This window comes from Lipophrys pholis (genome assembly GCF_963383615.2).
Source record: "Lipophrys pholis genome assembly, chromosome: 11".
Lineage (NCBI taxonomy): Eukaryota > Metazoa > Chordata > Actinopteri > Blenniiformes > Blenniidae > Lipophrys > Lipophrys pholis.
Window position 1 is genome coordinate 31383559 of NC_137631.1, and position 64912 is coordinate 31448470.

At 45.5% G+C, this 64912-nt stretch overlaps 2 protein-coding genes across 2 annotated transcripts in view; one reads left to right on the forward strand and one right to left on the reverse strand.

Moving 5' to 3' along the window:
• Window positions 1–28692, reverse strand: part of spg11 (SPG11 vesicle trafficking associated, spatacsin) — an 89263-nt gene extending 60571 nt beyond the window's left edge. Inside the window, 11 exon segments of the mRNA XM_080475706.1 lie at window positions 12105–12281; window positions 14966–15132; window positions 15215–15370; window positions 15624–15741; window positions 15820–15965; window positions 17028–17425; window positions 18047–18184; window positions 25466–25685; window positions 26461–26730; window positions 27304–27509; window positions 28357–28692. Of these exon segments, the coding sequence (XP_080331832.1) occupies window positions 12105–12281; window positions 14966–15132; window positions 15215–15370; window positions 15624–15741; window positions 15820–15965; window positions 17028–17425; window positions 18047–18184; window positions 25466–25685; window positions 26461–26730; window positions 27304–27509; window positions 28357–28571 (2211 nt within the window). The 5' untranslated portion in view covers window positions 28572–28692.
• A 2965-nt stretch (window positions 28693–31657) lies between these two features.
• Window positions 31658–53724, forward strand: ciao2a (cytosolic iron-sulfur assembly component 2A). The gene is made up of 5 exons (XM_080476051.1): window positions 31658–31872; window positions 39226–39390; window positions 45761–45810; window positions 52822–52867; window positions 53170–53724. The coding sequence occupies exons 1-5, from the start codon at window positions 31749–31751 to the stop codon at window positions 53268–53270; spliced, it is 486 nt and encodes a 161-aa protein (XP_080332177.1). The 5' UTR covers window positions 31658–31748; the 3' UTR covers window positions 53271–53724.
• Window positions 53725–64912: the final 11188 nt, after the last annotated feature.

The following is a 64912-nucleotide window of genomic DNA, read 5'->3' on the forward strand; positions in this document are numbered from 1 at the left end:
TTTTATGATCCACGAAACCACCCGTCATCAGTAAGTCTTAAAAATAAACAAAAACAAACATGACATCAAAAAGCGCAAAGTCGATTTGGAAAACCGTCTGACTGGACTGAACAGTTTAGTTTCATCTTACCGGACCATACGAAATGCTTAATATGCACGCAGACTCTAACTGCCAGCAAGGTGGATAATCTCAAGCAGCACTTCAACTCTCTGCATGCCGGCAGCTTTAATGCCAACTACCCTCCAAAATCCGACAGCCGAAAAAAGAAACATTTTAAATATGATCACGTCGTACAAGCACGCCGTGTCTATGATATGTCAATCCACAGCAGCATCATTACTTGTTTCTTGGAACCTTGCCAAAGCTAAAAAGCCGTTTGCTGATGCCAAGTTAATTAAGCAGTGCGCTATTGACATGTTGGGTGAAGTTTTAAATCAAGATGAGAAAAACAGGAAAACAGTTGTGGAGCTGTTAAAGCAGGTGTCGCTGTCGGAAAATATGGCGACAAGAAGAGTGGAGGTTTTAGCAGAAGAGTGCTTTTCAACCGTCATCAGGGATTTAAAGAACACAGAATCCATATGACTGGCCCTCAACACGTCCTGTGACCAAAGTGATCTGGAACAGTTGTCCGTGTTTGTCAGATGTTTGGATGGGAAGTCTTTAGAGGAGCTGCTCTGTTTGCTTGCTCTCTCCGGTCACACCACCAGGGAAATCCTTTTTAACGAGTTGTCAATGTTCTTCCAGAAGACCGGCTTGGCTGTTGGAAAAATTGTGTCGTCCTCTCTCTCTCTCCCTCCCTCCCTCCCTCTCTCTCTCCCCCTCCCTCCCTCCCTCCCTCCCTCCCCCTCCCTCTCCCCCTCTCTCCCTCCCTCCCTCCATTTGGTGAAGAAATGTCCCGTCAGATAACTAATGAGGAACTTTTAATAAATGAACTCTGCCGTCAATCTGTCCCGTGTGTGAATGTCTGCTTCAACAAGCTGACAACGTAGACATATGCTGGTAGATCGTTTCTGTATGTGTAGAGCCTCCAGTCTACACCGTATTGTAAACGATCTAGAAGAGTATGTCTACAATCTAGTAGAGGTCTACTACTGTAAGTCTATGTATTAGATCGTTCTATGTTGAAAATCCCCTCAAGAAAAGCACCAACACAATATGAAACGAAACACTTTGCGGAAAAGGAGCGTGCAAACTCCGCTGAAGACGTCAGCTACCATGGAGGCTAGCCCCACTAGCAGTTAAGCTAACCGCAGCAGTAACATGGAAGTCCTCGCGAAAATCACCAAAATGAACGTGACACTGAACCAGGTGACGAGTGACGTGTCGACAATTAAATCGGACACAACCAAGCTCAAAAACACAGTGAGTACTCGCCAAACTCGACTCGAAGAGGCGGAAAGTCGCATCTCTGATGTGGAAGATAGCAACGCTAGCATGGTTCATGAGCACAAAGTGCTAAAGCAGAAAGACGAGCTACTATGGCGCTGGACCAGGAAAACAGGAAAACGTAAAGACATCAAGCTGATTGGACTCAAAGAAGGAAAAGTAACAGGGAATGCAATGAATGACTACATCAGGAAGGATTGGGACTACAGGGAGACGAATACGAGATCGAGCAGAGCCATAGAGGCGGAGGGCCACGGCCGGAAAACAGTCGCTCTCCGCCAGCGATACTGGTGACATTTCTACGCCACACGGCCCAGCTGTGGAAAGCTGTGAAAAAAGAGAGGGATACGGTGGGAGGACTGCACTCTTTCTGTCTATGAGGACGGTTCTCCCCGGTAATGAAAGCCCTGTGGGATCATCAGGTAGAACACCCTGGCACACCCAGCAGTCCTGAGGTTCACATGGAAGAGACTGAGCTTCAGACCCAAAGGAGGCTGAGGTCTTTTTTCAGGAGAACATTTGGAACACGGATACCGAATGACTGTAACACGAATATGAGGGAGAGTGCAACTATATTTTAAAGGCACGGCGAAGGTGGAGACTCTGGGGCGCTGCTGCAACCGGACGGTGAGGAGCAGCAGGAGCCGTCTATAGCAGTGGTCCCCAACCTTATTATCATCACGGACCGGTACCGGTCCGCGGCCCGGGGGTTGGGGACCACTGGTCTATAGGACCTACATGGACCGGAATCACTTTAACCCTGAGGCTTATTACACTGTTATGTTCTTTTTAAAAGCAGTGTTTTTTCAGTAATCATTTTTTAGTCTTTTACACGTCCCTGTTCTGGGTTCTTTTTGGAGGTGTTTTTATTCTATTTTCTATGATGGCAGGAGAAAGGCATCAATATGTGAGGCTATAATGAGAGACAACGTCATGAACAAGGGTAAAAAGAGGCTAAGTTATACACTCTTTGGAGGTAATGAGTAGCAGACATATCAATATAGTGACATGGAATATTAATGGCTGTAGCACTTCGATCAAACGCAAAAAAATACTCACTTATCTTAATCTAAAAACACAGATATTGCATATATTCAAGAAGCACATTTTAAGTGATACGGTCGGTCATGTCTCATTATTCAGTGTCAAGCGAGAGCTATGGGGTTTTTATCCTCGGCAACAAAAAACTACATTTTTCTGTATTGAATCAATTTAAAGATTCTCATGGACAGATCGTAGTGGTGGAAGCATTCATTAATGGACTTAAAGTAGTACTTCGCAATATGTATACACTAAACGTGGAAAACGCATCCTTTTTTAATGAGGTCAACAATATATTGGGGGATAAAGGTGGTCAAATTATTATGGGTGGAGATTTCAATCAAACTTCCGACGATCTTTTGGACGGCAGTAAATTCAGAATAGACCCTTCCTCCGGAGAAAGAGCAGCTATAACCTCGTTAAAGGAGGAGCTGGGTTTCACACATACTTGGAGACTTATACATTCCAAAGAATGACAATATACGTTTTTTTCTCACTCTCATAGTTCCTATTCTCGGATTCATGGCAGTTGACTGTAATATAGGTGTTATAGCAATAACTGACCATGCACTGGTTGAATTGCATATAAATCTACACTCTGCTAAAGGTAATGGTGGAAGGTGGAGACTAAATACAAGTTTATTGAATGATGAACAATTTGCTACAAAACTCAGTGAGGATATGAGGGTATTTCTAGACATTGATAGAGGATCAACAGAAAGATCATCTGCTGTCTGGGAGGCACTCAAAGCGTTCATCAGGGGGAAATGTAGAACTCACAGTTCATGGAAGAAAAAGGAAAATAAGGAAAAAGTACAAATATTGGAAAAAGAAATACTCTGCAGTAATGAATACTCCGAAGATGGATAAAAGTCTTATATTCTAACCCTAAAGCAGCAGTCTTTACCAACGGGATGATGTCTCAATTTTTTATTAGAACCAGGTCAACCAGACAGAGGTGCAGTTTAAGCCCATTATTACTCACTATTTTTTTGGAACCATCGGTCACATTGATTAGAGCAGAGTGAAAAATGAAAGGGTTCATTGGAGGTGGCAGAGAACAAAAATGATTTCTTTATGCAGACGATATTTTAGTACCGAGTCGGGATCCTGCCAGCTCTACTAAAAACTATTGAAGCATATTCTAAAGTATCTGGTTACTGCATCAGTTGGCACAAATCATAAGTCATGCCAGTGTCCAACAGTTGCTCACATGATCAGCTATCTACTTTTATTATCAAATGGCGACCAAAGGGGGATGAAATGTTTAGGTATATAATTAGATCCAGACATAAGTAAAATGATGACAACTAACATAGAAAGGGTATTAAATAAAATAAAAGCTACAAATAAATTATCTATCCGAGATGATATCCATTCCAGAACAATTATTAGTGAGATATGATAAAATGATGATGGGGAAAACCTCAAATTCATTTGGACAAATTATGTGAGCCCAAACAAAGAGGGGGTCTATCATTGCCAAACATAAAATATTACAGCGCTGCCTTTGAGATGTCCAAGCTTACAAGACACTGGGATGAAGCTGGTGATGACCTGGACTGGGTCCTGATAGAGCAGCAGCTCACCTCCACCTTTAAACCTATTGGGCTTCTTTCACAAACAGTTAAAAATGGAGGACATAAAATGACCCATCCTATTCTAGAGCATTTAAAAAGAGTTTGGCAGGAGGTACATGTTGGGCTTAAGATTCCATTGAACTCCTCCCAGCAGTTCTCTGACAGAGGAGAAACACCAGGAACAACTGGTGGACGCATCAAGTCATTGCGCTCTCCCACTGTGCGCCGCCGCACGCCCCTAGTGGTCGTCACGGTCACCACACTGACCCGCCAACGTCTGCCTCCACCTGGTGGACGTTCGGGGTCATTACACCCATTCACCCTCAACGCTCACGCACACACAATGACCGTTTACTTCCATTAATAATTTCAATTTATCATAAATTACTTCCAGTGATTTATTACTTTCAGTAATCTATTACTTACAGAAATTTAATGCTAATAACCAACCATAAATCCCAACATAATGGTGCCCCGTGTGAGGCTGTTTTAAAACCAGTATTGTCACAATAGCTGCATAATTTATCCAGAATTGTCTTTTTAGTTGTCCAATCAATAACTTTGTTTCTGGCAGAACTTAGTTTTCGAAGAACACGTTACAGCACTGCTAAACAAAGTCGCTTGTGTTTGTGAAGTGGTTAGAGCCCTTTTCTTGCATTTCCATGCTTTTCTTGTTTCTGGCGTAGAGAAAAGTACACCAACACAGCTATTGCTCACCCAAGGTGCTAAAAACCCCCTGTTAACTTGAGAGGTTACAGTTAGAGCAATCAGCATAGACTATAGGTGTGTAAGTCACAGGTTCAGCTCTCACCTGTGCACCAGCAGCATCCTATAGAGTTGCAAGCCAAAGGTGTAACTATCACCTGTGCATTAACAACAGTTTGGCATTTTGGCAAGACTCCTACCATGAGTCGTCAGAGACACTGCGTCCTCGGAGCAGAGACTCCTACCATGAGTCGTCAGAGACACTGCGTCCTCGGAGCAGAGACTCCTACCATGAGTCGTCAGAGACACTGCGTCCTCGGAGCAGAGACTCCTACCATGAGTCGTCAGAGACACTGCGTCCTCGGAGCAGAGACTCCTACCATGAGTCGTCAGAGACACTGCGTCCTCGGAGCAGAGACTCCTACCATGAGTAGTCAGAGACACTGCGTCCTCGGAGCAGAGACTCCTACCATGAGTAGTCAGAGACACTGCGTCCTCGGAGCAGAGACTCCTACCATGAGTAGTCAGAGACACTGCGTGCTCGGAGCAGAGACTCCTACCATGAGTAGTCAGAGACACTGCGTCCTCGGAGCAGAGACTCCTACCATGAGTAGTCAGAGACACTGCGTCCTCGGAGCAGAGACTCCTACCATGAGTAGTCAGAGACACTGCCTGCTCGGAGCAGAGACTCCTACCATGAGTAGTCAGAGACACTGCGTCCTCGGAGCAGAGACTCCTACCATGAGTAGTCAGAGACACTGCGTCCTCGGAGCAGAGACTCCTACCATGAGTAGTCAGAGACACTGCGTCCTCGGAGCAGAGACTCCTACCATGAGTAGTCAGAGACACTGCGTACTCGGAGCAGAGACTCCTACCATGAGTAGTCAGAGACACTGCGTCCTCGGAGCAGAGACTCCTACCATGAGTAGTCAGAGACACTGCGTCTTCGGAGCAGAGACTCCTACCATGAGTAGTCAGAGACACTGCCTGCTCGGAGCAGAGACTCCTACCATGAGTAGTCAGAGACACTGCCTGCTCGGAGCAGAGACTCCTACCATGAGTAGTCAGAGACACTGCGTCCTCGGAGCAGAGACTCCTACCATGAGTAGTCAGAGACACTGCGTCCTCGGAGCAGAGACTCCTACCATGAGTAGTCAGAGACACTGCGTCCTCGGAGCAGAGACTCCTACCATGAGTAGTCAGAGACACTGCGTCCTCGGAGCAGAGACTCCTACCATGAGTAGTCAGAGACACTGCGTCCTCGGAGCAGAGACTCCTACCATGAGTAGTCAGAGACACTGCCTGCTCGGAGCAGAGACTCCTACCATGAGTAGTCAGAGACACTGCGTCCTCGGAGCAGAGACTACTACCATGAGTAGTCAGAGACACTGCGCCCTCGGAGCAGAGAGTCCTACCATGAGTAGTCAGAGACACTGCGTCCTCGGAGCAGAGACTCCTACCATGAGTAGTCAGAGACACTGCGTCCTCGGAGCAGAGACTCCTACCATGAGTAGTCAGAGACACTGCGTCCTCGGAGCAGAGACTCCTACCATGAGTAGTCAGAGACACTGCGTACTCGGAGCAGAGACTCCTACCATGAGTAGTCAGAGACACTGCGTCCTCGGAGCAGAGACTCCTACCATGAGTAGTCAGAGACACTGCGTCCTCGGAGCAGAGACTCCTACCATGAGTAGTCAGAGACACTGCGTCTTCGGAGCAGAGACTCCTACCATGAGTAGTCAGAGACACTGCGTACTCGGAGCAGAGACTCCTACCATGAGTAGTCAGAGACACTGCGTCCTCGGAGCAGAGACTCCTACCATGAGTAGTCAGAGACACTGCGTCTTCGGAGCAGAGACTCCTACCATGAGTAGTCAGAGACACTTCGTACTCGGAGCAGAGACTCCTACCATGAGTAGTCAGAGACACTGCGTCCTCGGAGCAGAGACTCCTACCATGAGTAGTCAGAGACACTGCGTCCTCGGAGCAGAGACTCCTACCATGAGTAGTCAGAGACACTGCGTCTTCGGAGCAGAGACTCCTACCATGAGTAGTCAGAGACACTGCGTCTTCGGAGCAGAGACTCCTACCATGAGTAGTCAGAGACACTGCGTCCTCGGAGCAGAGACTCCTACCATGAGTAGTCAGAGACACTGCCTGCTCGGAGCAGAGACTCCTACCATGAGTAGTCAGAGACACTGCGTCCTCGGAGCAGAGACTCCTACCATGAGTAGTCAGAGACACTGCGTCCTCGGAGCAGAGACTCCTACCATGAGTAGTCAGAGACACTGCGTCCTCGGAGCAGAGACTCCTACCATGAGTAGTCAGAGACACTGCGTCCTCGGAGCAGAGACTCCTACCATGAGTAGTCAGAGACACTGCGTCTTCGGAGCAGAGACTCCTACCATGAGTAGTCAGAGACACTGCGTCCTCGGAGCAGAGACTCCTACCATGAGTAGTCAGAGACACTGCGTCCTCGGAGCAGAGACTCCTACCATGAGTAGTCAGAGACACTGCGTCCTCGGAGCAGAGACTCCTACCATGAGTAGTCAGAGACACTGCGTCCTCGGAGCAGAGACTCCTACCATGAGTAGTCAGAGACACTGCGTCCTCGGAGCAGAGACTCCTACCATGAGTAGTCAGAGACACTGTGTCCTCGGAGCAGAGACTCCTACCATGAGTAGTCAGAGACACTGCGTCCTCGGAGCAGAGACTCCTACCATGAGTAGTCAGAGACACTGCGTCTTCGGAGCAGAGACTCCTACCATGAGTAGTCAGAGACACTTCGTACTCGGAGCAGAGACTCCTACCATGAGTAGTCAGAGACACTGCGTCCTCGGAGCAGAGACTCCTACCATGAGTAGTCAGAGACACTGCGTCTTCGGAGCAGAGACTCCTACCATGAGTAGTCAGAGACACTTCGTACTCGGAGCAGAGACTCCTACCATGAGTAGTCAGAGACACTGCGTCCTCGGAGCAGAGACTCCTACCATGAGTAGTCAGAGACACTGCGTCCTCGGAGCAGAGACTCCTACCATGAGTAGTCAGAGACACTGCGTCTTCGGAGCAGAGACTCCTACCATGAGTAGTCAGAGACACTGCGTCCTCGGAGCAGAGACTCCTACCATGAGTAGTCAGAGACACTGCCTGCTCGGAGCAGAGACTCCTACCATGAGTAGTCAGAGACACTGCGTCCTCGGAGCAGAGACTCCTACCATGAGTAGTCAGAGACACTGCGTCCTCGGAGCAGAGACTCCTACCATGAGTAGTCAGAGACACTGCGTCCTCGGAGCAGAGACTCCTACCATGAGTAGTCAGAGACACTGCGTCCTCGGAGCAGAGACTCCTACCATGAGTAGTCAGAGACACTGCGTCCTCGGAGCAGAGACTCCTACCATGAGTAGTCAGAGACACTGCGTCCTCGGAGCAGAGACTCCTACCATGAGTAGTCAGAGACACTGCGTCCTCGGAGCAGAGACTCCTACCATGAGTAGTCAGAGACACTGCGTCCTCGGAGCAGAGACTCCTACCATGAGTAGTCAGAGACACTGCGTCCTCGGAGCAGAGACTCCTACCATGAGTAGTCAGAGACATTGCGTCCTCGGAGCAGAGACTCCTACCATGAGTAGTCAGAGACACTGCGTCTTCGGAGCAGAGACTCCTACCATGAGTAGTCAGAGACACTGCGTCCTCGGAGCAGAGACTCCTACCATGAGTAGTCAGAGACACTGCGTCCTCGGAGCAGAGACTCCTACCATGAGTAGTCAGAGACACTGCCTGCTCGGAGCAGAGACTCCTACCATGAGTAGTCAGAGACACTGCCTGCTCGGAGCAGAGACTCCTACCATGAGTAGTCAGAGACACTGCGTCCTCGGAGCAGAGACTCCTACCATGAGTAGTCAGAGACACTGCGTCCTCGGAGCAGAGACTCCTACCATGAGTAGTCAGAGACACTGCGTCCTCGGAGCAGAGACTCCTACCATGAGTAGTCAGAGACACTGTGTCCTCGGAGCAGAGACTCCTACCATGAGTAGTCAGAGACACTGCGTCCTCGGAGCAGAGACTCCTACCATGAGTAGTCAGAGACACTGCGTCTTCGGAGCAGAGACTCCTACCATGAGTAGTCAGAGACACTTCGTACTCGGAGCAGAGACTCCTACCATGAGTAGTCAGAGACACTGCGTCCTCGGAGCAGAGACTCCTACCATGAGTAGTCAGAGACACTGCGTCTTCGGAGCAGAGACTCCTACCATGAGTAGTCAGAGACACTTCGTACTCGGAGCAGAGACTCCTACCATGAGTAGTCAGAGACACTGCGTCCTCGGAGCAGAGACTCCTACCATGAGTAGTCAGAGACACTGCGTCCTCGGAGCAGAGACTCCTACCATGAGTAGTCAGAGACACTGCGTCTTCGGAGCAGAGACTCCTACCATGAGTAGTCAGAGACACTGCGTCCTCGGAGCAGAGACTCCTACCATGAGTAGTCAGAGACACTGCGTCCTCGGAGCAGAGACTCCTACCATGAGTAGTCAGAGACACTGCCTGCTCGGAGCAGAGACTCCTACCATGAGTAGTCAGAGACACTGCGTCCTCGGAGCAGAGACTCCTACCATGAGTAGTCAGAGACACTGCGTCCTCGGAGCAGAGACTCCTACCATGAGTAGTCAGAGACACTGCGTCCTCGGAGCAGAGACTCCTACCATGAGTAGTCAGAGACACTGCGTCTTCGGAGCAGAGACTCCTACCATGAGTAGTCAGAGACACTGCGTCCTCGGAGCAGAGACTCCTACCATGAGTAGTCAGAGACACTGCGTCCTCGGAGCAGAGACTCCTACCATGAGTAGTCAGAGACACTGCCTGCTCGGAGCAGAGACTCCTACCATGAGTAGTCAGAGACACTGCCTGCTCGGAGCAGAGACTCCTACCATGAGTAGTCAGAGACACTGCGTCCTCGGAGCAGAGACTCCTACCATGAGTAGTCAGAGACACTGCGTCCTCGGAGCAGAGACTCCTACCATGAGTAGTCAGAGACACTGCGTCCTCGGAGCAGAGACTCCTACCATGAGTAGTCAGAGACACTGTGTCCTCGGAGCAGAGACTCCTCGGGAGCCACATGACCCAGCCCTGCAGACTGTGGTCGCTGGTCTCCTATGTCTCTCCACAGAGGAGAGAAGAAACCTCAACAGCTACAGCTCAGAGACCTGTGAAGCAAAGATCAGGCAGCTGTTAAGCTCTGTGAGGAACCCGGTTGGTCAGGTAGAGCTCACCATTCCGGATGTGTTAGGCCTCAGTGCACTGCTCTACCAGCGCATGGCCAAGCTGCAAGCTGCGGAAACCCAGGAGCAGCTCTCCCAGCTGCAACTTTACAGTTCGCAGCTGAGGATTAACAATGCCCAGCTGAAGCTGGAGAACTCCCGCCTGCGACAGGAGGTCCAGGCCAGGGACGATCAGGCTCCGTACACGGAACCTGCTGGGTCACAAACCCAAACTTCTGAGAGAGAAGTTAAAATAGACACATCATCTGATGGGTTCATCAGAAGATGAGTCCGGTTATGGCTCTCAGAACAATGAGCCAAACCACACTGGGGTAAAACCTGGTGCAGCTCTCAGCAGAGATGCTGCACATGTCCAGTCTGATGGACAAATGACCCCAGATATGCGCATTCTTGGAGCTGTCCAGTCAGGTGGACAGCCTCCTCCAGGTCTATACAGTCCTGAAGTGGTCCAGTCAGGTGGACAGCCTCCTCCAGGTCTATACAGTCCTGAAGTGGTCCAGTCAGGTGGACAGCCTCCTCCAGGTCTATACAGTCCTGAAGTGGTCCAGTCAGGTGGACAGCCTCCTCCAGGTCTATACAGTCCTGAAGTGGTCCAGTCAGGTGGACAGCCTCCTCCAGGTCTATACAGTCCTGAAGTGGTCCAGTCAGGTGGACAGCCTCCTCCAGGTCTATACAGTCCTGAAGTGGTCCAGTCAGGTGGACAGCCTCCTCCAGGTCTATACAGTCCTGAAGTGGTCCAGTCAGGTGGACAGCCTCCTCCAGGTCTATACAGTCCTGAAGTGGTCCAGTCAGGTGGACAGCCTCCTCCAGGTCTATACAGTCCTGAAGTGGTCCAGTCAGGTGGACAGCCTCCTCCAGGTCTATACAGTCCTGAAGTGGTCCAGTCAGGTGGACAGCCTCCTCCAGGTCTATACAGTCCTGAAGTGGTCCAGTCAGGTGGACAGCCTCCTCCAGGTCTATACAGTCCTGAAGTGGTCCAGTCAGGTGGACAGCCTCCTCCAGGTCTATACAGTCCTGAAGTGGTCCAGACGCCTGATCGCGTCTCTGTGGGGGAACCCGACGGTGGCATGCTCAACTGCTACAGTTGAATTGTGAACCTCGCAGGTCACCAAGACTCTGTCTCCTTGGTGACAGAACTGTGGAACCACAGTTAAACAAACACATTTTTGGAATATTAAAAAGTGGCCTGATGACATGTGCACGCACCATTCTGAGGTGTTGGAAGGAGCCTCAATCCCCCAAAACACAAATGATGGAGACAGTGGCGTGTGAGAAGATGTTGGGGAGAAGTGTGAAAATAATATTATAGCAGAAAAATGGGTTTGTTTTAGTCAACAGATGTGTTGATTCGTATATCTTGCCTGTTTACATGCCTCTCTGCCTTGTTTTTGTTATTTTTTTTTATTTTTGTTTTATTTTCTAACTCCATTATTTACATCCTGTCGATACATGCGTGTTTGTAGGTTTTGTTAGAAATATTGAAAATACAATAAAACTTTAAGAAATATTTAAAAGAACATTACACTCCACTGGCAGCCTGATTCTGTTGGTATTTAGAAATCTATTTATGAATGAATGTATTCATACATGTCTGACTAAACTAAAATCACTAAAATCAGCTGCTGCTTTATTGAATTTTCTGGATTCTGGATTTATGACTCCAAAAAGCTGAATTGTCAGTTTATACTCACCAAGCACTTCAAAAAAGGAACTTAAAAACCTTATTTGGTCCTCAGTGTGTTTTGGTCTCTTAACATTTGATGTCTTAGTCTACATATTATTTTCTCTTTTTTATACATTTCTATTGTGTTTTCATTATATTTCTATTTATTTTAAACTTGATTTTTTTTTTTTAATTTTGACTCATTATTGTGATATTTTGCTGCATATTCTTCTTTATTCAATTTGTTTTAGTCTACCTTTAAAGTTTCGTTATTTAATATTAAAGTGATGATACTACATTTGAATGTATTTCTTTTCTCCTTTTTATATTGTGAAGCATATTTTCTGTATAAAGTTTGTATTATATTCTAATGTAAACGGCTGATTTTTAGTACCGAGCGAGTGTACATGTGACAAACATAAATCCACAATAATAATATGCTGGGATCTCACCATGTTGGCGAGGAGCGTGTTGGCGGTTTGCAGGTCTCTGATCTGCAGGCAGCAGAAAACCTGTCGCAGACCCTCAGTCCTCAGAGCCGTCAGGAGCTGTTCGGGCCGGCTCCGCCTCCGCAGCACAGCCTGGGCTCTGGGGATCTGACTGGTCCAGATGGACTGATGGACCACTTCCTGCAAGAAACACATCACCTATTTCCAAATCTGCAATCAGAGTGCAAAATATGAAAGAAAACACTTGTGAAGGAGCTTAAATCATGCCAATGACCTGATCTGATAATCATAAAAAGGCTGATGAAATTGAGTTGGACAAAGAATATAAAATACGAATGATGCTTTGGTTAAGTTCTCATTTGTGATGCCACCTTTGGAAGCTCTATAAAAACAAAAATCACGAGTCAACACTTTCTTGTAAATAACACACTGTAACAAGAAAAGTACCTTTCAAGTACCTTATTTTTGGGACTATAAGTCACCTTTTTTTAGTTTTTAGAATTTAGAGAGACCTGTATCTGACATTCAGTCTGAAAAAAGATCAGAATCACTTGGGCTTTTTAAAATATTAATTTGTTCCAAACATGTCAAAACACACTCAAAATACAAATGCATACAAAAACGTTTTTACACTAATGCAGTATTTTTACACATTAGGGCTGTCAAAATTGACGCGTTGATGCCGATTAGAAATTTAAAAGCAATTTACCCATCTGCAGTGCAGAGTAACTCAAAATCTCTGAAAATCTATTTTCTGAGCTGATTGGTTGGTTCTTGCCATAACATGAATTTTACCAGTTGCCCAATAGGGTGAATAGTGAACTGACCTCTGCACAACACAACTAATGATTCCAGCCCCATTAAGAAGGCCAACCCTTCCTCAAATAAACCCTGACAATGCTCAGCTGTGAAGTGAAAACCAAGTGACCTATCTTCATGAAGCTCACCGACAGGGCAGAGCCACGTCACCGCGTCACTCCAAAACGTGAAGATTTCACCAATGAAGCACTGACAGCACTCCTCCAGGAACCAGGAGACGGACTGGATTCATGGGTTTAGTCCAGGTCGCTCCATCTAGTCTGACCTGAACCTCTGATGCACCAAAGAGCCAGAAGACATTACGTCTCTTCGTCGCTCTATAGTTTTTTCACGTCCGTCTTGCTTTAGTCCGGAGCGGCCCGAGAAACAATAACTAACGTGTGAATGAGCTTGGAGCTTATTTTTCTTCTTTTTCATATGAAACAACATTAAAAGGCTTATTTTATGGTTGAAAAACTCCAACTTTCATTTCCAGTAGTTTGTAGTTTGTTTAGTAGTTCCTGAGGAACCAGAAGTCTGGCTTCATTATAAAGAAGTTCTGTGGAGCGTCTCATAGCGGAGCGCCCCCTGCTGCCTCATGCAGACCTCAGCCTGCGGTCAGAACGTGATACAAGACCTGGAGGTGGAGTTAGTTACGATGATGTCACCATGAAAAGCCTGAAATAAACCACAATAGAAAACTGCTTCTAAATTACACACTACCGTTCAAAAGTTTAGGGTCACCCAGACAATTTCGTGTTTTCCATGAAAAACTTCAAACGTTGCTTTGGTCAAAGAATCCTCCGTCTGCAGTAATCCCAGCATTGCAGTACTTTGGCATTCCAGCTGTTAATTTGTTGAGGTAATCTGGAGAAATGTCACCCGACACTTCGAGAAGCTCCTCCCACAAGTTGGACTGGCTGGACGGACACTTCGAGAAGCTCCTCCCACAAGTTGGACTGGCTGGACGGACACTTCTAGAAGCTCCTCCCACAAGTTGGACTGGCTGGACGGACACTTCCTGCGTCCCATACGGTCAAGCTGCTCCCCCAGCAGCTCAATGGGGTTTAGATGTGGTGACGGTGCTGGCCACTCCATTCCAGATAGAACACCAGCTGCCTGCTTCTCCTCTAAATACTCCTCCACCCTCTGGAGGTGTGGTAAAGAAAAGTGTGACTTTTCATGGAAAACACAAAATTGTCTGGGTGACCCCAAACTATTGAGCGGTAGTGTGTGTTCATTCATAATTCTGATGACTTCAGCGACAATATGCAACATAAATAGTCATGATAATAAAGAAAAAACAATGAATGAGAAGGTGTGTCTACACTTCTGACTGGAACCGTATTTCATAATCCAGACTAGAGTTTTTACAGAGTGAGGAGCTCAGCCATTCAGGAGGGGCTCAAAGTCGAGCCGCTACACCTCCACATTGAGAGGAGCCAGTTGAGGTGGTTCGGCCATCTGATTAGGATGCTCCCTGGTCGCCTCCCTCCCCTGGTCTACCGAGTTCGGCCCAGGACTCACTGAAGAGATTATATCTCTGGCTAAGTCTGGGAGCAGCTCAGGGTTACCCCAGAAGAGCTGGAGGAAGTGGCGGGGAACAGGAATGCCTGAGCTTCTCTGCTCTCTATTCTGCCACCGCAACCCTAAACAGACTAAGCAGGAAGGAAGATGGATGGATGGATTTTACATTCTTACACATACACATTGATTCAGACAGTGCACCCAGCTGCTGCCCAAGGACTGTCAACCGTTACAACATTAACAAATAAAGGTTTCTATTAAACGAGTGAAACTTCACTTTTTTTTATCAGCACTTTTTTTGACCATGTGACTTATAGTTCAGATGATACAGTAATCCCTCCCACTTCTTTGATGTCTACTCAGTCTACAATGTGTCCCCCCACTCGCTGATGACACTACAAATGAATGTAATCTGCCCATAAGCATATCTGAAGCGAGCAAACCACTCCATTGTAGTTATTGTTTCTGGCTTATTTTGCCTGTCAATAAAACTACCTTAAATTGCCGTTTTGAGTCATTAAAAAGAAAATAAATGATACCTCCATTGGAAGCTGATCCCACTCATCCCTCTGAGCCTCTTCATGAGGAGTCCCACTACTTGACGCGTCACCCCCTGGAGGCCATGGGAATCTCTTCATAAAGCTCCTCAGCTGGATGACATACCGGTCCAGAACATCAACGGAGCTCTGCACGCCCGAGTCTTCATCTAAAGATTTGATGACCTCCCATCAGGCCAACTGAACTGGAGGGAACGTTTGTGTTTGGTGTGTGTGATGGAGTTCACTCACAGTGGGAGCTGGACATCACGCTGCACATCTGCATGTTGACGAAGCTCAGTGTGATTTTCTGGAGCTGTTCTGAGAACTGGCGGCTCTGAGCTTCACTGTTTGAATCTCTGACGGCGGAACAAAGCAAATCCAACGCAGGACACAACTCCTGCACACCTGCTCACACACACACACACACACACACACACACACACACACACACACACACACACACACACACACACACACACACACACACACACACACACACACACACACACACACACACACACACACACACACACACACACACACACACACACACACACACACACACACACACACACACACACACACTATCGTGAACAGTTGGCTTCAAAGGAGGAATGTCAAACGTACAGCCCATGGGCCACGATGTGATTGTTTTTACCGTTGGCGAGGCTGAGCGTGTAGGGTGCACACAGATCTGCTGTGGGAAGGTTGAGGATGTTTTCTTTGCTCTTTAGGTAGAAGTCAACAGTGTCCAGCTGGCGGTTTTTCAGTCCTCCCTGCACAAAATACAAACTAGTTTTACATGACCTGCTGCAGTCAGGCAGTGCTGATGGTCTTTATGATCAGTGACGAACCTGCAGAGCGTGCATGGGGATAGAGCAGCGCCCCCAGCTGTTCAAGTGGCACACTGCATCCACGGTAGCAGCGCTGCCAAACAACATCAACCTGCTGAGCAAATCCTGCTGAGACACGCCAAACACCACCTGAAACACACCCGTCTCTACATGGGGGTTGTCGGGGCAGAAAGAGAGGGAGAGGTTCTGAAATAATACCAAAATGTGATCATCCTAACTAGTCTTAGTTACTTTGACTTATTTTAAGGACACTTTAATTTTTTAGGTGTTTGGCTGCTTGTGCAACTTATTTTAATGTCAAAATATTCTGGTACATACCATCTGGAACCACTAAGATGTCACTATAAGTTCCACAGAAAAACCTCTATCACTATGGTATTTCATTAACAGAGCAAGAAAAATGTCTCCAAAAAGAATCATGTCCAGAGCATAATTTAAAGTAAACTACAAAAATGTACTCTTTCTGCTGCACTCTTTCTGCTGCACTCTTTCTCAGTGTGAGAAACTTGTGAGGGAAGGAAGAAAGGCTGAGAAACTGGGATGAATGAAACCAAGAAGGCTAATCGTGGGCTCAAGCATTATTTACAAATGAATGCAACTTATACATCAGTGCTACTTGTATATGTTTTTGTCTTATTCATCATGCATTTTTTGACTTATAGTCCAGAAAATATGGTAATTGTAATCCCTGCAAGTAAGTGACTTTTAGATGTATAAAACCAAATAGTCAAAATCTATATGACTGCAAATTAATACACTTGTTTGGTTTTATCAACCTATTTTACTCACAATCACTCCGATAGCATCAAAGCTGCCATGCTGGTTAAAAATAACAAACCAAACAAACCAACCGAGACCTCATGGATGCTGAGGGGTGATCCCAGTGTGCATAAATCAGATGAAGACTGAAAGCACCCAGTAAATTTGTGGATTAGTTCTGTATGCCTTTAGTGAAAAGTAGAACCGATATGTCAGATTCATTCATGTTTGGGTGTAAATGTCAAAAAGTGGATTGAATTGCCGGCTCATGGTCATATAGTGAAATGTAATAAAAGTGCGGATGAAATTTAAGATGGGTTTCAACAGATATGACGCGACAGTGACTTGGACACTAAAATCCAACTGTCAATTAGAAAATGTCTGTGCCAAAGAGACGGTACGTTAAAAAAGATGGAACAGATGGACGACTGTGTCAGTGTTCAACTCACTTCTCAGCAGTAACCTGTGCTGTCTCTCCCCACAACACTGTACTGGAGCCGCCGCCCCCTCCGCCCCCTCCGCCCCCTCCGCCCCCTCCGCCCAGTGGTAGCTCACTCTCTGGGACTCCACGTCCCACAAGGCCACGGTGGTCTGCCTGTTCCCAGGAGCCACGAACGACAGAAGGACCGAGAACTCCGAGACAGTGAGCTGAGACGGAACAGCTGATTCGGAGATGGAAAAGGTGGTGGTGGCCCCACCAGGGGGCACTCTGCTGTGGGCTGAGGAAGAAGCCAGGTCGGACACCAAGTGGGGAAGCGAGGACCACCAGGGGGGGCTGGATGCATAAGAGGGGGAGTGGGTGCTTTGGGCTCTGTTGTACATGGAGGTCAGACGAGCATCCCATGAACTAGAAAAGGGAGAGGAAGTGACTTTTTATTTACCATTTTTGTTCATCTAATTATTGTTGTGAACATCGTTATAGTCACACTAGTGATTCTGGTATTACAAAATTTAACTCTCAGCAGTATGTCAGAGATTAAACTGCACCTCTCTTTTTCTATTCTGCACCATATTTACGGTTATTTGGGGGGAGTTTTGAACTTCAAAAAGGACTCTTTGTATAGGAGGATGAACTGATTTGGGTATAAAATGAAGTTTTCAATACATTTCTAACTATTTTTTGTTTGACTTCCTTACTTTCGATTTTTAACGCTATACTTTCAATCTGGTTCCAATCTACCGTCGCCAAACTTGGTATTTTGTTCAAGTGCACTGATTCTTTTCAGTTTGATTGTTAATTCCAGAAAAATTTCCAATCTTCAAAAAAAAAAAAGAAACTGGTTTAGATGTATTTCAGTAGACCTTTTTTTACTTGAATAATGGTACAAGAACAAAGCTTTGGCTTTGGTGTTATCAGATTCTGAAGTGATCAAAAGTGTGACAGCTCATTCCTCACTACAAAATAAAATCTGCTTTAAAAGCTCAAGCTCTTGTGAAATACATCAAAGTTTGATGTCCGTCAATTTACCGGTCGGTACTGAAGGTCGCTGTGAGCCCAGCCAGACTTCCACTGGAGCTGAACAGGCTGTCCTGGTCTCCTGGTTGGGGGGTCCGGACAAAGGAGCAAGACTGGGGGGCTGAACACAGCAGGTGGGCTGGGAACATGCTGAAACAAACGTCAAGTGAAGATTGAGATGGTTTCATTTATCTATCATTTTTCATTTATCTATCCAAAAAGAGTCCAAGAGCATTGAGGTATTTACTGGACTCATACTGTATTCAAAGAGATTTTAATTGTACCACAGTATTTTACAGCACTGAACTATTTTGAGTATCTGTACTGGATGAAATTGATTATTTGACAAAACCACACAATTTCAATTAGCACAGTATATACCAGTTTTGTCAAACTTATTTAAATCCGGGGGCCACTTACAATCGAATGACAGCTTCTGTAAGATTAAATCACAACGATATGCAAACACAGTATTTTAGGGAAAAGTCCATTCCGAAAAAGAACAGATACAAAAATAAATAGTTTACATTTAATTATATACGAAACCTGAAAAAGCTCAACATTTGAAACGGCATCTTAAATTTTGTATCCTGGTACAAAATCCAGAATATGTGACAGCAGCGGATTCATTTGAGTGGCATCACAATGCATACCGCAATATATTTAGTTGGATCAGAATATTTTGGCTTGGCCTGCGGGCCGATTGGATCATTTCGCAGGCCAGTGGAGGCTTGCGGGCCACATGTTTGTCACAATACTTAATACAATGGAATATTTGACAGAACGATAGTAGTTTAAGTAGTACCATAATGCATACAATGGTATTTTTAGTCGTACCAGGGCATTTAGAACAGTATAACACATTTATATTTTAGAAAAAAGGTTATTTGATAGTGTGTACTATAATAATTTGAGTACTACTATCATGCATACTGTTGGAACCTCACAAGACCACAGAAAAGTTGGTTATTTCGAATGAAAGACTATCTTCATTTGTCATGACATAAGTGTATCCACAAAACTTCCTTCACTTTTAGGGGGTCCGTTTACACGGCACCAGTGTGTGGATCCACCGTTTCCGCAAAGTTTTTAATCCGGCTCCCAAGGTGGAAAGATTCTTTCACGGTGCAAATCCCTCCTGCAGAGACTGATGGAGGCTCCAGAGCCTGTTACTGCTCATCTCCCCTCCCTCCTGCTCTCCAGTTGGAAACAAACATGGCGGCCGCGTAGTGGTACGGCCCGTAGTGGTACGGCCCGTAGTGGTACGGCCCGTAGTGGTACGGCCCGTAGTGGTACGGCCCGTAGTGGTACGGCCCGTAGTGGTACGGCCCGTAGTGGTACGGCCCGTAGTGGTACGGCCCGTAGTGGTACGGCCCGTAGTGGTACGGCCCGTAGTGGTAGTGGTACGGCCCGTAGTGGTAGTGGTACGGCCCGTAGTGGTACGGCCCGTAGTGGTAGTGGTACGGCCCGTAGTGGTAGTGGTACGGCCCGTAGTGGTACGGCCCGTAGTGGTAGTGGTACGGCCCGTAGTGGTACGACCCGCGGTCCATATTCTAGTTCTATGGTCCAGATCAGTAGTTTAATAGTTGAGACTCTCCCTGATATCATCCGGTTCCTCATCAGTCCACTAGGATGTCAGGTTCTCTCCATTTTCTTCACCTTTATAGTGTTTTGTTCTCTGCACACGTCTGTGTAGTTTCATTACAAAATCCATCAACATCGCCCCCTAGTGGCCCGGCAGACTAACTACATCGTTGTTTCTGTGTCGGCTGCTGCAGTGGAAACACTCCTTTTTTTTTTTAACAGATGAGGTGTTGTCACGTGAAACCTGAGCGCCACACCCAGCAGGGGGTCCTGCAGCCACTGCAGCCCCACTGCATCCATCTTCTTGCTCTGCGGACACCAGGGAGAAAAGAGCTGCATTCCAGCAGCAAACAGCTCACACCAAGAGGCCTGCAACCGAAAGCCTCAACTCCTCTCCTGATCATGAGGGTCAGAACTTCCCCGGAACCAGAGGCCCGCACACAGCATCAGATCTCTTATCGTGCAGGAAAGACCAGCCAGTTTCCCCGGGAAAAAGACCTGCAAAACTACTGCTCACAGACCGTTTTTCTGCTTTTTCCTCAACAAGCAGGAAAAGCCATGCCAGACCAAGCAAACAGCTCCTCAGGTCTGAAAAGGGAACCACCAGTGCCCATATTCACGAGGCGTCTCAGAGTCCTCTCAGGGAGCTCCTATCTTAGCCTAAAGGTTCCTAGCAAGGAATTCTTTTTTTTTTCCTTTTCTTTTTTCACACTGATTAAATAAACAGAGAACATCTTTCCTTTCTCTTTCCGTCATCTTGTCTGTTTCAGAGACTCTCAGGCTTCTTAAAAGTACTCCTCACTACTTTTAGTGGTTTTCCACCTCAGGAGCTCTCTTAGGGCTCAGGATGCTTTGAGAATTACTTTTATCTTAGTAAGGAAAAATTCTAAGAAAAATCTTACATTTTGAGGAATTCTAAGATTTTTCTTAAGAGTGACGTCACTAAAAGCTTCTTTTAGCCTTAGGATGCTTTGTGAATACAGGCACAGGACGCTGCAAAGAATGCTCCTGAATCACCAGCTTCAGCTTCTTCTTCCCAGCCTGCTGAAGGTGCTCAGTCACAGAACCCACCAACTTCCCAGCCTGCTGGAGGTGCTCAGTCACAGAACCCACCAACTTCCCAGCCTGCTGGAGGTGCTCACTGTCACAGAACCCACCAACTTCCCAGCCTGCTGGAGGTGCTCACTGTCACAGAACCCACCAACTTCCCAGCCTGCTGGAGGTGCTCACTGTCACAGAACCCACCAACTTCCCAGCCTGCTGGAGGTGCTCAGTCACAGAACCCACCAACTTCCCAGCCTGCTGGAGGTGCTCAGTCACAGAACCCACCAACTTCCCAGCCTGCTGGAGGTGCTCACTGTCACAGAACCCACCAACTTCCCAGCCTGCTGGAGGTGCTCACTGTCACAGAACCCACCAACTTCCCAGCCTGCTGGAGGTGCTCACTGTCACAGAACCCACCAACTTCCCAGCCTGCTGGAGGTGCTCACTGTCACAGAACCCACCAACTTCCCAGGCCTGGACAGCAGCCAAACTCCTCCAAAGGCAGGAAGGACATGGTAGCTACTGGGCATTTACATGAGATGATTAGTTAAACATGATGCTTTGCACAGAACGGCTAAACTTTTATGAAGACGTGTTGATTCTAATACTAGTACCGAGTTCTATTGATACTGATATTAGGAGTAGTTAGCAATCTGTAAACCAACTGTGGCGGTTGAGCTCGCCACCCTCAGGTCCTCTGATAGAGGCACAGAGACACAGCTTACAATAATCATTGTTGTATTAAATAAATGAAAACTCAAAAAACACAGCCTCTTTCAGGCTCTTCCTTTATGGGCAGAGACGTGATTAAGTCCCTGATGTCAATCAGGTGCGCTGCCTCGCCTCTCTGCCACATATCCCTACCGCCAGCTTTAGGCCTCCGGCCTAACCCCCTCCCCTCAAGGGTGGTTGGGTGGGACATCGGGAGGCAGCGCCAATCAGGAGGCCGGTTACAGTGGCGGCCCCGCCGCCACAGGGCCCCTGGGGGAGGAGATGGGGCAAGCCGTAATCACAGGGCCAGTTCTTCCTCTCCACGCCTCTACTGTTGCTGCCGCCGCTGCTGCTGCTGCCGCTCGAGCCAGGCCATCTCCACCCTCCTGGATTGGCCTCATGCGCTGCTCTTGAGCCCTGGAGCACTGTCCTCCTCCGCAGTGCAGGGATCGGCACCGCGCTCACTGCATGCACCTCCTCCTCCTCCTCCTCCTCCTCCTCCTCTTCTGGAGAACGGGACGCCGCCATTGGCGTGGGAAAACAACAGTCCTTCGGCACCCCCCCACTGGGACAGCAGGGACTTGAGGAGGCGACCCTGTCTCCCCTTCTGCAGCAGGAGAGCCTCTATCAGCTGCTGATCATTCGATGCCTGCTCCTGATGCAGCCGGGGGAAATCTCGCAGCACTCCAGCCACCGCCTCCTCCACCGTCTTCTGCGGAACCTCTGCTCCTGAGGCGCTCCTCCACGCTCTGTGGGCCTGACGAGGAGCCACTGTGGCCGTTGAGCTTGCAAACCTCGAGTCCTCCCGCAGAGGCACACAATATCCATTCTTTAATCAAATAAATGAAAACAAAAACCTCTTTCAGGCTCTCCTGTCTGTCACGTCTGTGTGTCTGGGCGGATCTTTCTTCCTGGGCAGAGAGGTAATTAAGAACCAGATGTGAATCAGGCCCTTAATTACCTCCAGGGCGCGGAGGCTTGGGGCCCTTCCCTGCCCTGCCGGGATGGGGGGCTGTCGCAACAGGCCCCCCCACAACAGTTCCAACCACAACCAGTGGACACACACACACACACACACACACACACACACACACACACACACACACACACACACACACACACACACACACACACACACACACACACACACACACACACACACACACACACACACACACACACACACACACACACACACACACACACACACACACACACACACACACACACACACACACACACACGTTACTGATGTCACTTGTTTTCTACCATCATTCGTTCAACTCTCAAAATCATGTTCTTCTTCTGTTGTTGCTTCTTTGTTAATTCATGTTCCTGCTTCATCTTACTGTCTAGATAGAGCTGCTCAAGCTGGTTAATCTAGAAAATCATGTTCCTGTCTAGATAGAGCTGCTCAAGCTGGTTAATCTAGAAAATCATGTTCCTGTCTAGACAGAGCTGCTCAGGCTGGTTTAATCTAGGAAATCATGTTCCTGTCTAGATAGAGCTGCTCAAGCTGGTTAATCTAGAAAATCATGTTCCTGTCTAGATAGAGCTGCTCAAGCTGGTTAATCTAGAAAATCATGTTCCTGTCTAGACAGAGCTGCTCAGGCTGGTTTAATCTAGGAAATCATGTTACTGTCTAGATAGAGCTGCTCAAGCTGGTTAATCTAGAAAATCATGTTCCTGTCTAGACAGAGCTGCTCAGGCTGGTTTAATCTAGGAAATCATGTTCCTGTCTAGATAGAGCTGCTCAGGCTCGTTAATCTAGGAAATCATGTTCCTGTCTAGATAGAGCTGCTCAGGCTGGTTTAATCTAGGAAATCATTTTACTGTCTAGATAGAGCTGCTCAGGCTCGTTAATCTAGGAAATCATGTTACTGTCTAGATCACATATGTCAAAGTCAAGGCCCGCGGGCCAGATCCGGCCCGCGAATTAATTATCGATGGCCCCCTGGATGATATTTAATTACTACAAAAAAAAAAAAAAGAACCGGCCCGCAGGCCACAGCCGCCCGCTAGTGTTTTGCACGCACCAACACTACATTCCCCACAATGCAACGGTAGCCCGCGAAGTCGCTGCAGCGCGCACAAGCGGCTTCATTATTCATCAGCAGTCAGAGCAGAGATCAACTTTCAGCTACCCCCTCCTCAAAAATGGCCAAACGTAAGGTGGACGCTGAGAACAGCCAGGTGGGAGGCATAGTCCATGTTCACGGAGGTAAAAGACAAACCTGTGTGTCTTCTGTGTGGAGAAAGTTTGGCTGTAATTAAAGAATATAATCTTAGGAGGCACTATCAAACATCTCAGAAACACACAGACAAAGACAAGAATATGGAGACGGAACAAAGGCTACAGAAGGTGGAAGAATGAATGCGAGGCCTTAAGTCCAGGCAGGCTATGTTCACATATGCCAACTCACAAAGCGAGGCTGCTGTCAAGGCAAGCTTTATTGTGGCAACATCAGCCCGGCCCGTTACAGAAGGAGAGTTTATCAAAAACTGTCTGCTTGAAGTTTGACGCAGTGTGCCCAGACAAAAGACAACTCTTCTCAAACGTGAGCCTGAGCAGAAACACCGTTGCTGAACGTGTAGACCAGCTTTCCACCAACATAAAAGAACAGCTTGTGAGAAAGGGAAAAGATTTCATCGCATATTCTCTAGCTGTGGATGAGAGCACGGACACATCTGACATTGCCCAGCTGTCAGTGTTCGTCCGTGGAGTAGACTCCAGCCTGAGCATAACAGAAGAGTTTTTGGCATTACGTCCTATGCATGGCACAACTACAGGACAAGATCTGTATGAAGAGGTATCCAGATGTGTAAATGAGATGGGGCTGCCTTGGGAAACACTCGTGGGATTAACCACAGGCGGAGCACCCGCAATGTGTGGGCACAGGAGTGGATTGGTGGCAAGGATGGTGAGAGGATGCTGGAGGAAAACGTCACAGATGAGTTGACAGCTTATCACTGCATCATACACCAGGAGTCGTTGTGTGGCAAAGCCTTGAAAATGGAACATGTCATGAGCACCATAACGCGAGCAGTTAACTTCATCAGAGCCAAAGGTTTAAATCACCGCCAGTTCAAGGCATTTCTGGAGAGTTAGATACAGAGTATGGTGACTTGCCGTGTCACACAGAGGTGCGGTGGCTAAACCAGGGAAAGGTGCTGCAAAGATGTTTGGAGCTGCGTGAGGAGATCTGTCTGTTCATGGAAAGCAAGGGGAAAGACATACAGAGCTCCCAGATGAAACGTTCCTGTGTGAAATGGCGTTTCTCTGTGACATCACGAGCCATCTGAATGTGATGGATCTGCAGCTGCAGGGACGGGGACGTGTCATCTCTGATATGTACAGGACAGTGAAAATCATGTTACTGTCTAGATAGAGCTGCTCAGGCTGGTTTAATCTAGAAAATCATGTTCCTGTCTAGATAGAGCTGCTCAGGCTGGTTTAATCTAGGAAATCATGTTACTGTCTAGATAGAGCTGCTCAGGCTGGTTTAATCTAGGAAATCATGTTACTGTCTAGATAGAGCTGCTCAGGCTGGTTTAATCTAGAAAATCATGTTCCTGTCTAGATAGAGCTGCTCAGGCTCAATAATCTAGGAAATCATGTTACTGTCTAGATAGAGCTGCTCAGGCTGGTTTAATCTAGGAAATTGTGCTACTGTCTAGATAGAGCTGCTCAGGCTGGTTTAATCTAGGAAATCATGCTACTGTCTAGATAGAGTTGCTCAGGCTCAATAATCTAGGAAATCATGTTACTGTCTAGATAGAGCTGCTCAGGCTGGTTTAATCTAATAACAGTTGTAAAGTATTTGGATCAGTGTGATAACTGCAAATAATATATGTAGCACAACAAGGGTATTGTATGTATCACACACGTAACTGAACACCATCTGACGACTCCAGACGTTTTACAACCCAAATCACATAAACTCATTCTAGAAGAGACGTGTACGCGTGGCCTGAAACCTGCATCCAGGAGCTGTGAGTTTTCTTGCACAGTCCAAAAACGTGCAATTGAGGCTATTTGATAACCTTGAATTATCTAGAGTATACAGACAAGACATTTTCTGAATTGGGTACCTGAAATAGTGGTTGAGGTCCACAGCCACAGCCATGTGGGACTGAGTGACGGCCACAGTTGTACTGAGATCTGCTGAAACCTGCAGGAGGCAGAATGTGGAGGACAGAGGAGAGGAGGAGGACAGAGAGGAAGTCAGCTCGTCTTCCGCCGGGCCAGGACTGAAGTATGATGGGAGGTCAACGCTGGCTAACAGATGGCCATCAGTGATATCATGCACAGCTGGAGGAAAGTACAGTTAAAGAAAACTGAGAAAGATGTCATCCACCGATGATCAATCATATAACAGACTATCTTCCTATGGCATCACCCACACTCCATTAGACTGGTTCACGTCTCATCTCTCTGGCTGCGCTCGGTTCACTCAACTTAAATCCTGTAAAGCTATCCCTTTCTCCATTACCACAGGTTTGCCCCGGGGCTCTGTCCACACTCCTCTTCATCATTTACCTCGTTCCCCTCTGCAATATATTTAGCAAATTTAACATTCCTTTTTACGGCTATGTGGCTGACACCCAGCCCCACCTCACCACTAAGCACTCTCCCTCCCACCACCGTACAATGTCCTTGAGTGCTGAAAAAGGCACCTTCAAATAAAATGTATTATTATTAATATTATACAAGTCCAAACCAATTCCATTCAAAGGTGACTCTGATGGTTTCCCAACGAGCCATCTGGCTTTGATGAGACTAGATTTGTGCAGGAGTGATGCATTTTCTATATTTTACGTTTGGCTGAATTGCGTGTTGTGCTGCTCCCAGAAAGTTTGGCATAGCTCACTTTTTATCACTTTAGCATACATTTCTGTAGTTCATGTTGATTACCTGAACCAGTCGTATGATTTTAAGGTATTTTAAGGGAATTTGGATGGAATCATTTAGCTAGCAGTTAGTTCAATAGTTAACAGTTAGTTTTCCTTGGTTTCTTGTATTTTCTGGTTGTCTGTAATGATCTGTAGTCATAAAGCCAGAAGTGCAGCCTTTATATTGAAGATACATATAAGTCCAGAGGATCTGAGGATGAAGAGGGTTTCTCTGCAGACACAGTGATGTACAGCAGTGTCGGTGTCAGCCATCTGAATTATGCATGAAGACACTGTCTGGAACTTCTCCTCCTCCTCCTCCTCCTCCTCCTCCTCCTCCTCCTCCTCCTCTTCATCCTCCTTCTGTTGCCACTGCAGCTGCAGCAGCCGGTCACTGTTTAGCAGGAGGAGGCAGCGTCCAGCGGCAAAGCCCAACAAACGCACTGATTGCAGCTCACAGACATCTGAAAACACACAAAGTTACTTATTTCTCATTAACTCTCATGTTAAAAGTGAGATTTTTCACTGTTGCGTGAAAAATGTAAGCTTGTGTTGAATTTGAGGCCAAAAAGACCCTCGTCAGAACAAACATTTAAATAGATGTGATCAAGGCAAGAAAGGAAAGTGGCCTGAATATAAAAAGAGCTGGAGAAGCTATTTCCAGCTCATTAGAAACCCATAAGTAACGTGGGTGGGAGAAAAAGGGGCATTTTAAAGAAGCAGTCTCTCATTTTCCCAGATTTACTTGTGAAAATGTGAAAAAAAAATGTCTGAAAATGGTTTTAGAAAAATGGTCCTTTAAAATCCTGATGCCTGATCTAATGCACCTAAAAGCCCCATTGGAATCCTGCTGTTTGCATCGTGTCATCCAAAGTAAATCATGCTAAAAACACAGGCCACCACAAGTACACCAGGCTCTCCGTGTTTGTCCTCTGATGAACTGCTGATCTGTCAATTAACTAAGACATACAGAAGATGGACAAATGTCCTGATCAACTGGATATCTCACACCAAGATGTCTGGAGTTCACTCCTCACCAGAATCCTCCTCCCTGGATGTGTGCAGCAGGCGCTCTGCACTAACTTCACACATGCACTGCAGAGAAACCGAGATGTCTGGTTCAGCCTTCACCTCCAGCAGCTTCAGATCCCACCGAGAGCCCACAGCCAGCAGCCTGAAGCGAGCCGGGAGGCCGGAGGGGGCCACTGAGCCGCATGGGGGCGGGGGCTCCTCCCAATAGAAGCTGTGAGCATAACAAGACTGATTGATGTCTTCATACAGCGAGGGATACAGTGATAGCCACCTCATTTTGATTTGAAAAAGTTATAAAGTCACTATTTTAGCAGTTGTAGTTCTTTTTTAAAAACAATTTAAGATTTGTACATGCTTTTATATATATAAATCATGTACAATTGCTAAATTGTTTTTAAAAAAGAACTACAACTGCTAAAACAGTGAGAGAAAAAACTGCAGACTGTTAATACAGACTACTAAAACCATTAAAAATAAATAAAACAGATCAAACTTATAAAACAAACAAAATAAACAAAAATAGCTTTAAAAAATGAATATAACGAATTCAGAACAAAACTGATTTGGTGATAATTAACCAGATAAATTAGCTGGAAGACAAATGAATAAAACAACTAGAAAACAACTGCAACGTTTTTCCGAAGGTTGAAAAACTTTTGTTAAAAAAACATTAAACGGCTAAAAGTACAATAACCAAAACAACTTTTAAGAACTTAAAAAACAATTAGAACAAACAATGTTGCTCAAATTGTGAGGAGAAAAAGAACAAAACATCAAATTTCTAAAATATCAAACAAACATTTTAAAACTAATTAAACACCTTAAATAATTAGAAAGATATGAAACATTTAAAAAATATCAATAAAACGGGTGAAACAGCTTGAGCAACAAAACAATTCTTAAAAAGGCAAATAAAAACAACCAAACAGCTAAAGTCACTAAAAACATGGAACTGAAACTGAAGCTGCTGGAATCTACCGACGGCTGTCGGTGGGCCGGCCGGGGCCACCCGCTACCGGGGAAGCACCGGGCACACAGCACGAGACGGACAGACTCACTCAGTGTAATGACCGGCCGCTGCAAACGGAGGAGCCCCTCTGTCCCCCACATCCTGGACCACCAGCCGGCCCCCGACCCCGAGGGACGCGAGCAGGGCGCCCCCGGGAGCGAACTCAGCCTTCTGGATATCCGCCACGTCCCAGCAGCGGCGGTCCTCTGGGACCACAGCCACCTCTATGGGGCCGTGTCCCCGCGGCTCGGTGTCCTCCAGCATGTCTCCAGTTAAAGGACCATGCTATCTAGATGAGTCGTTTAAAAAGAAACTACCGGGACCAAAATGACGACGTGAAGAAGCTTGAACATTTCTTCCTGTAATGTAAACAGTCACTCGGGCCGGAAGTCACGTGTCGATGTCACATGACACACCTCGCTTCTACGTCGACTGAGCCACACTAACCCAGACAATTTAATCAAACTCACAAAAGTCGAGTCGAGTCTCCTTTTAGGAACTAACATTTTCTGACAGTGTAAAACAAAATGTGACTTTTAACCGATTCCAATAAAGGCATTATTAAGGTATGTATATATATATATTATGTATGTATATATATATATATATATATATATATATATATATATATATATATATATATATATATATATATATATATATATATATATATATATATATATATATATATATATATATATGCCTTTCCAATAAAGGCATTATTAAGGTATGTATATATATATATATATATATATATATATATATATATATGTATATGTATGTATATATATATATACATACCTTAATAATGCCTTTATTGGAATCGGTTAAAAGTCACATTTTGTTTTACAGGTATGTATATATATATATAAATATATATGTGTGTTATATGGCACAAAACAATTACCTAAATGTTTTTCCAGTCTGGATTGGGGTCAGAGCACTGAAACTGCTCCTTAAAGTGCTGGAGGACGTCTCCATGAGCAGGGAAACGTCCACTGTCTCACTTTGACTCTGACTGGGTCTTAGTGCTGCTTTGGACACAGTTGGACACAACATCCTGCTGGACCCACTGGAAATATGGCTGGAACTTCTGACACTGCACTAAGTTGGCTTAAATCGTACCCCAAAGAAGAAAGGTTAAAGGTCAGTGCTCATCTTGACTCCAGGTCACTCAGGACATCAAATCAGGCAGAAATCTGGGTGGAGTTCTGGACTCCACCCTGAAATTCAACAGCCACATTAAGACAATAACAAAATTAACTTACTACCATCTGAACAATATTGAAGAATCAAAGGAGAAACTGAGAAACTTGTTCATGCATTTATTTTCAGTAGGTTGGGTTATATAACGGTGTGTTCTGTCAGACAACTACAGCTCTTCCAGAACACTGCAGACAGAGTCCTCACCAACACACTGAGGGTGGAGCTCATCCCCCCTGCTCCACCCTCTCCACTGGCTGCCTGTGTATCAAAGGACTTCACAATGGTCCTTCTGCTCTAGAAAGCTTTGAAGGGTCTCGGCCTAAATCATCTCAGATTGACTTGTAGAAGATCAAAGCTCCAGACCTCTGAGGTCATCAGGAAGAGGTTGACTCACTGTTCCTACAGTCAGAAGAAACAAGGTGAAGCAGCTTTTAGTTCCTACCTCCTCACCTGTGGGACAAACTTCCTGAACACATGAAAGGCCTCTTCATCCTCCATAAGAACAAGAAGAAAGTTGGGCAGTTCAGGTCCTGGCCAACAAAATGACCTCATTTCTTTCTTCCAGCTTCTTCTGGCAGAAGAAGTTTGTTTGGGCTGTTCCAACTGTCCTGCCGAACTGTGTAGGAGCTGCTCTGCTGAACCTTCTGCTCTGCCGTGTGCTGCTCATGTGTTCCAGCTCTCTCATGACTATCAGTCATATTTTAATCATATTTAGCTTGTAACATCTCCACTGTAGGAGCACCGCAGCTCGTTAACATGTCGGAGTGCAGGCTTTTACATGATGCACCTGAACGCATCACGAACAGCTGTCAGCTCCTGGAGTTCAAACCAACCAGCATGGCGCTCTGACTAAAACTCTCTTTATTACTGGAACAGTTCAGAGAAATGTGATTCTGAAAGCTCTGGAGGACAGAAATAAACTGTGTAGCTGAAAAGTTTAAACGCTGCATCACAGACGTGTGGCTGCTGTGAGGGGCGTAATTTTTGTGCAGCCTATTATCAGTTAGATTGGTTATTTATTCACCTGGGAGCTGTTTAACTTTAGTTCCTCATAGCCTGGCAGCCTCTTTTCTTTTGATTTCAATTCAAACCTTGTGATTATGAGATTAAATCAGCAGTTAGAGGCACAGGGGAAAGTGTTAGAAATGCGCTTTTTGTTGTCCATTTTCAGAAATTTGTAGTTTTTTCACCACGGCAGACGTCACTAACCTGAGCCGCTGTGGGATTATGATTACATTGCCTCGTGGAAGTGCGGCCAGATTGTCACAACAATGTGATCGCTTTTCCCAAACTCCCTGAGGAAGTCTCCTAACACTTTTACTTAATACTGTGACGTCATCCACGGGGTTCGGGAAAAGTCCAAATGGATAGGAAAGGAGAAAGGAGGGAATATTTGGAAGCACCCTATGATTCTGACAAGTGGCCATGAGTTCCTCAGAGATGTATCATCCACAATAATCACCGCATCACTGATGCACAAATTTCTTCCAAGCATTGACATTCTTGAATCAGTGTGAGGTATTCGTTGCACCAGCGTTTCCAGGAGATGCTTTCGAGAGACAGTACTCTGTGTACTCGGAGTGGTAGCTGCACCTTCACTTTGAGGTGATGGACTGTTCTGCCCTCTAAAGTGTTGAGGGCTGAAGATGCCTTCATCGTGGGCCTGCTGTTTATGGCAGCTTCTGCTTGATAAAGTCCTGGCAGATTTTATACATTTTTAGGAATCAATTTTCCAATCATGTTTTTAGGCAATTTTTTTTATTTTTTACCCCTGCTTCCCTTCACACGTCCTGATCGTCCTATTATCAGACTAATTTGGGTTTTTTCATTTTTCCTCCGTCAAAGCACGTGAAAGTTGGTAATAGTTGTACCAGGGTTGAATTATCTCAAAGGGTGGAAATGAAAGTGAAAATTTTATCAAGCATTCATAATTTATTCAAAAATGTAAGGTAATTTATAGTTTTAAATGCAAAGTCAGCACTATCTTGTCGCTCGATTGCTCTCATCTGAACGCAAACTAAAAGCGGAAGCGACACGAAGCTGCCGCATGAACCAAAGATCTGCCACTCGCGCTCATGGCTCACCGCGGCTGATTTAGCCTTATCCACATGGTGTGCGATCTGCTGAATGCAGAGCGCTCCTCCCACCGACGGAAGCGCCTGTGTTTCCTGTCGAAGTCACGGTGGTGGTCCCGGTTATCTATATATATTTTGTTATTATGGCGTTATTCGAAATATGGCATTAGTGTTCAGCTTCGTATCGTTAACTGTCACTAAAGTCTTACAGCTGTCTGGTCTCGTGGATAAGAGGAATGTTCTGAAAGTCCCCAAAATGGAGGAAAAAGCATTAGAAGTGTATGGTAAGTGTCGAAGGCCCGCGGACCCACATTTAGTCAGTTCCCAAATAATCCGAGATTGGAATATAATTTAATGATTTGATATCCTAAAAACTACTTGCTAAACTTCCACATTGTGTTTTAACATCTGTTTTTGAGTGATTGCACCAAGCTACTCAGGATCGTTTCACTTCAAAACGTTCAGACTGAATTATTTCTCACGTTTTCTTTGCGTTCAGGCCAAACTGGAGTAGAAAATCCCCGTCACGAGGGGGAAACAAATATTTCTCTTTTATAACTTTTATCATAATAAATGTGTTTAACTTTTTGCAAAATTGTGATGAAATGTGTGCCTTTCCTCAGCATGATAGTTTCCTTTTAATTTTGAGAGATGTATCATGATTATTTTATTAAATAATGAATATTTTAAACATAATTTATCGTATAAGTTTAATAGAGGTCAAATAAAACTATAAAGTAACCCAAGGAACTTCAATAGGGTCTTTGCATTTTCAGTGCTTGGACCCTAATAAGCTTTGGTATGACAGTTGCAGACTACTGGATATGAATGCTTGCCAGAATTAAAGAGAAATATTTAACTTTTTTAAACCCATTGGATTAGGATTCAAATAAAAATTCTTAATTGGTTTGACCATCTTTTTTAGGGGATACATATTAGAAACCTGACAGATCCGTAAATAGCTTAAACAGAAATGTCAAAAATGATCTATACAGCAAACCACTCAGAAAAAACTCTTCTTCCTCTTTCTCCTGAACAAAATGGATTGAGTCTTAATTAAAACATATTGATTATATCATAACAGGACTGTACGCTTAGGAGCAAGCAAAATATTTCAGTAGCACAAAGACAAATTTAGTAGCACACACAGGTGTATGGTTTAATATGTTATATTGGTCAAAATCCATTTGATATTGGTAAAAGAATGCATTTACTTAGGTTGCCAGGCAACTGAACTGGTTCTTTCAGTAACAACTTTCTGACATGACAAAACCAACAACACGGAATAATGTGAAAAACAAATGATTACATTTTTAATATCAGCTTTAAATGCAAAAATGTTAAAGAATTTTTGACACCATATTCCATGTTGATCCTATTTACACGACAACGTTTCACCTGACAACACCTAATCAGTTAAAAAAAGGAGAGTGTTTCCACTGCAGCAGGGACACAGAGACGATGTAGTTAGTCTGCCGGGCCACTGGAGGGCGCTGTTGCTTGATTTTATAATGAAACTACACAGACGTGTGCAGAGAACAAAACACTATAAAGGTGAAGAAAATGGAGAGAACCTGACATCCTAGTGGACTGATGAGGAACCGGATGATATCAGGGAGAGTCTCAACTATTAAACTACTGATCTGGACCATAAAACTAGAATATGGACCGCGGGTCGTACCACTACGGGTCGTACCACTACGGGTCGTACCACTACGGGTCGTACCACTACGGGTCGTACCGCTACGGGTCGTACCGCTAAGGGTCGTACCGCTACGGGTCGTACCACTACGGGTCGTACCACCACGGGTCGTACCGCCACGGGTCGTACCGCCACGGGTCGAACCACTACGGGTCGTACCGCTACGGGTCGTACCGCTACGGGTCGTACCGCTACGGGTCGTACCGCTACGGGTCGTACCACTGCGGGTCGTACCACCGCGGGTCGTACCACCACGGGTCGTACCACTACGGGTCGTACCACCACGGGTCGTACAACTACGGGTCGTACCGCTACGGGTCGTACCACTACGGGTCGTACCACCACGGGTCGTACCACTACGGGGCCGCCATGTTTGTTTCCAACTGGAGAGCAGGAGGGAGGGGAGATGAGCAGTAACAGGCTCTGGAGCCTCCATCAGTCTCTGCAGAAGGGATTTGCACCGTGAAAGAATCTTTCCACCTTGGGAGCCGGATTAAAAACTTCAGGATACAGTGGATCAGAACACTGGTGCCGTGTAAACGGACCCCCCAGAAGTGAAGAAAGTTTTGGAGAAACTTGTTTTCGTTGTCGTGTAAACGGGGCCTTAATTATTTTTGCTGTCAAAAATAACAGTGAAAGGCATAATTGCCTTCATTTGATCCCTTTGGAATTGACCCTTTTTCGAATATTGCACTTTTGAAAAGCTCAGCCTCTCCAGGAGGTCGGAGACTGGTGCCAGAATCAATAAATCAATTAACTTCACGATAATTAAAAATGAGCTGGATCAGTTTTCCAGGCTGGAGAAAGTTTCCTTTACCAAAGACGTCACTGTGAGCGGCGCTCACTCTGGTGTTAGTGAGCGGCTCTCACTCTGGTGTCAGTGAGCGGCTCTCACTGTGGTGTTAGTGAGCGGCTCTCACTCTGGTGTTAGTGAGCGGCTCTCACTCTGGTGTCAGTGAGCGGCTCTCACTCTGGTGTCAGTGAGCGGCTCTCACTCTGGTGTCAGTGAGCGGCTCTCACTGTGGTGTTAGTGAGCGGCTCTCACTGTGGTGTTAGTGAGCGGCTCTCACTCTGGTGTTAGTGAGCGGCTCTCACTGTGGTGTTAGTGAGCGGCTCTCACTCTGGTGTCAGTGAGCGGCTCTCACTCTGGTGTTAGTGAGCGGCGCTCACTCTGGTGTTAGTGAGCGGCTCTCACTCTGGTGTTAGTGAGCGGCTCTCACTCTGGTGTTAGTGAGCGGCTCTCACTGTGGTGTTAGTGAGCGGCTCTCACTCTGGTGTCAGTGAGCGGCTCTCACTCTGGTGTTAGTGAGCGGCTCTCACTCTGGTGTTAGTGCTTCAGACGATAAACATGAAGTAGATAACGACTTTAGAAGCGTTACGGCAGAAGCGTTACGGCAGCAGTGTGACGGCAGCAGTGTGACGGCAGCAGCGTTACGGCAGCAGCGTGACGGCAGCAGCGTGACGACAGCAGCGTGACGGCAGCAGCGTGACGACAGCAGTGTGACGGCAGCAGCGTTACGGCAGCAGCGTGACGGCAGCAGCGTGACGACAGCAGCGTGACGGCAGCAGCGTGACGGCAGCAGCGTGACGGCAGCAGCGTTACGGCAGCAGCGTTACGGCAGCAGCGTGACGACAGCAGCGTGACGGCAGCAGCGTGACGACAGCAGCGTGACGGCAGCAGCGTGACGGCAGCAGCGTGACGGCAGCAGTGTGACGGCAGCAGCGTGACGGCAGCAGCGTGACGGCAGCAGCGTGACGGCAGCAGTGTGACGGCAGCAGCGTTACGGCAGCAGCATGACGGCAGCGTGATGGCAGCGTGACCACTACTGATTAGTTCAGGCGCCGGGACCACATTTTCAAGAAAAACCCTTTCTATAGTGAAATATGAAGGTAAAAGCAACAGCAGTGAAAACAGTGAAAATGAGCTTTAGGGCCTAAAGGGTTAAAAACCTCCACTTCTTGCCATCAATTCTTGCCTGCTACCATGAATAACTGTTGATGTCAGCGCTTTTATATTTATTTCAGTGATCCTTTGGCGTACCACTAGAGGGAGCCCCAAGTACCACTAGTTTACACGTACCACACTTTGAGAATGACTGTACTAAAGTATACATGTATTCTCTCTAAAGACAACTTGAGGTTAGTATCAGGACAGTAAAGGAAGCAGTACTAAGTATTTTTGTTCCATGTGGACAATGTGGGGGTCTGCATGACGTCATCATCTCATAATAAACTAGTTCTATCTTTAGAACCTCAGAATGACTTTATTAATCCCTGGGGAAACTCTTGAGCAAGGCAGCAGCAACACAATGTTTCCAGCTCTAACGCAGCTCCAACCATCGGGACTATTTTCAGGGAGTTTAGCGTGGAGTAGGACGCAGCTTGACGGAGGTGTGAATCGCCTGCTGACAGCCTGGAGGAGCTGCTGCTCATTGTTCTGATGTCGCTGGCAGCGTTGTTCTCCACGGGGAACTGGTGTTTTAAAACGGTGACGTCTGGCTGCAGAGCGCCGCCCTGCTGTACAAACATCCAGGTCGTTGCTTTGCTAACATCCACGTTGCTGCGTTGCTTTGCTAACGTCCACGTTGCTGTGTTGCTTTGCTAACATCCACGTTGCTGTGTTGCTTTGCTAACATCCACGTTGCTGCGTTGCTTTGCTAACATCCACGTTGCTGTGTTGCTTTGCTAATGTCCACGTTGCTGTGTTGCTTTGCTAACATCCACGTTGCTGCGTTGCTTTGCTAACATCCACGTTGCTGTGTTGCTTTGCTAATGTCCACGTTGCTGCGTTGCTTTGCTAACATCCACATTGCTGTGTTGCTTTGCTAACATCCACGTTGCTTTGCTAACATTGCTCGTTGCTGTGTTGCTTTGCTAACATCCACATTGCTGTGTTGCTTTGCTAACATCCACGTTGCTGTGTTGCTTTGCTAACATCCACATTGCTGTGTTGCTTTGCTAACATCCACGTTGCTGTGTTGCTTTGCTAACGTCCACGTTGCTGTGTTGCTTTGCTAACATCCACATTGCTGTGTTGCTTTGCTAACATCCACGTTGCTTTGCTAACATTGCTCGTTGCTGTGTTGCTTTGCTAACATCCACATTGCTGTGTTGCTTTGCTAACATCCACGTTGCTTTGCTAACATTGCTCGTTGCTGTGTTGCTTTGCTAACATCCACGTTGCTGTGTTGCTTTGCTAACATCCACATTGCTGTGTTGCTTTGCTAACATCCACGTTGCTGTGTTGCTTTGCTAACATCCACATTGCTGTGTTGCTTTGCTAACATCCACGTTGCTGTGTTGCTTTGCTAATATCCACATTGCTGTGTTGCTTTGCTAACATCCACGTTGCTGTGTTGCTTTGCTAACATCCACGTTGCTTTGCTAACATTGCTCGTTGCTGTGTTGCTTTGCTAACATCCACGTTGCTGTGTTGCTTTGTGGTGTTGTGAGACTAAAATCCGTCCAATCAGCAACATGTTGCCATGAAAAGTTGGATAGCACAGTGCTACTTCCCTAGCCTGCTCGCTGGCTGCAAACTGTGGACTGGATTTCCTGCCTCATTCCTCCTGGTCTCATTGAGACCCGCCTCCCTTCAGGAAATCCAGTCCACAGTTTGCAGCCAGCGAGCAGAGCAGCAGCAGGGAAACACTGGGGATCATTTCAGCACCATGAAGCAGACCAGGATCATGGATCAGACCAGGATCATGAAGCAGACCAGGATCATGGATCAGACCAGGATCATGAAGCAGACCAGGATCATGGATCAGACCAGGATCATGGATCAGACCAGGATCATGGATCAGGAACCTCTGCAGGAGGAACGTGTTCTCTCGGTCCTCAGGGAATGCTGCGTTTTCATATTGTGTTTGCACTTTATTTTTTAGGGGATTTTTCTACTAGCATATGTCTACACTGTAGGCACGTTGGCACACATTCAATATTTGGGACAGATTGACGGCAGAGTTAATTTATTAATAGTTTGTCATTAGTCCTCCGGCGGGATATTTCTTCACCAAATGGACCGTCTTCAGTGTTTGGACTATCAGCGCATACCGGAGGAAAACCGCACACCCAGAGAGAACATACACACTTCACACAGTAAGGTTCCTGCTGGGATTTGCACCAAGACCTTTTTTTTTTTTTTTTTGAACTGGGACCTTGTGGCTGTGAGGCGAGAGGCTGTGGACTCACTGTGGAGTCAGGAGTGGTGAGTGGAACATGTATTATCACATCAGATCTACAGTCTTTACTCTGTCGTCTCCACGGTAACTGATATGGACTCAATCACGTCTCCTTGACGATTGTTGTTGGCGTCTCGTCTTCAGATTGTCTGAATCTGTGTCGTAGTTCCTGGACTCATCGTCAAGGTTCCGCCAAATGTGTTCGGTCTGACCTCCAATGCTTCCGCCAACACTCTCTCATACTCTTCTTTAAGAAAAGGTCTTCAACTATCGCTGAATACTGTGAAATGTCACTTCTCTGTGCGTCCGCCGCCGTGTTGAGCCTGGCTGTGTTGAGCCTGGCTGTGTTGAGCCCGGCCCTGTTGAGCCTGACTCTGTTGAGCCTGACTCTGTTGAGCCTGGCTGTGTTGAGCCTGGCTGTGTTGAGCCTGGCTGTGTTGAGCCTGGCTCTGTTGAGCCTGGCTGTGTTGAGCCTGGCTGTGTTGAGCCTGGCCGTGTTGAGCCCGGCCCTGTTGAGCCTGACTCTGTTGAGCCTGGCTCTGTTGAGCCTGGCTCTGTTGAGCCTGGCCGCGTTGAGCCTGGCCGCGTTGAGCCTGGCCGCGTTGAGCCTGGCCGCGTTGAGCCTGGCCGCGTTGAGCCTGGCTCTGTTGAGCCTGGCCGTGTTGAGCCTGGCCGCGTTGAGCCTGGCCGCGTTGAGCCTGGCCGCGTTGAGCCTGGCCGCGTTGAGCCTGACTCTGTTGAGCCTGACTCTGTTGAGCCTGACTCTGTTGAGCCTGGCCGCGTTGAGCCCGGCCGCGTTGAGCCCGGCCGCGTTGAGCCTGGCCGCGTTGAGCCTGACTCTGTTGAGCCTGACTCCGTTGAGCCCGGCCGCGTTGAGCCCGGCCGCGTTGAGCCCGGCCGCGTTGAGCCCGGCCGCGTTGAGCCCGACTGTGTTGAGCCCGACTGTGTTGAGCCCGGCCGTGTTGAGCCTGGCTGTGTTGAGCCCGGCTCTGTTGAGCCTGACCGTGTTGAGCCTGGCTGTGTTGAGCCCGGCCGTGTTGAGCCTGACTGTGTTGAGCCCGGCTCTGTTGAGCCCGGCTCTGTTGAGCCTGACTGTGTTGAGCCTGGCCGTGTTGAGCCCGGCTCTGTTGAGCCTGACTGTGTTGAGCCTGGCCGTGTTGAGCCCGGCTCTGTTGAGCCTGGCTGTGTTGAGCCTGGCTGTGACGTCACAGCAAGACGGAGGAGGTTGAGAAAGCTATATGGGCGGAGATCCAGAATCACGCCTTCATTTTACTCGTTTTTCGTAGTTGTTTTACTTGCGGATGATGGTAGTATGACAAAAACGTTTTATAATGAAAATACTTTTATTTTGTATTGAGGTTAGCAAGCTAACCAGCAACTCCATATTTCTTTCTGGTAAACCAACTCAACACGAACAGCCTCCATAGTAAACACATGAAAGACTGGCCGTCTTGGTAAAGACGACCACTTTATTGGACTGAAGATAAGATGACTCATTACTCTGACTCATTACTGCCACCCAATGTACAAAAGTGACATTACTTAGATTTTACTTATCGCACCTTTAATGTTGTTGGAAACTTCATGTTTGGCAGGTCTGTTTGTTTATTTATTTATTTTTTGGCCATCTCCAGAAATAAGAACAAACTTCTTGGATAAACATTTAGAGATGAGTCCTGGTCCAAAACAGGAATATTGGTGTGGGTTTCTTCATCGTCATCATCCTCGTCTTGTTTTCTTCCTTCCACCAGATGTGATCCGGTCAATCCGGGACCCAGAGAAGCCCAACACTCTGGAGGAGCTGGAGGTGGTGACGGAGAAGTGTGTTGAGGTCCTGGAGCTCGGGGAGGACGAGTACCTCATCATCATCAAGTTTTCCCCCACAGTTCCTCACTGCTCTCTGGCCACTCTGATCGGTGAGTCCTGGAGCTGATGACAGACTCTAACTAGAGTCTGAAAGACTCTAGTGAGTCCTGGAGCTGCTGACAGACTCACTCGAGTCTTTCAGACTCTAGTGAGTCCTGGAGCTGCTGACAGACTCACTCGAGTCTGAAAGACTCTAGTGAGTCCTGGAGCTGATGACAGACTCACTCGAGTCTGAAAGACTCTAGTGAGTCCTGGAGCTGCTGACAGACTCACTCGAGTCTGAAAGACTCTAGTGAGTCCTGGAGCTGATGACAGACTCACTAGAGCAGGGGTGTCAAACTCAGATCCTCGAGGGCCGCAGCCCTGCACGTTTTCAATGTCTCCCTCCCCTGAATGTCCTGATGGTTCATCACCACATTCAGCACAAAGCCAGAGAACGAGCTGCTCATTGCAATCAGCTGTGTTGAAGCTGGGAGACATGGAGAACGTGCAGGGCTGCGGCCCTCGAGGCCTGGAGTTCCACACGTGTGCACTAGAGTCTTTCAGACTCCACATCTTAGTTCTAGTAGAGAACCCACAGGTCATGTTTAGATATCAGGCACCCTGCCATATGCACTAACGATATGATACCAACACATTTCTAGATGTTCGTGGATTTTTGCATCAGATTGTTTTTAAATAACAACGCTCATCTCTTGCCCCAAATCCACTCCCGTTATGAGCGGGCTGTTTGTTCTTGTTTGTTTGTTTGTTTGTTTGTCTGTTTGTTTGTTTGTTTGTTTGTTTGTTTGTTTGTTTGTAGCTCTCACCAGCTGCATTTGTCACTTTTGGTCTCTTTTCTTTGATTGTTTTGTTTCTGACTTCTGTACATGGGCCATCAGGTACGCAAGTATTCGGACCGTCAATCAATTACCCTTATGTGGTCCAGTATTTGCATTGTTTGTGTGAATTAATTGCACTTTTCCACTGTTTACATTTCTGGCAGCATGCATGGAAATCTTCCATTTTGTGGGTCAGTCATGTTTTTCCGTCATGTACTTTGTGCATCATGATATAGTGATAGCAGGATATATCGTTTAGCTTTAAGTTGACATAGTTTTGGATGATTTAGGTTACTGTGTCACCTGTGTATTGTATCTGCTAAGTGGTTAACGGTCGTGTTGCACATCAAAAGAAAGGTAAGATACTTTCTATAATCTAGTCGGCTCCTGGAAAACAACCTAATGCGTTAGGTTTGAGGGCTTTCTACTCCTTCTGATTGAACTTATTAGAGCAAAAACACCCCCATCATCCATAGTAATAAAATAAGCATGGACCATTATGCTCTGGATGTTCTGTCACTGTTCTGTGTGGTATCTTCAAATTAATCTGGTGACTTTGTCGAAATTAGCTAGACCTCTGATGTCACATGCTAAACCTGAATAGCAGAAGTTGAGGGGATGAGTGTCAGATTACTGTCGATGCATCATGTCCACATACTGCTGAGGATGTGCTGGTCCTCTACAATCGTGGTACATACTTTTACTTGCCAAAATAATGTTTTTAACCTCAATTTTGACTTTAGCTGACCTCGCCAGAAACGTGATTATTGCTGAGAGTATGACCTACTGTGAGCTGTCCAGTGGAAAACAAGTGGTGAAGGCAGCAGCGTGCATTATTATCAGATTGTTACCCCACCCCAGATATTCAAACTGACTGTCTACAAAATAAGGCCACTGCATTTCAGAAGACCCCACCCATCCTGGACATGACCTGTTCTCCGTACACAAAACACCACCAACAAAACACCACCAACAAAACACCACCAACAAAACACCACCAACAAAACACCACCAACAAAACACCACCAACAACACACCACCAACAAAACAGTTTCCTCACGTCCAAGACTTGAATGCAGATAACTTTAGCACCTTTGTGCTGATTTGCACAATTTATTTCTTCTTCAGTTCATATTTTATATTATATTAATTTGCTCTGCCGTTTTTGTGACTGACAATCAGTTCAGTTTATGTTGGTCATGCGAGTCGATTCCTCTAAAGTACATTCCCCTCATTGTCTGCTGGATAATGACTGATAGAGCTGGTTTTCCTAGAGGGACTACTTCCTGGTGGGATCAATGGCTAACACATCATTAGTTGTCTCCTTCACTCTGAGTAATGTACTGTAGGGAAGCTCTCTGAGCAGCAGATAAACTGCTGGCTGGAGGAAGTTGCTACTCCCCCTGATAACCTTGGCGATTCAAGATGGCGGCACACATGCTGTGGCTAGGTGCTCTCTGACCCACAGCAGCTTTTATTTGTGTATTTGTTTACTTTTTTGTGGACTCAGTGTCGGGCTGCAACTAACGATTATTTTGATAATCGATTAATCGGCCGATTCTTTTTTAGATTAATCGATGAATCGGATAAAAAAAGAAGAAAAAAAAGAAAATTTCCACCTCTTTATTCCAAAAACACAGCAAATAAATGCACAAATAAAAAAAATAGGTTGCTGCTTGAATATGTGGTTACAATAATATTAAATTATAATAAAACGTTTGTCAAAAAAAATGATGTACAAATGTTTACTATACACTCACCGGCCACTTTATTAGGTACCCCTTGCTAGTACCGGGTTGGACCCCTTTTGCCTTCAGAACTGCCTTAATCCTCCGTGGCCTAGATTCAACAAGGTCCTGGAGACGTTCCTCAGAGACGTTGGTCCATATGGACATGATGGCGTCACACAGGGACTTATTAAGTGAAATACTTATTTCACTCAATAAAATGCAAATCAATTTCTATCTTTTATTTAATGTGGTTTTCTGAATGTTCTTTTTGATTTTCTGTCTCTCATTATTAAAAGGAACCAACCTTTAAAGTTACAGACTGTTCACTTCTATGTCAGTGAGCAAACTAACAGAATTAGTGAGGGGTCAATTAATTCTTTCCTCCACTGTATAGTTCAGATAATGTAGACGAGAGAGAAGACGGATGGATACAGCTAATGGGGTTTCTTTTGAGGTAAACTTTGATCCATTGAAGTAACACCATGAGTTGATATCATATCCTCCATAACTTTTCAGGCTCACAAATATGCTGTTGCATTAATCTCTGTCCTAATAGCTGGAAAGAAGTGAAGCAGAGGAGATGAGACCAGGAAGGACTAGAGCATGGAAAAGGGGAGTGACTGATGGAGCTTAGAGGGAAAGGAGAAGACGATTTAAGTGATCTGTGAGACCTATAGTTAGGCTCATGCATAATACACCCCCAAGTATATAAACCCCCCAATGTGAAGCGGGTTGGGGAGAATCCCCCCCATTTTGGAAATTGAAATTCAAGCCCTGAATGTGACTTATTTGAGTGATTTAGAAGCAAGAGGAAGAGCGCTGTTATTTGAAAGAAGAAAACGTAATGCAGAAAGACATCAACATCATATACTTAATCTGTATATTTATCACATTGAGTATTGCATGCTCATTGTGTAAACTTGGTTGTAAAAGTTAGAATTATTGTGAATATATGTGTGTATATACAGTTGTGCTCATAAGTTTACATACCCGGGAGAATTTATGATTTCTTGGCCATTCTTCAGAGAATATGAATGAAAACATAAAAACCTTTCTTCCACTCATGGTTGATGGTCGGGTGAAGCTATTTATTGGCAAACAACTGTGTTTACTCTTTTTAAATCAAAATGACAAAAGAAAGTATCCAAATGACCCGGATCAAACGTTTACATACCCCAGTGACTTTGACCTGATAACATGCACAAAAGTTGACACTAACAGGTTTGAATGGCTAATCCAGGTTCCCACCCTGACCTCTGACCTGTTTGTTTGTAGTTAGTGTGTGTGTATAAAAGGTCAGTGACTTTCTGGGCTTCTGACAGACCATTCATCTTCCATCCAGTGCTGCACAGACGGATCTGGATTCTGAGTCATGGGGAAAGCAAAATAATTGTCAAAGGATCTGTGAGAAAAAGGTAATGGAACTGCATAAAACAGGACAGGGGTATAAAAAGATATCCAAGGAATTGAGAATGCTGATCAGCAGTGTTCAAACGCTGATAAGAAGTAGAAAATGAGTTGAAACCAAACCACGGTCAGGTAGACCAGCAAAGATTTCAGCCACGACTGCCAGGAAAATTGTTCGAGATGCAAAGAAAAATCTATAAATAACTTGAGCTGAAATCCAGGACTCTCTAGAACATCGTGGTGTGGCTGTTTCAAGATGCACAATAAGGAGGCAGTTGAAGAAAAATGGGCTGCATGGTCGAGTCGCCAGAAGAAAGCCATTTCTGCACAAATGTCACAAAGTATCCTGCTTCCATTACGCCAAACAGCACAGAGACAAGCCTCAACACTTCTGGAACAAAGTCCTTTGGAGTGATGAGACCAAAACTGAAGTGTTTGGCCACGACCATAAACATTACATTTGGAGAGGAGTCAACACGGCCTATGATGGAAGGAACACCATTCCTACTGTGGAACATGGAGGTGCATCACTGATGTTTGGGGGGGGGGGGGGGGGGGGGGGGCTACAGAGGCACATGGAACTTGTCCAAAATTGATGGCAAGATCATTGCAGCATGTTATCAGACAATACTGGAGGAAGACTTGCACTCATCTGCCTGGAAGCTGCACATGGGACGTTTCTGGAGGTTCCATCATGACAATGATCCAAAACACGAGGCCAAGTCGACCTGTCATTGGCTACAGCAGAACCAAGGGAAGGTTCTGGAGTGGCCCTCAGTCTCCTGACCTCAGTATCATTGAGCCACTCTGGGGAGATCTCAAACCTGCAGTTCATGCAAGACAGACCAAGAACTTAGAGGAACTGGAGGCTTTTTACCAAGAAGAATGGGCAGCGTCACCATCTGAGAAACTAAAGAACCTTATCCACAACGACCACTAAAGACTTGAAGCTGTCATTGATGTTAAAGGGGGCAATGCACGGTATTAACAACTGGGGTATGTAAACTTTTGATCAGGGGCATTTGGATACTTTCTTTTGTCATTTTGATTTAAAAAGAGTAAACACAGTTGTTTGCCAATAAACAGCTTCACCCGACCATTAACCATGAGTGGAAGAAAGGTTTTTGTGTTTTCATTCATATTTTCTGAAGAATGGCCAAGAAATCATGAATTCTCCCGGGTATGTAAACTTATGAGCACAACTGTATATATATATAAGTACATCTCAAGAGCTTGTGAACAATGTATTGATGTAATATTTGCAGAGCTGGGAGTCAAGCTTTGACAAATATTTTGCAGAACAAACTACCGAAAAGTTGTTGATATGGTGATAGGTCAATGTGTAGTGCAGCCATAGTTGAAAGTCGCAACACTGATTTAACACTCAATGAGCAAATGAATGCTTATTTTAAAAACTGAAGGTGATGTGTGTTGACTGATTGCCACATCTTGCCGTCACTGTAATTCATTTCCTAGCAGACTTCAGTGACTCCAGAGTACAGAGTACAGAGTACTACGAACCTGATCAACACATCCAGGATCTCTGTTTCCTGGTTGACTGATCCAGACACTTTGGATCCTGATCACCGTTACTATGAAGCAGGTTATCAACTCGCTGGTTCAACCCAGACCCCCGAGTGAGCGTTCACATGAAAGGGGCGGAGTTTGCAGCATCTGACCAAAGTCTGCAGAGCAGTTAATCTCTGAGATTCTGAAGAATTAAAACCCATCCAGCAGCTAAAAGCAACACTGCTGCCGCGTTCACAGCCAGACCTGACTTGTTCATGCGTCATTTCATGAGATTATACAATATTAATTAATCTGCAATATAAACAAAATAGACGGCATTGTGATCACTCCGTTTCACTTTATTACAGCAGAAACATGTCAGGCTGAACTTCCTCACTGCTCTTCTTTAAGTTTATTCCAGATTAACCCTCGTGGAGATAAACTGACCTGGAACAAGTCCAGAACAAGAACCTCCTTCAGAGCCTCAGAGACCAGGATTTATTTTATTATGTCAAAAAGATTGTTCTAGATTAATTTATCCTCTCCACTGCAGCTCAGAGCTGAACCTGCGCCCCAATCACCATCATTTAAGAATGGGCGGGGCATTTTACAAGAGATCTGATTGGTCAGGAGGCGGAGCTCTGACCTCTTCTCTAGAACATAACCTGCTCCAGAGCAGGTTAGACTTTCAGTGTCAGTTACCATGGTGATTTATCCTGGTGAGAAGTGAGCGAGAGTCATAGTACAGAAAACCAGAGTTAATCCTGAAGTTACCTGATAAGAGAAAACCAGAGTTAATCCTGAAGTTACCATCATAAGAAGTATCTCGATAAGAGAAAATCCAGTGTCGTAGTACAGGCCTCAGGTCATATATCCTCCTATAACAACCCTGAGGGTATTATTGTAGTTTCCTGTCTGTGAACGGTTGCTGATGGTGTTTTCTGTGTCTGCAGGTTTGTGTTTACAAGTGAAGCTTCAGCGATGTTTACCTTTCAAACATAAGGTGAGCCTCACAACAGAACCTCATTAAAGGATTACTGCATCCCAGCCACAAATGACACTTTAGCCGCAGTCCCACCACACTTTTTGTGCTGGGACGAATCGGGGCAGGATGGGTTTTCACGTGGTCCCACCAAAAAAATTGTATGGAAAAAACCCAGACCACCGGCTCCGATTTTCCGTCACCCCTCGGTCAGGAGAGGAGGAGATTCAGCGGGAGATGGATGCTGCTGTTCACACTGAAGGTTTGTGCTGTGTCACATAGAACAACTCAGCCGCCTGCTTCCGCCTTCTTCGCCCAACGTGTCCCTGCGTCGTTCACAACCCTGCCTTCATTTGAACCATACTTTCTGTGGTTTGACCACGCCACGGAGTTCAGTCTGGGTGTGCTTTGCCGGACCGTGCCATCCTGCTCCGCCCCAGGTACTGCGTGGAACCGCAGCTACATTTAGTTTCCTTGTACTCAGTATTGAAAGACCTGCATTCCTCACATACCATTGGAATAAAATAGATTTTATCTTTGCAGTGCTTACATCATTCAAACGGTCTTTGCTTACCAGACGTTTTCGAACCCAAACCCTTTCATTGCTTTCAGTACTTATACGACTTAGTAAAGCCTACTAATTTACATCAAAATCACACTAGCATGCCAAACCAAGGGCTGGAACAGCCCTGGGTATTTTGCAATATGTCAGTAAAAATTGTTTTAATTGCAGATGTTTTAGCTGATTTTACCATTATTACTATTATTATTGTTGTTATCATTATTATTATGAGTAATAATAGACAAGGTGCTTGTGGTAAGAATTTAAGCCTGGGATTTTCAAGGTTTGTGTTGAGGGTCACATAAAAAGCACTCTTGAAAAAAAGTAAATGTAAAACCAAAAAGAGAGAGACAGACAGAACTACAGGAGAGTATTACAGTTTGTTACTTTTTAAATTCCATAATTCTTGTTTCAGTGCTGCTTTGGTTTCTGTTCCCTCATTTCATTAATTTATTGTTTTTAATTGTGCTCTGTTGCATTTGAAGTATAAAAACTGCCATATAAATGAACTTATTAGTACTATTGTTGTTGTAATTTTTGTTATAATACAATAGTTAGATGCCAAATAAAGAAAATGTAATGAATTCAGTCACCAATCTGTGAGAACAGTGACAGCGATGGGATGAGGAAATCCCTCTCATGTATCCTGTCGTCTCAATCCTGAGGCCAAGATGTTGCATCAGAAAGTCTGTTTCTCATTCTGTTTCTTTAAGTCAGTGATCAGAGGTGAAGAACACTCCTCCGCTAAATCCTCCACTCTTCTTGTCGCAGTATTATCAGACAGCGGTACCTGCTTTTAGGTGCGTTACACGATGAGTTACTAATATCATTTTCTCGTCATTCCTGCCACATTCCTGACATTCTTAATGTGACCTAATGCATCTGAATATAGTTCTTAAATGGGCCTGACATTCCTCATATTCCTGGAACATCTTTTTGGCTCCAATAAATATTCTAAGAATATCAAGAATCACCTGTATGGTGAAGTTAGTAACTGAGCGAGTGGATTAGTAGTGATGCATGCTGATGCCCACATCTCTCACAGCAAAATCCACAACAGATTCTCCCGATTCGCTACATTTCTGACAGATTAATGATAGAACGTGACTATACGGCGCAGAGTAGCCTGCCGCAGTGCGCAGCTTTGAGCATTAGTTTGCAACATGGCAGAACAATAATGCTGATGGTGCATAATGACTTGTGATGATCCACCACCATTTCCTGCTCTTACTTGTAACTCATGATAACAGGTCGTGACTGTCCATGACGGCGTGATGCCTCGACCCTGAATCATAGAATTCAGGTCAAAATGCTGATCTGTGGTCAACTGGAACTGAGATTCATGCCAAACCTGTCGTCGTTATGTGGAAACGCACCTTTAAGAGCTCCACAACCGTTTTCTTGCTTTTCTCGTCGTGACCATATCAATTGCGCATTTTTTAATTAACTCAGCATCAGCAAATAGTTAACTTTCAGACATGATCAATATCTCACAATAAAATAAATAAATAAAAAAACGTGGCCTCGGCTGTTGTAACCTAACCAGCCTGGTGCTTTGAAAAGTAATATGAAAGCATATGAATCAGAGCATTTTACTTACAGTCCCACATTTGCAATAGAGTCACGGACAGTTGGTACAGATCTATGCTTTATTACAAGTTTTGCAGCGTATCCAGCATCGTTCTGGCCGACTTTATAAAAACACTCCTCCGTGAAGTGCAAAAACTTTGGAAGTCTTGTTGGTAGATTCCCATAAAAAATAAAATGAATGCACTGGGTCCTCACAGGCTCAGATGAAGGCAGTAAAAATCCACTCCTCTGCTCATTGATGCAATTAAGAACTGTGCATCCAGCGTGTTTTCATGTATCTTCGCCATGTTTCTTTACCTGTAGCGGTAGCCAGGTGAAAAAACGTAGCGCGAGCTGAACGGCCTGGTTGTGGGCGGGTCAAAGGGAGGGTCAACCTGGATTGGGGTTGGCTAAAAAACCCTGGTGACGCTGCACAGGGTTTGATTTCTGACTTGCTCCTTGGAGCAACACACTTTAGAAAAACTGTAACAAGACAGAAAAAGTAAAGACAGACTTTCTTCACTTCTGGACTGTCATTCCAGGTATGGGGACACATATTACTGTAGGACAACCATTAGAAAGGGAATTTTGCATGACATGTCCCCTTTAAAGCTGGTGGCATGCAGAAACTTTGAAGTGCTGCTTTAGATGATCCACTTTGTTGACAGCGCCGGTCTGCATGCAGATCAAGCATGGGCCAATAATATAAAGGTAAACTGTTCAGTCCAGTTAGAGTTGAACTGACTGTTTTCCTGGTCGACTTTGCGCTTTTTCACGCTGCAGGTCATGTTGTTTCTGTGTTTAATTTTGACTTACTGCCCGATGACGGGGGTTTTGCAAGTAGTGAAATTGAAATCCATGAACGTCTGAGCGGAGCACACGTTGACATAATTACATCAGACGCGCACAGACTCCGGCTCCGGCTCTGGTGTGGGATCAGGTCCAAACAAGTTAGAGCAGTGCATTTTCACCCCACAAATTCCACTTTATTTCACGTTGATGCACAGCTAATGGACCGACGCGGGACAGACAGTTGACTTCGGCTTGCAAGGCCGCCTATTGTGGACCTCTGGACTAGAGAAACCTCAACCAGTGGTGGCTGGCCAATAGAGGGTGCTGGGGCGCCATCACCAACCCAGAAAATTTATAAACTGTAATAATGTCCAATATGTTTATGCCAACAAACTAACAATGAGCCCTGAACTTTAAGTGCTTCATTTTCTATAAATAATCTTCAATAAAAGAGCAGAGTTCTCTCTCTCTAATTTGTATAAACAGCCTGGGGTTACTAGCAGTTTCACCAATTATTGATTAAATGATAAATTGATTTCACTTATATAGTGCTTTTCAACTGCTTGAGCAGTCGCTTTACATCGTTGGTCACATTCACCCATTCATGCACACCAATGGAGGCGGCTACCATCCAAGGCGTCTAATCCACCCTTTGGGAGCAATTTGCGGTTCAGTGTCTTGCCCAAGGACACTTCGACATGTGGATAGGCGGAGATTGGAATCAAACAACACTCTACCAACAGAGCCACAGTTGCTCAACAATAGAAGGGAATGACATACAGTTAAAACAGTCAATGTCATTTGATGACTTGGGGTGACTTTTAGATTAGCCATTGCCAGACTTGTTCGGTTATTGGCTAAAATCACTTCTGGTTTGTTCTCGCATGTTTCTATGAGACGTAGCAATAGAGATAACAAGCGATTATTAACTCTGTTACATCTCTTCTAATTTACCCGTTTGAAAAGAGAATTTTGACTGAAAAGCTACAGGCCAGATTCAACTTTCTCCATTAAAGTTATTTTTAAATGCACACAAATATACAGAAATGCATGCAGGTGGTCAGGGAGAGTGTTCCACAGTCTTAGGGCAGCAGATGAGATGGCCCGATCACCCATCGTGTGGAGGTTCGCTCTGGGGGCTTGTAGGTAGTTTTTAGAGTCAGAACGCAGGGCCCGGGCAAAGTTCTGGGGTTTGAGGAGTTCCTGAAGGTAAGGGGTGGCATTGCACTGGTGAGTGAAGAGGGAGATCTTGTCCTCAGTTCTGAGTGGGACAGGAATTTCAGGATAGGGGTGATGTGCTCATGTTTTTGCACTCTCATCAGGATCCTGGCGGCGCTGTTCTGGATGTATTGTAATTACCTTTGTCAACAAAAGTTGGGGCGAAGGTATTGTTTTTGTCCATGTGTATTTATGTATTACCAAACAGTGATGACAAGAAGCAATTTAAATGACCATGTCAAATGATGGAAGGAGTGGTGTGGTGGATCAAATAACTGTAATCTATTGGTTTCAATGGTGACAAATGTGGCGTTGACGAAGGTATGTGCTCTACTCAGTTCCTGTTCTAGTCTCTGGATGCTCTTGCTAGATATCCCAATGAGGAGTGCATTACAGTAATCCAGTCTTGAGGAGACAGAGGCGTGGACTAGGTTCTCTGCATCAGCCAGAGTGAGTGTTGGGTAATGTGCCTGAGGTGGAAGTATGAGGTCTTGCAAAGGTGTTTGATGTGATTGTTGAAGGTGAATTGCAGGTCAATTTTAACACCCAGCTTGGGGACGGATGTGGAGAGGGCAATGCTTTGGCCAAAGAAGGTGATGGTGGAGGAGCAGAGCTGGTGAAGTGTGCCAACAACAATGGCTTCAAGCTTAGAACTGTTCGGCTGTTCAGAGCTTCATCCATGCCTCTTTCTCCTCCAGGCAGCTGGTCAGGGTGGATATTGACAGAGGAGCTGAAGACATGGGGATTGTTCAGAGGTAAAGCTGAGTGTCATCAGCATTACAGTGGGAAGATGTTCCGTGTCTGCTAATGACATTGCCCAGGAGGAGCAGGTAGATGGAGAAGAGGGTGGGGCCCAGCACTGAGCCTTGAGGGACACTGCAGGTGACAATGTGGGTGAGATGTTGCTCTTTCCAGAGCCACATGCTCAGTTATACCAGTCAGAAATGTTGCCATGGAGATGCTCTCTGCTCAGTGTTTCACACTGTGATGTTGCTACCTACCCTGCCTAGTTAGCATCGATAGAAGCCAATGGCTATCATGCAGCGTTGGCGAAGGTATGTGCTCTACCGAGTGCCTATTCTGGTTGTTTTACGTAAATTGTGCTTGTTGCTTTAACCTCCTGAAGTGCCTTAAAGAATCTTGAAATTGTTTTGAGTCTCAAATCTTCCCTATAAGCACTTACAAAAACCTTCAGTAGAGTATTTTTATGGACTCTGTCCATTGTAAGTAAAGCTGATTAAATGGTGTCGGACCTGGAGAAATCTATAGTGTTCACTACTATCCAATCCATACTCTTTCCTCAGTGCCTCAGTGCAAAACTGCTCAGAGTTCCTCAGTGAAAGAAACTGCAGTATGAAGAGAGGCCCTTTTTAGCCCATTTCTTAAAGCACATATTTGGGGAAAAGTCAAGGTCATGAGAGCCGCATCTCAACATTTATTTCTATTGGAAGTGTCTGAAACAAATATAAAATCCATGACATCATATTAATTTCTACAGATTCAACTTGAGCATCTAAACTAAGTACAGGTGTCAAATTCCACCTAACCAATATCTTCCTTTATTTTGGGATTTGATGGAATAAGATTTAGGCCATACAGTTTCGTGAGATCTTTCTGTATGTTTACCCCCAAGTATCTGATATGTTCCAGATCCCAGGATCATTGAATGTTGAACCTTATCATCTGGCTGCGTTTATAATTGAAACTCAATATTTGTGTCTTTGAAATGTTCAATTTATGTCCTGAGACCCCGGTAAAAGCATCTAGTAGTGACCATACATTTTGGAATTGAGCTCTGTGGCCTTGAAAGATATAGTAAAATATCATCTGCAAACAATGACATTTTATTTTCTTGACCTGATAATTCCATACCTGTAATATCTTTATCATGGTTGACTTAGTGTTTGAATAAAAATTGCAAACAATAATGGACTGATTGGACCAGCCCTGTCTTGTCCCCCTTTCCAAAGTAAAAGAGTTTGAGACAGCCCCATTTATTTATATTTTTATATAATCCTAGATGCAAAGTTTTATGATACTGGATTTAAAAGTTCCCAGTTCACTTGGTCAAGGCTTTTTTCGCGTCTAGACTCACTAATACTGCTTAAAGTTGATTTGTACGATGAATTACATGTAACGCACAGCAAACGTTGTCTTGTGTCTGCCTTTGGTGTATATAACCGTCTGATCGAGACTTATTGTTTGGGGAGGAATTGTTGCCGAAATGTGCGTGAAAATCTTATCTTGGTTCAATACACTTATAGGTCTATAACTCCCACAGTCAAGTTTATTTTTACCCTCCTTTGTTATCACAGAGATAATTGCAGGGTATCTGTGTCTTAAGGAATCCATCCATCCATCCATCCATCCATCCATCCATCTTCTTCCACTTATCCGTTTCCGGGTGGTGGTGGTGTCAGTCTGAGCACCGTCACCCAGATCACATTGCACCATTAAGAACCTTCCTGGCGGTGGAGAGCCCACAGGAAGGTGGAGAGCCCACAGGAAGGTGGAGAGCCCACAGGAAGGTGGTGAGCCCACAGGAAGGTGGAGAGCCCACAGGAAGGTGGTGAGCCCACAGGAAGGTGGAGAGCCCGGCGTGAACTCGAGATTGTAAGTCTCATGCCCTACCAACTGAGCGAGCCGGCTGTGGGCTTAAGGAATAGTCAAGTTTGGGCATCAATTCGTTCTTACAGTTGGGAGCCGGTTTGTCTCTGCTGCTGTCCCTTTTCAAACCAGACTGGAAGTCCAACACTGTTTTTGTATGATAAAGTTCTTCTGTTGTTCTCTGCAGATGTATTTCAGAAGTTCACTTCACGTTTTTCTCGGTGGAATTAAATACAAACAGAAATGTGCAAGTTATTTAATGTCAATTTCTTTGTGTCTCTCAGTTGGAGATCTATATTTCAGAAGGGACCCATTCTACTGAAGAAGACAGTAAGTGGGATTTATGTCTGTTTGTTATTTAAAATGATATTAAAGTGAGCCAGCTAGAATGAGCATCATTCTACCATTAAATATACTTTATTCGTTTTAGGAAATAGGCTCATGGGCCACTAATTCTGGCCATAGTGCTGGGTACGGTTTACTAATCTTAGGTTTTCTTGAAATTCAGAGGAAAATGTATCCATTTTGATCTCTGGTCCTTTATTATACCAAATAAATGATAAAAACCTGGCAAGATGAAACCATAAGAATCCTAATTTTGTTGATTCTATAACTTTTGTTTGTGTCTCCAGTTAACAAACAGATCAACGATAAGGAGCGAGTGGCCGCCGCCATGGAAAACCCCAACCTGAGAGAGATCGTGGAGCAGTGTGTCACTGAACCAGATGACTGAGCTCTTTCTGGACTCCTCCCCGGGAGGAGCTTGAAAACTCAGGGGAGAATAAAAAGGCAAAAGGAATGAAACAACAGCCTCCTCCTTCCCTGCTGGGTGGTTAACAGCAGTCGGTCTTTGTAGTCGTCTGCCCAGCTGGGTTGAAGGCCAGAATCCAACGCTGTTCTACTTTCACCTCCTTCTCCATCCTTCAGTTTGTTCCTCAAACAGACTGAAAGATTTTATACGAGGAGAGTCTTTAGCTTTAGCTCTTGGAAGATCTTGAAGAACGGAACAAGACCATGGAGAGCTTGGTATTTTTTCTTGGTGTTATAGTTTTTGTTGTTTGCTGTTTTTGTAAATGCCATTAACACTTCTGATGAGAAGATATGACTCTTTTAGGAAAGGATTCTATTTTTGAATAATGTTTAAATGTTCAAAAGAGTTGTGTGAATAAAGCTACTGTATGACTCAGAATGTTTCATAGCCTACAAATTCACCGACATCAACTCAGTCAGCAGGCTGGTGCTATTTTATAAACGCTAAAAAACAAATCTACTAGTATTTAAAGGTCTTCTAATGATCAGTCAGGATCATTGGTCTGATCACTGGTGATAGTCTGCATATAGGTCCCATCCTGTCTTGTGACAGCCACCCGCAGGCAATAGAAAGAATCATTACATTTGTATAACTACTTTATAGTAATAACCTTAAATATGTTGACAGTGGCTCTTGGTGAAAATTGTGACCTTTTTGTCAAAGGGCGTGTCCTTGATGGCCCTCTGAACCCATCGCGTCTGACAGACACACGACCTCAGTGAAGCTGCCCCCGACTCCACGCAACACTCAGTGAAAATAGTCCCAATTGTTTGTGCTGAAGGAATTATCGTCTGTGCTCCTTTCATTTTTACAATATTAAACAATAATTGAAATGTGGTTTCAGGCAGCGATCGGTCCTGCCGTCATTTGGACGGTCAACTTTCGTAAAAGATGGCATCCCAAATTTGGGGAGTTTTTGAGCGGGTTTAGGGGGTCAAAATTGAGCTCAATGGCACGTCAGGAGTCAAAGAAAAAACTATAATAATTACCTTGATCGGAACCTCACACTCTAGACTCCGGCCCGTCAGGGTCGGCCCAATCATAGCCTTTGGCCCAATCATAGCCTCATGCCTTTTATTTTGAAAGGCAACAAACCATCTCATCTAGCTAATACTTAAATATCTTTTTTGGGGGGTTTTGGTGTCATTTTTAATAAACAAGGACTTTTATTTTGGGGGGAAACGAGGGCTTTTATTTTAAAAGCCAGCTCACCCCCAGCCTAGCTGAACACTGAATATCCAGTTTGAAGTCAAAATTGTAATTTCTGATGAACAAAGATTTTTATTTTGAAGGACTTTTTGAGCTTTTATTTTGAAACCCAGCTCAATGACAATGATAAATGTTGCTTGAAATTGCGCAAAAGAAAAAAGTCATATTTTATGGAATTATCCCCACATGTGTTGCATCGTCTTGTTCGGCAGGTTCTTCTGATCGGCTGGCTTTGTCAATCAGTCATGGTTCAGCTGCAGTCACCACTGGTTCCAAGTGTTCCATCACGGCTTTTTTTCAGGAGAAATGTTTGTTTTCCCATGTATCCCATGTTCAAGGTGATCTATCAGGGGTTTCCAGAGAAATAGTTTCTTTTTCCCATGTCTTTGAATGAGAGGAGGGAGGCAGCGGGATTCGCTGTTGGGAGCTTTGACTGCTAATAAAACCGAAACCGCCCGAGTAGTCGAAGAGTTTTGAGCAGAACTGTCTCTTCTGTTATTTCATCGTGTCTTGAAGCCGATACGATATTCACCTTCAGAGGAGATAGCGTTTGCGCGAGGACCGTTTTTGGGTGAGAGTCTTATTTTGAAAGGCAAATTGCGGACTTCCTGTTGGATTTAGTTCAGGGGTAACGGCACATTATTTTTAGGTCTTGATGAGACGAACAAAGGAGTTTTGGTTTGATCTCTCTGGCCCCGTTTACACGATAACGTTTCACGTGACAACACCTAATCTATTAAAAAAAAAAAGGAGTGTGTTTAAACTGCAGCAGCGGACACAGAGACAATGGTGTAGTTACAATGCCGGGCCACTGGAGGTGCTTGAATTTTTGATGAAACCATGAAACCATGATGTGCAGAGAACAAAACACTATAAACATGAAGAAAATGGAGAGAACCCGACATCCATATGGACTGATGAGGAAATGGACGCTAACAGGGAGAGTGTAAACTGCTATGGACGATCAAACTAGAATACGGACTGTGAGTCATACCACTATGGGTCGCCATGTTTGTTTACAAGTGGATGAGCAGAAGGGGGGGGGGGGGGGGGATGCACAGTAAGAGCGCTCATAGCCTCCATCAGTCTCTGCAGGAGGGAATAGCGACCATGAAAGACTCTTTCCACATTGGGAGCCGGGATAAAAACTTTGAAAACAGTGGATATGCACACTAGTGTCATCTAAACAGACCCCAAAAATGAAGGAAGTTTTGTGGATACACTCGTATTCGTTGTGGTGTAAACAGGACCTCTGTGACATTCCCACGGGCCATGGTGGTGGTTCTAATGATTCCAAGTGGGACTAGATAACACATTTTGGCCTTTTTACATTTTCTTAAATGTCTTAAATTTTTCGCCAGTCCTGATAGCATTCCAAATTTGGTGAGTTTTTCAGGGTGTTTAGGTTTAATTTAGGTCTTATGACCCAGCGGAACAATAATAAAGAAGAAACATCACAAAAAAAAATGGGGTCCTTGCCTCCGAAGGAGGCCTGGTCTTTCGGGCTCGGTCCCTAATGATAAGAAACGGAGCATGTATGCCTACCTTCCTGTTTCCAGTAGGTGGCGCTATGCCCAATGGTTGTTATCGTCATATGGCTGTGATCAGATCTGGACTGTCATGCAACACGTAAAGTTTGAGCCTGAGCGAACAATAAGGGTATTTAGAGTATACTTCCTGTTTGATAGCGAGCATTAAAGTTTGTGGCGCGGGACGTCCACGTCCTCAAGTGGAGCCAAGACTGAGATTCATGTGATGAGTACTGGACTGTGATGGACTGTGACGGACTGTGATGGACTGTGATGGACTGTGAGATGGACTGTGATGGACTGTGACGGACTGTGATGGACTGTGACGGACTGTGATGGACTGTGATGGACTGTGAGATGGACTGTGATGGACTGTGACGGACTGTGATGGACTGTGACGGACTGTGATGGACTGTGAGATGGACTGTGATGGACTGTGATGGACTGTGAGATGGACTGTGACGGACTGTGAGATGGACTGTGATGGACTGTGACGGACTGTGATGGACTGTGAGATGGACTGTGATGGACTGTGAGATGGACTGTGAGATGGACTGTGATGGACTGTGATGGACTGTGATGGACTGTGACGGACTGTGATGGACTGTGATTGACTGTGATTGACTGTGACGGACTGTGACGGACTGTGATGGACTGTGATTGACTGTGACGGACTGTGACGGACTGTGACGGACTGTGATGGACTGTGATGGACTGTGACGGACTGTGATGGACTGTGATGGACTGTGATGGACTGTGATGGACTGTGACGGACTGTGACGGACTGTGATGGACTGTGATTGACTGTGATGGAACATGTGAAATTTGAGGCAGAACGGAGCATGTTCAAATTATTTTCACTCCACTTCCTGTTTCCAGCAGGTGGCCCCATGGCTGATCGTCGTAAATGTTGAATGACTGTGATGAGGGCCGGATTCTGATGCACTAACCCTAAGCTGTTTACAATGCACTTCCTGTTGCATGGTGTTCTTGACCATTGCCATGCGGTCAGAGGCCATTACAACTGACAGTCATCATATGGTTGTGATGAGGGCCTCTGATGTAATGTATCACGTTTGAGGCCAATCTAATCACATTCAGTCTATTTACTTCGCACTTCCTGTTTCATGGCGAGCTTGACCCCTGCCACGCCCCCAAGTGGCGTTACGACTGAGAGTCATTCTGTGGTTGAGTTGAGGACTGGGCTCTGACAATTGGGTCCTGTGGTGGACTTCAGGAATCTGTCCTGGGCCCATTGCTATTTTTATAGTATTTATTGCCTCTGGGTCAGTTAATTAGCAGTTTTAGTGGGATTTCTTACCATCTGTATGCGGATGACATTCCGTTATATTATTCCTTTAATCCCAAAGAGATCAATAAACCTTCCATTTTAAATGTTTTCAGGCCGTTGAAATGTGGACGACTGATAATTACCTTCAGCTAAATGCCAGGAAAACAGAGGCCCCTCAAAAATGGATTCCAGGCATCAGGCAGCACATTGGCCATTAAATGATGGTATGAAACCCTGCCTCCGGCAACCCGGAGAGCCCACATCACCCCTGTCCGCTCCTCCCTTCACTGGCTCCCGATCACGTTCCGTGTTCATTTTAAAATTCTAGCGCTAACTTTTAAAGCATTACATTACTCCTTCACCCATATGGCCCAAATAGAGCGCTTAGGTCCGGCCAACTAATGTTGCTTATGTGGCACCCTGGGCCGTCCAATAGTGAATATAATATCTGGAATTGTTGGTTGTTTTGATTAGTTTGGTCCCCCATTATTATTTTTCTGATTAATATAATTTAAAAGGCATCTCACCTGTTTTGTTTAGGTATTTTTGGGGCGATACCCACTTTTGTCAGTAGGGGTCAGTAATGCTCTTTTGCTCTGGAAGACCGGCTGTTATCCTGGCAAACAACAGAGAAAGTCAGCCGGACACGCAGCATTGTGGTTTTGCAAAGGAGTGACCAAATACTGAACAACTGTTTGTTTCTTCTGTCTTTGCAGACCGTTATTTTGTTCAAATCAATGTGACCCCCCCTGGATGAAGACAGTCATCCTTGTGTGCGGGTAACCTTCACGGTCCCACCCCCCCACAGGGTGTCCGCCGGGTCTTACAAAGTATTAAAAGTTGATCAATTAATTGTGGGAAAATTAAGGTCCTTAAAAGTATTTAAAAAGTCTTAATCGCGATTCTATCAGGTCTTACATTTTATACGCTTTGACTCGGTTGCGTTCTCGCAGCTCGATCGCCTCGGGGCCGCGCTCGTCATCGCGCTCGTCATCGCGCTCGTCATCGCGCTCGTCATCGCGCTCGTCATCGCGCTCGTCATCGCGCTCGTCATCGCGCTCGTCATCGCGCTCGTCATCGCGCTCGTCATCGCGTCACAGCGAATATTCCGGCGCAAAAACAGTCAGACGAGAAGGAAACAGCAGGGCTGGACATTAAGGACTGTCCCAACGTCCGGGGCTCGTAAAAGCTTTGCTCAGGAAAGTGACTCATCTGCCCACCTTGACCGAACAGGCTTGTGGTTTTTAGGGACAGGGCCGATCTGATCCTGGATCGGGTTCCGAAATCAACGTAATTCACGGATCGGAAATTTCCGATCCAAACCTTCAGAGATTTCTGATCCATGATCCTGGTCCGTTCCATGATCCTGGTCCGCTCCATGATCCTGGTCTGATCCATGATCCTGGTCTGCTTCATGATCCTGGTCTGCTTCATGATCCTGGTCTGATCCATGATCCTGGTCTGATCCATGATCCTGGTCTGCTTCATGATCCTGGTCTGCTTCATGATCCTGGTCTGATCCATGATCCTGGTCTGATCCATGATCCTGGTCTGATCCATGATCCTGGTCTGCTTCATGATCCTGGTCTGATCCATGATCCTGGTCTGCTTCATGGTGCTGAAATGATCCCCAGTGTTTCCCTGCTGCTGCTCTGCTCGCTGGCTGCAAACTGTGGACTGGATTTCCTGAAGGGAGGCGGGTCTCAATGAGACCAGGAGGAATGAGGCAGGAAATCCAGTCCACAGTTTGCAGCCAGCGAGCAGGCTAGGGAAGTAGCACTGTGCTATCCAACTTTTCATGGCAACATGTTGCTGATTGGATGCATTTTACACTCAAAACACCACAAAGCAACACAGCAACGTGGATGTTTGCAAAGCAACGCAGCAACATGCACTGTTTGCAAAGCAACACAGCAACGTGGATGTTAGCAAAGCAACACAGCAACGAGCAATGTTAGCAAAGCAACACAGCAACATGGATGTTAGCAAAGCAACACAGCAACGTGGATGTTAGCAAAGCAACACAGCAACATGGACATTAGCAAAGTAACACAGCAACGTGGATGTTAGCAAAGCAACGCAGCAACGTGGATGTTAGCAAAGCAACACAGCAACATGGACATTAGCAAAGTAACACAGCAACGTGGATGTTAGCAAAGCAACACAGCAATGTGGATGTTAGCAAAGCAACACAGCAACATGGATGTTAGCAAAGCAACGCAGCAACGTGGATGTTAGCAAAGCAACACAGCAACATGGATGCTAGAAAGCAACACAGCAACGTGGATGTTAGCAAAGCAACACAGCAACATGGACGTTAGCAAAGCAACACAGCAACGTGGATGTTAGCAAAGCAACGCAGCAACGTGGATGTTAGCAAAGCAACACAGCAACGTGGATGTTAGCAAAGCAACACAGCAACATGGATGTTAGCAAAGCAACGCAGCAACGTGGATGTTAGCAAAGCAACACAGCAACGTGGATGCTAGAAAGCAACACAGCAACGTGGACGTTAGCAAAGCAACACAGCAACGTGGACATTAGCAAAGCAACACAGCAACGTGGATGTTAGCAAAGCAACGCAGCAACGTGGATGTTAGCAAAGCAACGCAGCAACGTGGATGTTAGCAAAGCAACGCAGCAACGTGGATGTTAGCAAAGCAACACAGCAACGTGGACGTTAGCAAAGCAACGCAGCAACGTGGACGTTAGCAAAGCAACGCAGCAACGTGGATGTTAGCAAAGCAACGCAGCAACGTGGATGTTAGCAAAGCAACACAGCAACATGGATGTTAGCAAAGCAACGCAGCAACGTGGATGTTAGCAAAGCAACACAGCAACGTGGATGCTAGAAAGCAACACAGCAACGTGGACGTTAGCAAAGCAACACAGCAACGTGGACATTAGCAAAGCAACACAGCAACGTGGATGTTAGCAAAGCAACGCAGCAACGTGGATGTTAGCAAAGCAACGCAGCAACGTGGATGTTAGCAAAGCAACACAGCAACGTGGACGTTAGCAAAGCAACGCAGCAACGTGGACGTTAGCAAAGCAACGCAGCAACGTGGACGTTAGCAAAGCAACACAGCAACGTGGATGTTAGCAAAGCAACACAGCAACGTGGACATTAGCAAAGCAACACAGCAACGTGGATGTTAGCAAAGCAACGCAGCAACGTGGATGTTAGCAAAGCAACACAGCAACGTGGACGTTAGCAAAGCAACGCAGCAACGTGGATGTTAGCAAAGCAACACAGCAACGTGGACGTTAGCAAAGCAACACAGCAACGTGGATGTTAGCAAAGCAACGACCTGGATGTTTGTACAGCAGGGCGGCGCTCTGCAGCCAGACGTCACCGTTTTAAAACACCAGTTCCCCGTGGAGAACAACGCTGCCAGCGACATCAGAACAATGAGCAGCAGCTCTTCCAGGCTGTCAGCAGGCGATTCACACCTCCGTGAAGCTGCGTCCTACTCCACGCTAAACTCCCTGAAAATAGTCCCGATGGTTGGAGCTGCGTTAGAGCTGGAAACATTGTGTTGCTGCTGCCTTGCTCAAGAGTTTCCCCAGAGATTAATAAAGTCATTCTGAGGTTCTAAAGATAGAACTAGTTTATTATGAGATGATGACGTCACGCAGACCCCCACATTGTCCACATGGAACAAAAATACTTAGTACTGCTTCCTTTACTGTCCTGATACTAACCTCAAGTTGTCTTTAGAGAGAATACATGTATACATTAGTACATTTCATACTTTACTGTAGAGAGGAGTTTATTACAGCCTCATGTAAAGTCAGCAATAATGATAATAATATTATTAAAGCAACAGAGCTCTGCTATCAGAATAGTATCGTAATCATAAGTATCCCTCCATCTCCTCCCTCTTCTCCGTTGGTGGTGGTGTCAGTCTGAGCACCGTCACCCAGATCACAATGACCCATTAAGAACCTTCCTGCAGGTGGAGAGCCCACAGGAAGGTGGAGAGCCCTCAGGAAGGTGGAGAGCCCACAGGAAGGTGGAGAGCCCACAGGAAGGTGGAGAGCCCACAGGAAGGTGGAGAGCCCACAGGAAGGTGGAGAGCCCTCAGGAAGGTGGAGAGCCCACAGGAAGGTGGAGAGCCCACAGGAAGGTGGAGAGCCCACAGGAAGGTGGAGAGCCCACAGGAAGGTAGAGAGCCCACAGGAAGGTGGAGAGCCCACAGGAAGGTGGAGAGCTCACAGGAAGGTGGAGAGCCCACAGGAAGGTGGTGCCCAGCGTGGGACATGAACCCTCTACCTTGAGACTGAGAGTCTGATGCTCTACCTACTGAGCTGGACGGGGGACATGAACCCTCTACCTTGAGACTGAGTCTGATGCTCTAAATGAACTCTGATAGGCTAAATGTCTAAATGTTTCAGTACTATGTCAGAACCTACATGGATACTCTCATGGAAAGAAGTTAAACTGTAAAAATAATTTGTGAAATCCTGTTATGTTTGTCTAGTCATTTTTAATTGGAGTCAAATAACCTCAACTTTATTCAAAAAACAATTACAGAAACATATTACAATGTATTTATTGGTGGAATTCATACTTTACCCAAGCTCATAGATTTCCATTAAACTTGGAGCCAGTAAAAAGTTGAAAGCACTTGCCCGAGCTTCTTTCTGTGGTCCAGCAGCAACACCACCACCTGGTCAGGTGACAGGTGAGCTGGTCAACACAGCTACGACCGCAACCTCTGCTTCACCCTCTGCTTCACCCTCTGCTTTACCCTCTGCTTCACCCTCTGCTGACATAAGGGTGACTATGGGCGGCACCCCGACGCTGCTTGAACTCAAACCAAGGTATTGCAGATATTTTTAAGTCTGTGTTTCCGGATTGGGACATTGCTCAGACGTTCACCTGAGGCGAGGACCAAACTGGAGACGTGATAAGACTGGAGTTAGCGCCGTACTGTAAGCAGCGGCTTGTTGACAGCATCAGCAAAGCTGGACCCTTTGTGTTGACGTTGGACATGTCCTGTAATAAGTTCTTGTTTTCCGCCAGGTGCCGTTGAATAACTGTTGTTACTTGATGTGACTGAGGGGAACGTCAGTAAACCTGCCGTTAGTTTAATTCTTTCTTTTGAGTTTTAGTCCTTTAGAGGAGAGGAAGGGATAGATAGAGATAGATTGGGGGGGATAGAAGAGAGGAAGGGAGAGGATAGACAAAGAGATAGATTAGGAGGGGAAACAGAGGAGAGGAAAGGATCATCAATAACTCTGATCAGAGACTCTCAGAGCTCTGATGAATCTAAAACCGACTGGAACGACTCGAATAGGGTATTTTTATTTAAATGGTCACATGACCGACTTACAATCACTTTTTCTAGGATTTTAGAAATAAAGGAAGGTTGGATATCGATACTCAGTGACTGAAACTACTTCCTGTAGGATTTTAGAAATAAAGGAAGGTTGGATATCGATACTCAGTGACTGAAACTACTTCCTGTAGGATTTTAGAAATAAAGGAAGGTTGGATATCGGCCTGTAACTTACTAAGACACCTGGTCAAGGTTGGTTATTTAAGAAGAGGATTAACAAGAGGAACCTTAAAGGGTTGTGGTACATAACCTGTTATTAGAGATATGTTGATCTGATCTAGTATTGCTGTACTAATCATCTTTAAACAGTTTAATGGGGATTGGATCCAGCAGGCAGGTTGTTGGTTTAGATGAAGCCACGATTGAGGAGAACTCAGGGAGCTCTATAGGGTGGAAGCTGGATAACTGGGAATCAGGTTCCACTAACTAGTCTGAAGATGTGGTTGATCGATCTGAGACTGCACTGGGCAGTGAGTTAATAATTGAAACCCTAATAGTTAGAGCTCTGTCATTAAAGAAGTTTACGAAGTCATTACTATTCAAAGTTAAAGGGATATGAGGTTCTACAGAGCTGTGACTGTTTGTCTGCCTGGCTATAGTACTGAAGAGAACAGTCTTGCACATGTGTTATAAGGTTCCTTCCACTGTTTCTTTGTAATTGTACAGGATGTGGTGGAGGGGGAGCCGCTGAGCTTTATAATGATAAATATGTTGTTCCCACTAGAAAAAGGTTGGGATCCAGTGGGTTAATGCAGCCGTACCACTGAGACATGATCAGAAGGAGTTCAAGTATCAATACAAACCTCCACTCTTCCTTTCTAATGGATCCGATCACTTCAGAATACTGAACCCTTTTATATGGAGGGGTGTGCGATACGGACGGAAAGAAAACACCTCACAAATGTTTTCCCTGATAACGATAATCTGACAGCATCTTTTAAAATGTGATTTCTTTACAAAATAAATGAAAATGATTCCTGTTGACATAGCTCTCTGGATGGACACAAGGATTCCGAACAGCAGCTCTGGTTTAGTTTCTGTTGAACATGGTCATTGAAGAGACTCTCAGTTAAACTCCAGAGGTGAGACATTAATGAGGAAACATTCCGGCTCTCTCTCCTCAGGGAAATTGTACAGCATGCAGGTTTGCACATGCTCTTCACAGTTTCCCAGTGTCTTCTTCTACTTCTGCTGTTTGTGATTTTGCGCGACGTCGGTCCGTTGAAAACTGAACCATTTCCAGGCTCGTGAGGTCGACCCACGTCTCGCCACTAATTCATCCGCTGGACGTCGTTGAGACGGGACATTCCAGCAGGTTCTCGCCATGCCATACTCTCATCCCACTGACTGTGTGAGAGAGTGCACGTTATCGCCACGTGACTGAATCCTGCCTGCTGATTGGCTTCTGAGGCACCTCTGCATTACCGCCCATCTGTAGACGACCGATGTGAAGAGACCCCTCCCCAAAGGGACCATAGCAAAGCTGCGACAGTCAGATGTCTGGAAAGTGGAAAATGACTTGTATGAGTTTGCACTGGAGTACTTTCATTTAGTACGTGCACACGCTGTCAGAAAAGAAGCTGGAGAACTTCCCCCTGGCTCAGAGCTTCTTCTAGGAAAAGGTTCACCCCAAAGTGACCTGAAGACGGCTGCATCTTTATGAAACACAATGGACCAGCACAAAGAGCAGTTTTACAAGGGAGAACTTGTATTCAAATGGAAGTTTCCAGGGACATACTAAGTCCAGTTTGTGTAAGTTTTAATACTCCACACTAGATTTTAGATGTAACCGTACTCATTTGCATTTTGCAGATTAACACGGTGTATTTGTACTTTCTGAAATGATGTACAATGAACCATTTCTGGACCGAATGGCAGCAAATGTAAAAAGTTTTTGTTGCTTTTCTTTACACCACTGAAAAGGTCTTCATTGTTTAACACGTCACAAACATTCCATATCAACATGTTGGGAAGACAAACAACTGCTGGATTTGGTCTGTAGAAGGAGCACAATTGAGAGAGGAAGACGAGTACGAATCAAGAACAACAACATGGGTTTGGGTTTTTGAAGCAGGCAGATACTGATCGGGCCTTTATTCAGAAGTATCAGGAAGCTCTTGTTTTCATTAGTACTTATTCAGTGTTGCCACCATCACTTCCTTCTCATTTGCCGTGTTCTTTTAACCTTTC

What these genes read in the sequence shown, in the direction of transcription:
- ciao2a (XM_080476051.1), top strand. Translation starts at nt 31,749, where the DNA reads ATGGCATTAGTGTTCAGCTTCGTATCGTTAACTGTCACTAAAGTCTTA. An exon ending in AAAAGCATTAGAAGTGTATG is followed by an intron (nt 31,873 to 39,225) that starts GTAAGTGTCGAA and finishes TCCTTCCACCAG; the next exon opens with ATGTGATCCGGTCAATCCGG. An exon ending in CTCTCTGGCCACTCTGATCG is followed by an intron (nt 39,391 to 45,760) that starts GTGAGTCCTGGA and finishes CTGTGTCTGCAG; the next exon opens with GTTTGTGTTTACAAGTGAAG.